At 34.9% G+C, this 72,089-nt stretch overlaps 1 protein-coding gene across 2 annotated transcripts; it reads left to right on the forward strand.

Moving 5' to 3' along the window:
* The first annotated feature begins 13,853 nt into the window (after nt 1-13,853).
* Nucleotides 13,854-50,020, forward strand: LOC129259164 (proton channel OTOP2-like). Of its 2 annotated transcripts, XM_054897473.2 has the most exons (10): nt 13,854-13,929; nt 23,677-23,927; nt 33,257-33,428; nt 34,348-34,610; nt 37,363-37,567; nt 39,175-39,599; nt 43,366-43,603; nt 46,120-46,321; nt 46,818-47,000; nt 47,582-50,020. In XM_054897473.2, the coding sequence occupies exons 3-10, from the start codon at nt 33,319-33,321 to the stop codon at nt 47,879-47,881; spliced, it is 1,926 nt and encodes a 641-aa protein (XP_054753448.2). In that variant the 5' UTR covers nt 13,854-13,929; nt 23,677-23,927; nt 33,257-33,318; the 3' UTR covers nt 47,882-50,020. The 2 variants fall into 2 exon arrangements, with proteins under 2 accessions (XP_054753448.2, XP_054753440.2); XM_054897465.2 differs by lacking the exons at nt 13,854-13,929; nt 23,677-23,927 and adding an exon at nt 30,790-31,081.
* Nucleotides 50,021-72,089: the final 22,069 nt, after the last annotated feature.

The raw sequence follows: 72,089 nt of genomic DNA on the forward strand, positions 1-72,089 counted from the left end.
GGGAGGGGGTATAATGGTAGAGTGTAGGGAGAGAAAGAAATGGGGTGTACAAGGGCACACAGAGAGACATATAAAGTAGGTCCTAAAGGGAAAGAAAACGGGGTGTAACGCCTGTCCGACACCGAATTGATACTGGCGTTAAAGGACCATGGGGTCTGCAGCCTTATCACCTCAAATATTCAAATCTGACGAGGTTCTTAACCCATAATTCAACATTCTGAGCAGTGTAGTCTTGTAATATAGGCTCACCTGAATATTTTGAACGATAACACACTCATTCACGACTCAATATATTCTTACGCAAAGATTGTGGTACCGAGAATCAAAACAAGTTTTTTTTCTATCATCACATTTTATTTTCTAGATGATCGAAATCATAGGCTAATTTATCCCCTGGGTTATTAATATCAGCCTCAAACGGGTATTTTTCAAGACTAGGTAATTACAACAGACAAGTCAATGAGAGACCATATAGGCTGTTCAGAGTTTGGTCAGTTCGCACCTCTACAAGAGCTACAAGATGCTTAAATACATTATCACATGGATCTTTGATACTTTTCCACAATTTCACGCCCGTCTTGTATTATAATTACCCCGGTTTACTCATCCTGGAATCGGTACATGTTCTGAAGATTACTATAGAAGGGAAACGCTTAACAGACGTTAAGAAGACTCAAGATTTGCGCTAGCTGGGGCTCGAAGGGTAATTGTCTCAGTCACATTGATCAAACCACCCCTGGTAAATGTTAAAATACCCCAAAACTGCCCTCATTCAGCAGAGTGGGATTGAATTTCATATTGATTTTATTGAAATTTGTACAATATATCCCCAACAAGAAATAATTCAGATCCTTGTTAACCCCCAAAAAAATATATTTTATAATCGTATTTCAATTTAGCTAATCGGAATCAAAATTATTGACTATCTTTATGTAGCACAAAAGAACGCGTCGTGCGCTACTTACGGAACATCAAATAAAATAGTTATACACTTTGTTCACAAAGATGACGCCTTTTGGAAAAGAGGTTGATTTTGTATCATATATTTCGTGAAAGAATTTAAACAACCAAAGGAAAGAAACGCAAACAGCATACCAAAGTTTGATATCGTTTAGTGCGTTCTCATGTAAGGGTTCTGGTCTCATATCAAATTCCATATCAACTAGTACTTGATATATTACCAGAAAATTGAAAGAAAAATTTGTTAAAAGGATACGATTCGAAAAAAGTAAAGTATGAAAAAATCAAAATATTATGATAAATTATGTTCAGGTCAATATTCCTGCTTCCTTGCTTCGCTCACTCGTAACTGATTTTTCCCTGCACGCAATGTTCTGCTTCCTCATGTTTTACTCATTACCAATTATGCTCTATAAAATTTTGCATGTTCTCGCCTTGACATAAAACAAAGCAATCTTTGTACGGGCTAGATGCTGCTGAAGATGAATGAAATTTGTAGCCTTTTCCACACAAAAAAAGAACCCAATGGAGTTCGTAAGCGTTTGTACGGAAGTCATACCGTTGTCGTAAAACATACGTACGTTATTTGTGGGGTTTATGATAAATTTCTTGTCATTTTGTGCAAAACTTTCCACAGAAACTCATGTGGTTTAAAAAAACGCTGCATTTGTTGGCTTTTAACGATACTTTCCCATAAAATTATCTTTAAGATCTTAAATGTAAATAACTGTGATTATTTTCAGGCCCCCGGGGTAGATAATAGTAATTACAACATTGATCGTTACATCTCTTGTGTACTGACATTAATCTATTTATAGTGATAGACACCTCATGAGAGTAGCAAGGAGTATAATACCTTTACTTACTTTCGAGTTAGGTCTATCTGATATAATCTGGATCAAACAACATGACAGCTCAGATGAATATACCACTTGACATATTTATCCATAGAACTGCTTTTTATAATAATAATGTCTTCATATGGAAGACCAGTGACTTTTTTAATGAACGTTTTCATTTTATATATTGTGTAATTTCACATATTTGTTTGTATAAAGCTGAACAGACTACTATGGATAAAGATTTGCAATAAATAAATACATAAATAAATATTATATATACAAAGCAGTGGAATCATGATTAGAAGAATGACGGGAGCGGGAGCTAGTTGCCATGGTTACTGTCAGAGAAGTTTAAAACCAACATCCATTGGACTCTCCTCTCGACGAATGTGAACGTCAAATCGCAGTTACATAATGTTCAAAATTATATGACAGATTAATTTGTTCTATTCATGTATTAGGTAATCAATTTCCGGCTGTAAGTCCCCATTTGACCCCTTTATTATGCCTGTCGCGCTATCATGATAATTTGTCGAAATTAATCTTCCAGGTGACACTGCCAGTTAATTTTCATTATTACTTCCCGCCTTTAAACTTATCTTGGACATTAACTCTTCACTTCCCAGCATCTAATCCTACTTGCGCATGATATAGAGCTCAACGTATTCCTTCTTCACGGGGAAAGTGATATAGATGGTACTCAAAACAAATTAACGAAAAGCGACAAAGTTGTTAATGACAGCATATTCCTCGCTAGACTAATTTTATCGACGAATTAGAGAAGCAATGGTAACCGAATATGCCGGACGTGAACCGATCCTGAACTTGGAAGAGCAACTTCAAAATTAGGACTATAATAAACTTTCCTGACTGCGGAGGGCTTTAAGAGGCATTAGTTAGTTTCACATATCTACTTCAGGAGCAAACGGCAAAGTTATCCCCGGTTTAAACGCATCAGAAACTTTATACCATTTAGGGTCTTAGCAGACGAGTTATCACCTATCTTAAGAACTTGGATTAGAGAAAGCATGTTTCTGTGAAGAAGATCCATGTGATAAGACCATCACATTCAAGAGGCTTCACGCATTTAACTTAATCTTCGTAAACGGTTGCGGAATCTTCCACCAAACTCACGTCAAGATGGATATGTGGGACAAGTATAAAGCGATGGGTAAGTTTTATTGATATCTTCAGTAAGGGTTGAAGCGCTATGGAACATGTCAACATGTATGAGGAAACGTTTAGTAGGAGGATATTCTAAACAAGGATTTGAGGTTCATGGAAAGTTTTTCCTCAGAGTACTGTCAAAAACATGTATACTCAGAATATCCCACTCTCTCTTGTCGACATCAATGTGGAAATTAAGGATTCTGTACAAACAATAAGTTACATTTATTTAATTGGCAACCGCTGGCAATCGAACAATTCAGAAATAAAAATCAATTAATGCATTGTGATAATAAATGCCCTTAGTTCATTAGCATGCGTTCTATTTTCTTCATTCAAAACATTCTCCTAAACATTGCCCATTCTTGTGACCAACATGACCAATTATGGGTTTTATTATCAGTGTTCTTCAATCAGTCAAATATTTTCCAAATTATTTTTATTTTTTAAAGTATGGATCATTATTCAGATGTATATTGCGACGTATGATTGCCTAAAGTAGTGTATTAACTTTTTGATAAGAACGTTAAGGAAAGACAGGAACGAAATAGCATCTATAAACCTCACATAATTATAATTGTAGCTCTTGTATTTTTATACCAAGCCTTGATCCTTCATCTATTCATACCCTAAGGTTAGCTCATTTTCATGCTATTATAATTTTCTAGAAGTCTCGATCAACCATGATTTAATCTTATTAATGCACTTCATATTAGGACCATAAAATTATAATTGGATTATGCATAAGCTATTCTAGTTGTCTTTTGAAATATAAGAAAATTTACGATCACTATGAACATGATGAGCATTCATTTTGATGAAGAGTCTTTTACACATAAAGGACCAAGCTACAACATTATTCACGGTTGCTATACAAATTGTCCATAGCAACCAATATTAACTCTTTTTTTTTATTCAATAACTTTTATTGCCCAGGTTTGGAATTTGTCTGTTTAAGAGACAATTTCTTACTCAACAAGCAAATTTTAAATACTTCTCAGGGATAAATAATGAAACTTAAACCCTAAGAAAATTTAGAGCTGGTATATCAACGAATTATGAATTTGAAGCATATTCCATTCATTCGTAAAAACCCATGCGTATTTGAATTTCAATTCAACCTGAAAATTTGTTGGATGAAACATGCAAATATATGAATTTGAAAGTACAAGAATGCAAATGAGTTGGGAACATAAAGTTTCAAATATGATATCAGAACCTTGTCAATATTTAAAAAAAAACATCTGCATTCCTCTATATTGCCACTTTTTCAACACAAATTCAACGAACATTATCTCGCGACACTATAACGATTCTCTTTCACAAATCATCAAGATCAAAACTTTCTTTGAGTATCCATGCTTTCTATCAATGTGTCATCAATTACTTTCACTTCCCCCTTCCAGTTTACCCAATAGTGAGTCGTATAGGCTTTACTTGAATTAGTACTGCAAATCAGAGAGTCGTTGGGCTTCTGATTTTCTATCCCGTCTCTATCACTTATTTTAGGTCACATCAACTCTTGATATTGAAATCTGATATTCCATTTTGATTGCTTTATTACATTTACAATGGCTGTAAAATGACTGCATTAATTTTTACATGTATATCTATACTATAATTGTAAAACAAAAATAATTATGTATCATATTAATGTATCACAAAATGATGACTCCAATCACTTGATTAAAAATAATTTTAAAATGCCAGATTATATTTAGTATTTTTTTGGTGTACATGTATCTTTGATAAGAAAATGAAGGATGTTACCCTCAGGGGGGTGTAGGATTGTGCACGATTATTGTTTTATAGTGACATACTTTCAAAAGAATGTAGAAGTGTATTTAAACTTTTAAGGAATATTTGATTTTCAGCTTATCTGCAAAAGATTGAAATTGATAACAGTATAGCTAGGAAGCGGCTTTATCTAGTTTCATGACTAAATTAGGCACACAAAATTGTGTTTGTGTTGGACTTTAAGAAGACAATCGTACAGGACAAAAAATCAAGAAATCGAAACGAGCTATATTTTGAGCTGTCTCCTTGTTAGAAAACATTTAATTTAGAATTAGAATTAGCCAATGAAACACGTTCTACTTTTAAACTTTTATCATGGTTCTTATCTGTCACATGACTTTCCGCCATTGCTTTTACAGTGTTTATTTTTAGTTACGAAATTAGTTTCTTTCTAAAAGCACACTAAGACATCCTTTAAATTTAAGAGCACTTCCAGTCTGTGAAGTTGTGGCTGTTTGGTTGTTTGTTTGGAGACGGCGAAAATCAGAAAAAATATAGGTCCATCATCTATTAAAAAAAATATACTTCTCGTCTTCCGCAAAATTATACCGTTAATTTATTATAACTATCTGTTCCATTGTTTGTAATTTATTCTTGCATTACTCCCGCCTCCTCTGTCTTCTTACGAATGTCATGATCGGCATCGTTAACGTTGCTTTCTTGATTACTTAGGGTAGGTTTGAAATAACGAATTAAAAATGATAAGGCTTGAAAGTTCAGTGATATTTTATCATAGTCCATAGTCTTCGATTACTTTTTTTCTATTTATAAGGAAAGCAACAATGCTGTTGACAAAAAAAACCTTGTTATTACTGACTTATATGGAGACTAGGAGTCAGGCATGGTTCTTGTAAACTGGCGCACAGGAAACGGATTTGACATTAGTCATCCATTGCACCCCCTGCATTTTGTCCCCCTCCATGATCTCATGTCACCCCTCCCATACCATGTGCTACAAATCGTTTCGAAGAGTCAATACATTCTTCACAGACTCGCTTAAATTATGTTACATAAGGATCCAACACGACATCCTTCTCATTTACGAAATGACCCACGTTACGCAATTTTTGTTGCTTAATAACAGGATTGTCCAATGCAGGACTTGAGTATTTTCCATTTATTTTTAAATATATCTATTTTCTGTCGTATGAGATTAAGAAAGTAAATACAACTGAATATTTTCTGAAATGATAATTAAATGACCTTTCAGGAAGATAAGCTTGAAGAATGATTTCTGCTCTCATGATAATGCAAGGTGCATCTACATGCATAGATCAGCAACCAAATTGTGATGATGTTAGTGAAGCTATCTATCTTATGATAATATTATCTTATCTATCTTATGATATGATGTGGAAGCGCCGTGGTGTAGCGGTTCTGACTCTCGCCTTGTAATCAGAGAGTCGTGTGTTCGAACCCCACCATGGCCTAGTGTCGTTTGGCAAGCCGTCAATCCACAATTTGCTACTCTCCACCCAGGTGTTTAATGGGTACCTGGTAGGATGTGGAAGCCTATGTAGTATGCCTAGCAATTGAGTCTTGGATCTCTTGTTGGAATGCTCCCAAGGGAGTGGAGAAGGTGCATACATTGTATGCGGGCATGCAAGGATCCGATGACCGGGGTAATAATATATCTGTAAGGCGCTTAGAGACGTCGTTCCGATGTGTTAAGCGCTACACAAATGCGGAATATCATTATTATCACCTTTGGGTATGGGCACTTTGATGTAATATAAAAGTCATTGTTTTTAAATATCAGTAGTTTTATTTCATCCTAGTCTTCTGGTTTCATTATAAAATTATGAATTAAATTATATCATTATTATGTTTTACACAAAATCACTGAACAGATTTTTATATATATATATATATATATATATATATATATATATATATATATATATATGAATATAAAAAACAATAACTTTTATACAACATTGACGTGCCCATATCCAAACTTGATATCATAAGAAGAGTCGTGATGTAGTGGTTCTGACTCTCGCCTTGTAAACAGATGGTCGTGTGTTCGAATCCCGCCGCGGTCTAGCGTCCTTTGGCAAGGCGTTAATCAACACTTTGCCACTCTCGACCAGGTGCTAAATGGGTAACCGGTAGGATGCGAAAGTTATGATATATTTGAATTTGCCAGCGCCATGATGAGGCTGTGATGAATGCAAGGAATGCTCCCCAGAGAGTGGACTTTTCGTGCGGGATTGACATGAATGATGAATCCAATAATAATGTGCTGTAAAGCGCTTTGAGCCTTTATTGGAAAGGCGCCATATAAAAACTAGCTATTATTATCATTATTATTATTATTATTATATATAAATAAATATATATATATATATATGGGTGTGTGTGTGTCCACTCTCAAACTTCTTTTAACAAATTGATGAAAGATTAATATTTTAACAGACCAATTGGTTAAGAATAATGCCGGTAAGTATGAAGCTGTACTTTCGTTTTGACCTCAAATCGTACCCGATTAGTCTAAATATTGAAACAACAATGACTAATGGATAAATACTGTGATAATATCAATGAATAGATATTGATGATATTGCCAAAATCGATGGCTTCTGCATTAAAGCAGCTGTTAAGGTATGGGTTATGTCCAAATACGTTTATTCAACAAGGGTCATTTCCGACCCAGACTAATGTTGGGCTGATAAATTTACAGACTGGGGCCAGGGCTTTCAGTCTCTAAAGCTAAAGCCAATACTAACTATCATAATAAACTTGTTATAATGAATATATATATATATATATATATTATAACAAGTTTATTATGATAGTATAATAATACTCATGTAACCTTCTTACAAATCGATTACAATGCGGCGGACTAAACATGACCGAGAGTGCAATTTATTTTTGCTCGACGAACCGGTTAATAGGTTTGAACACATATAACTTTGACTTCCTATGTTCATGACTGTTATTTTCAACACAAAATCATATTTTGTCATTAAAGCACAGTTCATGAACGCTCTCACTGCGGAAAATCACTGGTAATTATTGACCAAAAGGACGTGAATTCACCGTCATATTTTTTTTGGGGGGTATAACCATTTCAGGTATTCTTTATTTCTTAATCACAAAGCAATAACAGTTTCAACATAAGCCTCCATTTTCTGGGGAGGGGAAATAAAGGATTTTTTTTTATTCAACATTTTCTTCTATCTGATAACGATATTTCAAGAGGTGAACAAAATATGAGCAGATCTTAGGATAATTCTTTTATTTATTTTTTTAAAGAATATATGATATGTGTGTCTTTTGTGTCGCGTGCCTTTGTTCTCGTAGAATTTCGGTCAGCTATGCATTACATTCTCTCCACATCCTTCCCAAGAAGATGACGACATTGTTACGAATGAAATGATAACCTAGATCATGTGTTTATACATCCATGCAGAGATTAATCATTTTTAAGCTTAAAGGCTTAAATCACTACACACAAAAATTGAATCAATGAGCTTTGAATAAGTTTTTTTTTATGATTGAATCATCTTGACATTGATTTCGTGACTATTGCATGCATGTTCCAATTGGGAATATATTCTTTCTTAATGGATGAAATCGAAGTTCATGATTGTATTTCATAACTCACATCTATCAATTTAATATGCATTCACTTCCTGGCGTCACCAATCTATCTGTCCATCTATTTGCCAGTGACTTTTGTCTCTCATGTATGTGTCTACATGAGAAGCCCAGACTTTCCCCATCTCAAAATTTCTCTTTAATGTAAATTATTTTCATTTCGATAAACTTTCCCTTATTCTGTATATCTAATGAACGCTTGTTATCTAATTTGGACCTCAAGGTTGTGAATAGAGTGATCCGTTCGTTTCTATTGTATTCAGATTATGCTTTTACTTCCGTCTGTGGTTCTCATGCTTATAAATATTGTTTTTATGAGATATATTGAACCAAACCATACCAAATTCAAACTATTAAGCACGAGGAGAGGAAAAGCAGGAGCCGGGAGAATACAACGATGACGATGATTAAGAGAATGATGAGAAGAGGAAGCATGGGGAAAAGAAGAAAGAAGAAAAGGAAAAGAAAGACTGCATATGATGAGAGAGAGAAAACAAAAAAAATGGACAGGAGAAGGAAGGAGAAGAAACGAAAAGAAACGAAAAGATGAAGAAGAAGGATAGTGAGACAGAGAAGGGAAAATATGATCTGTCCAGATTGACCTCCAACCTAAAAAGTGGGGCATCGAGTTTACTTATCATATCCTGCACAACGATAGTAAAGTATCGAATATTTTATGGCGGGAAACGGCATGAGGAAGTGAAGTTGCCTGTCGACTGGGAGTGGAAAATGCAAGGTTATTCGATAGGTAATGCAAGATAGTCTCAAGTTTGGTCGGTCTCTATTCAAGGTGTTCTTCCCCCGCATTAATTAAGAGTGTATGTGATGTATAAAGTGGAGTCTTCTAATATACAATATTATTTAAAATTTCTTGAAATTAAGCTCATAAAACATATTTTAAAGGGTAATTGTAAATCTATAAACATGAAGATCTAAAATTAAAAATCTTGAAAATGAGATTGAAATGATATAAAAACTAAATTTGTCCATTAAAATAAGATTGCAACGTTTGAATTTGTTTGGTTTTTATTTTATCTGTAATTATATATCAATCGAAAAATACAAGTACATAATAATCGAAAAATACAAGTCCATAATAATATCAACAATGATCTTACACGTGATTAACGAAATGCGTTTCTTTTAATCTGAACAACATAGAGGCTCTAAATGCACAACGTAATAGAATGTAACGGTAATAAGATTGAAAATTGACAATGTAATCAAAATCAAATGTGAAATGAAAAGGTAAAGTTAAATCTTAAATTGATGTAAACAAGAAGTCAGTAAAGTAAAGATTGCAAGTTCAGGCGTTCACTATTGGGAAAAACGAGTCAACAAATATTCTGAGCAGCTGTCATATTATACATTATTGCTTATTCAAAACACGTGTAAAAAGAGAAATGCCATTATATTATTATCCATATTCAATCTTGTATTGATCTTCACAGCGCGTTGGTTGTTTGATCAATCAATATTTATTGAAACTTCGATGATAGGTGACGTAATTTATTTCTTTTTTTTTAATGGATACTTGGGGTGTTAGAATTTCATAAACCAAGGCATTATTCTCAGTAGACCACCTTGTATTATCATTTTTCTCTCTCTTAATTGTCTTTCTGATTTGTTATAACTTAGGAATCAACGGGGTCAGCCACCCTTTTCACCTGTGGTAGTTTTACAACTTCGTACTGTTGCCTTTTAGAAGCTCGCCCCTAAATGACTAACAATGACTGTTATTCTTGGCTAAATTTGAGAGGGTCCTACGTACAATAAATTCAAGAAAATATGATATATCTCATTGGTACACAACTGGAAATGGTTATAAAATTAATGACATCTATCTGAATACAATGCATTGCTGGTTTTCCCTCCAGTGTATTGAGGGATATGCGAAGATGGTATACGCTTTTAACATTCAATGGACATTTCCATTTTGATTTCATTGATGTAGAGTTTAAGAATGTCACTATATGGGAATATTCGTATTTTCCCCCAAATCTGAGACATCCAGACTTTTCTCATTTACTACGGGGAAACTCACTACAACGCACCAATTCCTTTGAAAATGCAAGTCAAAATCAATGGAGAGCTGGGAGGCTTTTATCAAAAATTGATAGACCGGGACAGCATCGGAATCTCTTGACTCTGGACAACGACATATTTACAATTGTTCGCCCGGTGCACATCTTCGGATGATCTGCTGTCCCAGTCCACCATCTTTCGACAAAAGCCTCTCAGCTCTCCATTGTGATTTTAATCGCATGCATTTTCAAAGGAATCGATGCGTTGTAGAGTGTTCCCCCGTAGTAAACGTGAAAACTACTTTTATACATAACATATGCAATCTTTGTTTCTCTGAACATGTGTGTTACACATTGAAACAATGAAACCATACACCAGTATTTTACTGGTGCTTCCAGTGTAAGGCAATCATTTGAGACGCATATGGGATAGTCGCCGAGAAATTGATAAATCTACACGCATGACCTCAGTATAATATGGCCCATTCCTTTGAAATTGTATTATTCCTATATATTCCGAAGATAATATTCAAGCACCATCTAAAGGAAATGAATGTGCGTTCTCTAGATTCTACAGAATTATATGGGTGGTCCAAATCTGACCCAGTGACTGTTTCAAGAAAAAGGGCGGAGAAGGAAATTTCATTCAGTGGCTACGGCAGTGATGATGAGCAGTTTTGTGGCTCAGAAGTAAGATCTCATTCATTAAGCTCTCATTTATTGGCTTGAGGGTTCAAATTACACTACCACGACTACGGTGTAGCTACTTTCTTTATCCCATCTCCCATTTTCCACCCTTATAGCTGAAAGTACTAACTAGGAAATGATCATTGGACAGAACGGCGCTGAAAATTGAAAGGTGTTCCTTTCGTAAAACAAAAGATCAATGCCAATGATTGAGGTGTTGGATGTTTCAACGTTCTAAATTGAGGTTTAACTTCGGCGATCACTATCTACCGTTAGAATATGATGTTTGAAGGATCGGGGACGTCTTGTCAGTAGTAACATGCTTTGGGTGATTGGCTTTCTAAACTTTAATAAATCTGGCTTGGTGGCTCAATGGAAGAACACTCACCAAATGAACAGCAAGTCATGGTTGTTCGTAGTTTATCTCCTACTTTTTATCTGTCTCTCATTTGGATGATTTCCCCCACATCTCATCACGTATTGATATCAAAAGATGCACATATTACACTTATAACCCCGCCCCCAGCTCAAATGAAAGCGTTTACGATTCACATAGAACAAGACAATGATTTATTTATGCAGCCTGTTAGAATAATGCAATATTTTCTTTTGATTTAAACCAGTCCCACAAAACAAACATCAACCAACAACTTGGTAAAAAAATTACACCAACTATGATGCTACAAAGCAATCATTTTATTTGTCAGAGCAGTTGTGTCATGTAGTGCTTGTTTATAAAAGGTTCATAGGGTAGAATTTTCGAATCTAAATAATGAATATCTCTCGAATGTCAACATTTAAGTATGAATGCCTTATATTCCTTAAGTATTTGAGAAACATTTGCTATAACGTTACCCTTCCATGCTTGTATGTCCTCTGCTCAGGAAGGAAATGGTTCCCCTCATTTTTTCAATCTCACCCAACTGACCAACTGTTAGCCTCATTACTACTAGGAAATGAATCATAATCTGGAAGGGTTATCGTTACTTCGATGTATCTCATTTCATTATCTTGAAAATTTCAAAAGTTTATCGAGCTAATCAAGCTATCACATTACTATCATAAATCGTTGCTTATTATACAGTTATAGTGCAAAACAATGCAAAATAAAGTAAAAGTGTAAATACTCATTGTTATTACAATTTTGTTTAATGTGGCTCAGAAAATATAGGTTTAAAACTCATTAATTTTTTAATGTGCACCTGATTAACACTTACACATAAAGTGCCTACTTGATAAACATTTAAATAGGGATATAGTAATATATATATATATATATATATATATATATATATATATATATATATATATATATGGCTGTAATAACAATATGTATCATGCACAAGAATGAATAGCCTTTACGCATATCAATATATCGAACCAATCGCCTCCAGCAAATACAGTTTATATGAGAGTAATTTCGGTGGTCTAATGATATCAAAACTGCCTGGTGATGTAACTGTTTGACCTTGGCCATTTTGTAAGTGACTCATTGATATTCATTGTTTCAGAAAAGGTGAAAAATTGGCAAAGGAGACCATCTAAAGCTTTTATGTCACTTCTTTGAGATAGACATTGGGGCCACATAGGTCTGTTCTGTATTGCTACTTGGCCAATTAGATAATTTCCCTTTCTGTGCAATGCTACGAAAAAAAAGACCTGCCATAATTGTATGTAAACACTCTGTCCTTCTACTCAAAATTGTGAACGTGTTGGAGCACATAAATCCAAATAAACTGGCTTGAAATGGGGACTTGTGTGGGCTCAAAAGATTAAACGAGTTGGCAAAAACTTGCGATATCCCCTCACCCGTCTATGTAGCTCTTCATTTAAATAAGCGTTGCCATACAAGCTGCTATCTGGTGAATGGATACAGGAATTTTATCTCATATAATTTCAATTCCTGTGTAGGAATGAGAAATTATTCATGTCAGCGAGGAACAAATCGGACCTTGACTTGTTGAATATAACTAGGTCATAGTAACCGTAAATAATCGAAGTCAATTCGTAAGAGGTTTGCAAACAGGGAATGCTTTCTTCCCAAGCAAGTATGATATATTGAAGTATAAAAAATATTCAAGTGTTGGACTATCAAGGGTCTTAATTTTTATCTGTCATTGTATTTCCTGCCTACGTGCTCACGATTGGAGGTACCGTGAATCAACTGATGAACCTTGGGGAGATGGTTTCGGCTTGAGGAAGGTTTTGAATTCATGTTGTCATCCCAGTTTCCCTTGTCCTGAAATCAAGGGACAGTGACAACAGATCCGAAGTGCAGGGACCAGGCACTGTGAAACAGAACATAGACACCCGTACTCCGTGGGTCTATTACCATGGGATTACACTTTTCTTCATCAGCATCCTATGTAACATTGATTGATGCGTCTATTTCGCGAGTCTTCTCTTCTTAAAACCAAATTTGTTCTTGGATTTTTGTCGTATTCATGTTTGACCGAGTTCTGACAGAAATTTTCACCGGAAGTAAAGCCTTTTTATTCAAGAGACAGGTTTGTTTTAGAAAAACAGATAGCCAGGAGCAGGAAGCTACAGAACAGTTATTCCTCCGTCATTAACTCTCCATTACGACAGGGGTAAAGTGTGATAGCAAGAGAAGTTTCATTTGTCATATTCCTGTGCCTCTTCTTCTCTCGTTTTCTAAACTGAGACCTGGGCATTTGCCGATGCATTGTCTCGGGCACTTCTTCTTATCAAACATATCATGGCAGAACGGTATGTCTATAATAAAAAGGCTAGAGAAGAACTAAAAGCCGCCAAAGACATTGCAGATCGCTTGGCCACCAGAGGATGGTGTAACAGTATATGTCAGGGAAGAGAATGCAGTGCATGTGAGTATACAAACCAGTTCCTTTCGAACGAGCTCCTCCCAAATTGATATATCATAATTATTCTATAAAGCTCGTTTATTGGAAGTAGAATCATGCCCATTCTAAATTATCAGTTATTAGCAATGTATAGTCTATTAAAATCACACAAGATCCCCACTAAAACTTGGTCCGTTATAGGTTTTATCTACATGCTTGTTTGACCTTCGCACATATCGTAAAATAAATACAGTTTATTTCCGGTCAATACTTGGTTGTCAACAAGAACATGTTAAGTATGACCATCCGGGTCCCTGTTTCATACTGATGACAGGATGGTCCTTGTGATACAAGGTCATGTGTTTTATTATAGTTGAGAAGTTGGACGTTCATCAGTAGTCGGAGGTTATGTGCATTCATGTTTACCTTGTGGTCTCGTCACGCTCATCAATTAATCGTTTACTTCTGAATTGATTGATTGATTCTGGCTTTGTTAACTGTACAACCACTTCCTTTAGACAACGGGTTAAGTGTCCTTTTGGTACTAGGGGTGTATTCTGAATTTAGTAGTTAGGCCTATTTTCAAATCATATTCCTGAATTCTAAGTTAATGGAATCAATTCTTTTGAAAATCTTTGAGATGGGAAAGATTTTTCATTAACAAGTTCCCATCCCATTTGATTTGCCTTTAGGGTTTTGCTCTTTGTAATTGTGGTTACCAATAGTTCATACACGCCATGCTCGGAAATTGGAGTCAATCGTCGTCTTCATGAGATAATAATGTAGAACATGGCCCAAGTTTTCCATTTTCATGAATCCCTATTCGGTCTCTATGTGATCTGGAATCTTGAATGATAATTCAATAATGTCAATGGTGTATGTCGATAAGTTACCTACTTATGAATATATTGTTTGTTTTAACGGGTTCTCTTTTTATCTTGAAACACAAATAAGTCACTGAAGTCATAAGGCCCGATGATCTTTTCATGCTACAAATGATGTGATGTATTCATGTTTTTTGGTCTCAAACACATTGCATATTTACGCGTTTTTTATGTTAGTCATATTCATTCACACAGAAAAATTGTTTTTTTTTGTAATCCAAGTCCTTGACCAATATCTTTAGAGGAATCTAAGCGCTTAAAATATGAATTTTTGGAACTAATGCTTTTCAACATATTTTTTTACGTTCCCCATCTTAGGTCCATGAATATGTGCTTTATTATGTTCCAATGAAACGACATCACAGTCGGCTTTAAAAATACTACTGTCGTGTGAAATGTCATACCGCTAATTCCTTTATTCTCCGTATTTTTTGCCAGAAGAGATGACTGGGTGATCATGAATTCGCAATTATTGTAATCGATGGCAGATCTTCGGACTGGTTATCCTATTTCCCATGCTGTTGCCATGGTTACTTTGCTAGATGTCTCTGATAAAATTAAGGATTTTTAGGAGATACTTCCGTTTGCATGCGATATATATTTCATATTCTCGTCTGGAATATTTTGGAATCGATATTTCCCCACTTTTGGTATGAATACGAATGTGTATTAAACTATTTGAGCCATATTGGATATTTTTTTTGGAATATTTGAGGAAGTAAGAGGGGATTTTAATTAAGAACTTAGAAAAGCGACTCAAACATTTGAGGAAGTTTATTTGATTGGAATAACATGAATAATACGCGGATTTGTTTTATACCACGAAGTGGAATTTTTCCTGCCTTGTTCATCTTGTTTAATATTATATTGTGAAAATGGAAATGGGGGGTCGTCGATCTGATTGGTAGAACATTAAATGAATGACGCTTAATTGAAAACATGAATATTTTCACGTACGAAAGTTGTTTCAGTCTTAATGGTTTACAGCTTTGCTTTCTTTTGTAAGTTAAGTGGCTATGCAAATGGTTTCCTAAATGAAGGCGTGGTGGGGCAAAGTACGCAAAATATATTTGATTCCCTAGTACCTGCCTCCAGAAATAAATTCAAATACATCGATGAAACTTTGCCCGACAAGTGTCATAATCCATCACAGAATGCGTGCACAGACACACTTACACACCCACTAGACGATGTTAAAAATAGATATACGGACCTAATAGAGACATTTTATAAGGACAATGCCATTAAACGAATATGTATGCCACTGATCAAATAATTCAAGCACGAAGCGCGAGCTGAAATTTTTTTTTTTTCAGACCTAAAAAGGGACATAAGCAAATTTTTGTAATCATAATACGTACCTGTCTTGCTAAACAAACAATACCAGCGCGAAGTGCGAGCTGAAATTTTCGTATATATTGACCCCAAACAGGGACATTTCAAGGACTATATTTTAGGAATCCATTAAGAGTATACATATCTCACCATAATCATCTAATGCCAGTGCCAAGCGCTTGCTGATTTTGTTAGAATTACATCTAAACACATGAAGCACTTGTAGTCATTGTAATCATGATTAAAATATGCATCTCAATAATCAAATATTGCGAGCGCGAAGCGCGAGCTGAAAATTTAGGAAATTTAGACCTGAAGACTGGCATTTTAAGGCTTATTTGTTTGAATTCACGAAGACCATACTTATTTCACTAACCAAATGATACTAGCGCGAAGCACTAGCTGAAAATTTTGTATATATTTGACCCCAAACAGGGATATATTAAAGACCTTTTTTTTAAAGAATCCAGTAAGAGTATACAAATCTCATCGTTGTCATCTAATGCGAGTGCCAAGCGCTTGCTGATTTTGTTCGAATTACATCTTAACACTTTAAGTAGTCCTGAAGAAGAAGCATATGTCGCTAGTTAAAAGCAATAATAACTCGAAGTGCGAGGAAATATATTTGGTGTATATTGACTTGAAAATGGGAGGTTTTAGTACAACATGATTATATATCTCATTAAACAGACAATGCGAGCACCAAGAACAATGAAGACATAGGCCCTAAGCAAATTATGTTTCATGAAGTTATGAAAAAAACGTTTCTAATGTAATATAACAATTATAATTATGATAATGAACAATAATTTCTTCTTTCCCGCTACGTTTCTCTTCCTTTTTTCCTTTTTTTTTTGGCCAGCCGATTGGGGGCACGTGCCCCCCCCATGCCCCCTGTAGTTACGCCACTGTCCTGGACTCTGGACAAATTATATATTTGCAATTGTTTTCGTCGGCTCCGAAACTTAGGACGAAATTGTTGTTCAGATTCACCAATTTTCGACAAACACCTCCCAGCTGTACTTTGTCATTTGACAGCCATTTTCAATACAAATACTGTGTTCTCGAATCTTTCGTGCGTCGCGCGGCGAAAACTCCCTATTTATGGACATGTAAATAATTCGTCTTTAATGATTAAAAAACATAAATGAAGATAAAGAACTAAGACCAAACTTATCAGGAAATCGAAAAAATATAAAGAATTCTTCCTATTTTTCGCATTACCCGCTAAATATTTTCGCGTTACTTATTCCTCCCTTCACCAAGGGAAGGATTAAACTCCTACCTCACTGGTTCACCTATGCAAGTTGTAGCGTTTCATTAACTATGTTTGCACATGCGCAGTAGATCTACGAACTGTCTGAAAAAAAAATTATGTGGAAGAAAACTCATGAGACTTAAGTGACCTACTTTTTATTTTATGTGAAATTAATTCATTGAAATGAATTAATCTATGAAATGCGTAATTTGTACTTTAACGTGATGGCAAACTAATTGTGTAGCAATAATTACAGCTTAAAATAGCTTGAAATAAGATAACTTCTAAATTGGGGACGTTTGATTTCATTGAAAGTATCAGGTGTTCGCTATTGATACCAGTACACAATTCGATAGGAATCCATAATACAACCTCTGCTGTAGAAATGCAGGATGCACAAGGCAATGGGAATGCCACATTCGAAGTTTAAAAATAGAATGAGACACAGAAGGAACTTTCCTAGAGGTCGGATGACACACTTTCTTCTAGAAGTCACTTAGTTTCGAAAATCAAAGCGCATGAGTCAGAAACACATCTGAAAACAAGTTAACTTTAATTAAATCCAGAATTTAATGAGCAAAAGTTTATGATTCCACGGACACTATGTGTATAATGAATATTGGATAATGATATGTAAAAGGATCTTAAAGTTGTTAAATATCTTACAATTATGATATCAAATTGAGCAAAGTAAAAAGAAATAATCATTCTTCAAATATATTACTCAGAGGTAAGGTTTGAATTATTCTGATGGAAGCTGAACGTGTTTGATGCAGTTATAATAAGTAGCAGTTTACAAATAGCATAATACACAATGAATTTGACTAAATGTTTTTAATTTGTTTAATCATCTGTATCGCTGTACTTTTCCCCTTTCTCTCTCTTAAATCACATAGTTGGATTAAACTCCATGAACAGTCCGAAGCAATTGATATCAATTCTAGCTAACAAAGTAAGAAAACCACAAAGAAGCAAATTATTGAATATGTCGTTTTCGTAGTAAGCCAATTTATGTGGTGAGTGACGTCATATGTGGTATTGACCTACCAAACGACCATCGTTAAACGGTGTGCAAAATCCCGAAAATGCGCTTAACATTTTGCAAACAACTGATATTCGCTTAAGGGAGATTTATTTTGTAATTATTGTATAAATTTGCCAATACATAAAAATTGACATTGCGACAGTGGATGATTGAATAGAAGTGCCTAATCCTATCCGTGTAAGTTTTATGCCGTTTATTTCACGGTTTTCTGTAGACTTTATTACAAAACTCCTAAATTGGAGGAACAGTTGATAAATAGAATTAATTGGAAAAAGTGTTCAGTGCAATCTCTATTCTATGGGAACAATCAAAGATGCGAACGATCATTTAACATGTTGAAACTGCGTGTTTCATTTCGGGGTCCTGGTGTTCGATTGAAGTGCTTGAGACCTGCTGTAAATTGTTTCTTATTTGTACATTGTTTATACTGATCACGAGCATTTCTTATTTGTTTTACTGAAGAATGTAAGATACAGTACTTTGTTGTCTAAAAGGTAAGTGTATTTGAGACTTTATTTCATTATAGAACTTCTTCAGTGGATGTGAATGCATTATTTGTGAAATACATAATCTACTTATTTCTTTTTATAATATCGAATAATGAACATGACTACCATGAAGCGCATTCTTCTGAACGAATTGAATATTAATTCAAGTTTTGTAAAGGTGCAACTTTTTTAGTGTTTGCGGTCCGTTTGGGGTTTTTTTTTTTTTTGAGGGGGGGGGCAATAATAGGAGAGTGTCTATCATTATTTGATGTACATGATATCAATTTTTTGTCATTTTGTTTAAAAAAATCAATATCGAATAATGAACATGGTTACCATGAAGCGCATTCTTCTGAACGAATTGAATATTAATTCAAGTTTTGTAAAGGTGCAACTTTTTGAGTGTTGGCGGTCCGTTTGGGTTTTTTTTTTTTGGGGGGGCAATAATATGAGAGTGTCTATCATTATTTGATGTACATGATATCAATTTTTTGTCATTTTGTTTCAAAAAATTAATGAGTAAAGGAGGAGTAGCGTATGGATGTGCAAGAGCGCCATCATTCATCAAATATACACTAGTTTATGATTTTCTACCATCTGAAATTCGTTTGACAGAATAAGCAGTTGAGTTCTTACTTATGAAAATTATGGAAATTACAGTATTTTCCCGCTGTATTCAAGCACTTTGAAATCTGTAGTTTTGGTGAAGTTAAGTTTGTTTATTAATTATTGGTCTCCCTTTTCGCACTTTCCTCATAATTATTGATTTCCTTCTGTTTTCAATCCGCTGATAAAGCCTGTACTGTTTACACCATTTCTTCAATGTGTGTAAAATACAATTAACTTTTAAACTCACATTTGGAAGGGGAACGAAATGTATGAGAGCGTACGATATATTTATGCTAAATGTATCATGTGATTGATCTCAAACCCGTTTACCTGAAAGAAAAGGGAGAAACTTCTTGTTTTGTGAAACCATTCTTTTTTAAAATCATGCTACTATTACAATATCTTCTTTCCAGATCTGAAACAATTGGAATAAAAGTAATAGAACTGATAAAGTAATGTTATATGCGTCCTTCTTTTGATTTGAACACTTATATTAATGCAGATCTACATTCTTACAAATGAACTCACTGAGTTAGGAGCGGTCTAGCGGAACAATAGACAGAACGATTGTGCCAAAATCCAGATTTAAGTCTTAACATAACTATAAAAAAAACCTCTAACCAGATATTTGCATATTTTTATTCATCGAGGTCAAACAATTGGGGCTCCTGTATCATCACTCTGTTTGTGTATGCTCTAAGATTTATTGAGAATCTTTTCGCCTTTCGTTAGAGCTTGCCAGTCCATTATGTTTAGCTTGTGAAAGAAACGGTGGTATGCATGAAATACGCGTGTTTCCATGCAAGGGTTTTGCCTGTTACGGTACCCCTTTCAATGAGTCAGGGTTTATTTAAATACTCTCTATATACAGGGGGCCCCTGGAAATATGATTCAGTTCAAGAATGGGTGCCTGCTGTCTGGTATATCACAAAGAAAATATTATTTTTATTCAGGCTTGCTTGCTTTATAGAATAGGAGCGACGGTAAAGCTACAGTAAAGAAAACCACAAGACATCCTGATGCAAATGACAAGCCAGGATTAAGCCTTTCTTGATTCCCCTCTGTGCAAGTTATCGAAGGGGGGCTTCGGGGCAGGGGGTTACCGCCCCATGATCTAATTATTTACATTTTCATTCAATCATTCCTTGATCCCCATCCATTATCCTAAGGATGATATAATAATAATGATAATAATAATATTCCGCATTTATATAGCGCTTAACACATCGGAACGACGTCTCTAAGCGCTTTACAGATATATTATTACCCCGGTCATCGGATCCTTGCATGCCCGCATACAATGTATGCACCTATGCAAGTTATCGCTATGAAGGGAGAGGGGGCATGATTTAAATCAAGAAAAAAGAGGAGAGGGAAAAAAAATTTAAGAAGAAAAAAGGGGGAAAAATTAGGTGTATTCAAATAAGGTGTATTCTCTTCCTGATATAATACGATACAGATCAGCATGCGAACCCATCGGGGAAAACCGTTGCCGAGAGATACAGTCTATGAATTGCAGTTTTCTCACTCTACTTCTCAAATATTGTCAAACTATGGTTTTCTTTGCCCATTCCCGATGAGAGGAAATCATAATTGCTGGGATGTCGCTATAAATACCCAAATTAAACGCACCGCCCCACCTGATCAGATGCCAATTCTGCATGCATTTCCCACCAAGTTAGTGTTCTACTTATAGCATCGTGCGGATTTTGTAACACTCCATGATGGATCGAACGAGTGTTCATAATATAGCAACAGAGTTGTCCTAGAAGTTATTTCAAGTGAGTAGGCACGAAGAAAAAAAGATCGGCCGACGAAACCCTGTCATCTTGACCTTGTGCGTCCTTTCTGCCATTGTACCGCTTTGCAAATAATGTTGCTATTGCTTCCATTTATCTTATTTAATTAGGAATACATTCCGTAACAAACAAGAAATATCAGATTATGCACTGATTTTAAATGACTAGTGGCTTAGTGGTAAGACAAGCGACCTCACGATTAGGAGACCCGGGTTTCGTTGAAATCAAACTTGTTACAATTGAAAGTATAGAATCATCAACCTCAATACCAAGTATTTTATATAATTATGAACTATATATAACACGACATCTGTACTCAAGCATTAAAACAAATCAAATTTTAAATTGGGCAACTAGCAAAGAGCACATATTTCTCTCGTATAGCATCTGAATTCACTTTTCTTCTTACAACATTTTCAAGAGCAGACAACAATTATTAGGGACATAAGTCTATCTTTTCTTGCAATTATTTGATATGTTCATGTCAGCGACTGTGTGTTTTAAGACTATTTGGCCGATATTTGCCGAGAGAGACCCGATCTTGTCTCCGGAAATAAAGGAAACTCGTGGTCTGAGGACAGCAAGTATGTTGCCAAGTCACACTTCAAGTTATAAAATACCATTCAATACGCTTTGGACCCCATGTGAAGACTTGTTAGAACTTTTTTTATTGGCAATCATGATTTCAGTAACTGGAGATTTTCTGTTTGCTAAAATCTTGCCATCTTAGCTTTATAAGTATTATTTCATTGACATTAATTTGATGCAGTTCTGTAATCCTGTACTTTGTAAAATGTTTTAATACACTCCCAATCCAGAGGTCTTTTTTCAGGAACTCATTTTCTTCATTGATTTATTCAATACGTCATATTAAAAAAATAGTTTCGTCAGGTCTAGTACAAAATTCGGTATTTCTATTTGGTATACTGCCAAAATTAAAGATTTTGGTGAAGAAGAATTCTGTTAAGATATTAAAAAAAAGTAGTAACGAATATATTTTTCTTCAAATAGAATAATCATCTGTCGATGTCACTTGTGTTGCTTGACTTGCAAATAAATAATTTGACCCATGGAAACCTTAGCCATATTCTAAGAACATTCGTCGGCGTCCTCTACCGTATCAAAAAGAAGTGTTGCGTAGTTATCACTTCATAACCTTGCCCTTTTTGGAATATTTCCTAGCTCACTTTACCCTAATCAACGAATCAAGAAAGTTTGTTCCTCCGCAAAGACCCATTTTCACTAACTTAAATTATATTATCTATGGTAAAAAATTTAGTTATCAGTTATAGTTAAATTAGTTAAAAGAAAATGCTGCTTTTAAGTACTATGGGGAAGGCCTAACATTTGAAAGTGGATGCAAGACAGTTCTAGGGGATGTAAATAAAGTGAATGTAGCGAAATGCAACAAGGTTTAAAATTTTATTAGAATATTCACACATCGCAGCACATTGTGACTTGTACACAATGTAGAAATCCCTGTAGCAATGAAGTGACTTTTACAGACAGGTCGGCGGGGAAAAAAAGGATTACAGGATCCAAGGTGTTTTTTTTTGTCAGACTCACACAATCACTGTGAACTCTTCTAGGCCTTCTAAAGGTGAACCAATTAAACAAGCTTCAAAAACATTTCTTAGAGATATAAAATCGATTTAACGAAATTTGATGGTTTACAATAGGGGGTGCTGGTTTGGAAGAAAAAAATTGACAAGCCAAAACGAATGTGATTTTGGTCAGGAAATATTTGACAAGTAAAAAAATAAAAAAGGGAATTTTCACTAAAAAATTAAAGAGAATTTGGTAATTTTTTTATTTTTTAGCATAGCAAACGGAGATTCCCAGGGGGTACTGTCTATTGTGTATAACACACGCAGCACCCCCCTGACAAAACTTGAGAGGTGCTAAAGCTCCCCCAGCACCCTTGGGAAGCGGGACATGTTGTGAATGCGTCTAAGGTTTATTGGGGGCCTCTAAATATTTGTACATGGTATCATGCATATGTACGTTGATCATCCGGGAGAGGGGTCTGAAAAAAGGGGGAGGGATACATTGTGATCGGTCTATGAATGGCAATTACAGTTGATCCATTGGACGTGATCAAAGTCAGTCTGATAAACGAGACTAACATTGTGGCGGAAGCCCGAGTCACTAAGGTCAGAAACTACCCCTTCCCGTCTTTTTTCCCCGTGGGGTGAAGGGGGAAAAGACAGATGTCGGGACATAAGGGTGTGTAGGGTGCGATTGACACGGATGTAAGCTCAACCTAATTCACTTCTCATTTGCCCTAACGGCAGGGGATGGTTTATCATAGAACCGTGGAAGGCTGAATTATTCCCCCTTCTCTATCTCCTAGACGAATGGCTGCAAGAGGCCCATCTAATACCTCACCGTGCCCCCTTCCTTTGTAAGGCACAAAGTAAAGGGATCACTGTACGTCTGCGAGCTAGTCGGCTGGTAAAGCATAAGGATCATTGCAGCAGACATTTTAGTAGATTCCCTGTCGATACCTCCTCGGGATTGTGACAGTGAGGACAGTTCATTTGGGAGCACGACTATATCCTTTTTTTATGTTGTGTTGCCACGGAGATCTTTAACGCCCTTGAGGTAAACCTGCATTTTGAATTATATTGTGATTGTCATGTTTTTAGAAATGTTTTATTATTGTTGGCATTACATTCAAACTTTCTACAAGGTAAGGTTTTGTATTACATTTCCTGGTGTGAGAATATGAAAGACTTATTGTTTCCTCCCCTTCAGAAAAATCATCAAGTCTCTAGATTATTAGAAATAAGTCGAATTCTGCACAAAAAGGTTTTGTAGATTGAACTTTAAAGTTACGTGAAAATGAGGTACAAATTTCGTAACCACATTAATTTCCAAACAAAATTAATGTTGGTGGTTTGCAAACGAAATAAAACTTATTCAGTTTTCATTCTAGTGTAAGCATGCAAGAGTAAGACGATTGGATTGATGGTAAAAGTAAAATGGCTTCCTGTTGGGTGTCTTTTATTCTTCAGCATGCTAGGGGGTAATTGTGTGTTTTAGATGTAACTGATTTTGAGTCACAATAGTGTATCATCTTAATGTTACTTCCGCAATAGTCGTAAATTATGCAAATCGTATCTTAATAGAATCAGATATCGCATTTACAAACAAAGTCTATTCATAAATGTCTCATTGAATGATCATTGTGGACAATGATCTCAATATACATTGATTTATACGATAGACAAACCGATGTTTTATCTTCTGAAATAATGCACGACGTATACATTGTTTATAATTAATTACAAAGGGTTTAAAGATGATTTTTGTCATTGAAATCGTTGTTTATCATTCAATGAAGAAATGGATTAAATTGGAATTGTGATCAATTTGTATCAATATAGTAATAATTTATTATAATTTTAACTAATATAAATGTGTAAATGACTGTGACAGTACTTCTTCAAAAATAGTATTTTGTTCTTCATTTTCTAAAACATTAAGGCAGGAATTTCTGTGTTTCTATAAACAGTTAAAATGACTAAAGTTATTGTCATTAAAGTATTCTTAGGGATTATTATGAATCGGTTAATAACAGGACATGAAACATTCAAGGGTGCTCAGATTAAGTATTTTACGAGAAAAAATAGATCACCTTTTGTAAAGGTCACCTCATCATGGTTATATGAATCATGTACAAAGAGGTGACAAAAATACAAAATCTATAAAGAAACCTGATTCGATGACATTGAAATAAAATGGTTAAAGATATTATTTGTTAGATAAAATGTGTCGTATGACATGTGTGATTAGTAACTGTTCTATGTCAGCACAACTATTAAAGTTATATTTTTTACGATTTGCAACATAAAAAATCATTTTTTGCACATTGTATATAATTGCATAATGTTATACTGATTGAATTATTATAGGGCTGTGAATATTTCTACTGATATTTTACTATTGCCTTGAAAATGTAAATAAAAATGATAACAATCAATGAATTTATACTAGTATGAACCCTTTTAAAAGATAATGTCTTTTTTGCGGTAGATATCTTACGATATCATTTTCTATCAATATTGGTTTGAAATGGACATTATCAGCTTTGATTAGGTGAAAGGCTTTTTATAGCGTATATCGAGAGGAATTACCATTATTTAACCTTGCATCCCAACTAGTAGGTCACCATCTAATTAATTTTTGTCGGTCGCTTTCAATCATTCCCTCGTTTTAGAAAACGTGACCATAAATCACCGTTCAAACAATTAAAGGAAGCGAAACTCCCGGTAAATAGACAAATGATTAATTTTACACATTCTGAAAGCAATTTACTGTACATGAAAATATGTATTCTAACCACTTAACTTTCTCGAAAGCCAATTTTAAACTTGGGTCTATATTATTATGTTCTACTATGGTAATCAAAATGGATGGCAGCTCTTTTCACGACCGGGGTGACGAGACTAGCAACATGGAGGGGTCGGTTCCGACGTACCCCAAATAAACTTTTAGAGGGAATGTAGCGACCGAGCGAGAAAATTCATGTCATGTAAGCCAGAAATGATGTAGGCCCTTGTTGATTATTTATTCATCTCAGAGACATTGTAATTACATGTGTGTATACAAGATTTAAAGTAAATCTATTGTACTGAGTACAATTGCATTAAAGAGCAATTTCTGATTAGTCTGAAAATAGATAATTCCTTTTGTCATGCAAATGCTGTATGGTCTAAACATGGAAGGTGAGAACTTATAGGATTAGTTTACTCTAAAGCTGTTTATATGGGATATTTCCGTCAGAGCACAGAACTTAGTGACAATGAAAACTTCAGGGGTGAAACAGGGGTTAATTTATCAAACTTTATTTCATCATCCGTTGCTATGGTAACATTAGAATAGAGACAGTCCACATTTTTAACCATTGATAGTTTTTTTTTTACTTTCTTTCTCTGCACTGTCATTCAGTGATTTGAATATGACATTGGATTTTGTAAAAATGAATTTTAATTCGAATGTTATTCGTATTAAGCATGTTATTGAGCATGATTTTTTTTTCCCAATTTCAAACATGACAACAGTTTTCTTTCAATTTGTACTTATACATCCTAAACGTTGGCAGTTTGCCATTACTTGAGTTCTTCTTGTCCCTTTTCTTTCTTTATTTCTTTCTTTTTGGCATTTTGTTTATCAAAGTCAATCAACAAAATCACATTTCTAACAATTTAAAAGGATATGCAGCAAGATTTTGAAAAATCGATACTAAATGTATCTGAATAATATATATATATATGTATTATATATATATATATATATATATATATATATATATATATATTATATTATATATATATATATATATATAGTTCTAATTCCTTTAGAAATATACAATTCATACCAGTCAATTTAGCCACAAAGAGAAGTATTATTAGCAAATGTGTTATGTGTTCCCATTGTACTATTTGATACACTGAAATGAGTTTATGGAATATCGTTCAACAAGCTGAACGTATTTTTATAAAGCAAAACGCAAACATAAACAGGAGGCAAAATCAATTAAATGAAAAGGAAGCTGCAAGTGAAATTGGTTAGCTCTAGGAATATACTCCCAATTACTCCCGAGGCTCTCCTAGTCTTGCAAAATGATGTTGGCCCTTGATGATAATGGCGGTGATTTTAAAATAATGATGTTGATGAAGGTAATAAAATTAACAATAATGTGAATAACAATAATAATAATATTGATAATAATTAAAATAATAGTAATAATGATAATAATAAAAATACTATTATGAATAACAATAATGGTGATAGTAATAATAAAACTTTTACTACTAATAAAATAAAGATAGTCATAGTGATGATGATGATGATCATAATCATAACAGTCATCATCATCTTTACCATCTTCATTACCAGTCTTCATATCTTCATAATCATCAGGTTTTAAATGCATTGAACTAGCCCAGTTTTTAAGGAAAGTATTGAAGGAGAGAAGCAAAATGAGATTGAAAAAACATACTATCATAGACACAGGATTCATGTTAACTGGTAAAGATTCTGACAAATATAACACCTTGTTTTGCTCTTCTGATAGGGCTGGTATTGGTATGCCCTCATAATAATAAAACAACATTTTCTTCCTGTTGTAACGTTTTACAATGATGAAAATTCATACGGTCTAGTAGTATTTTTATTCATAAAATGATATTTTTTATGAAATTCATCGTTGAATTTCATAAAAAAGAGTCAAACATGATCACCTCATTGATCCCTAATTCAATTGCCAAAAAAGCACGTTGATGAGCACAATAATTCATTGTCTGACATCTGTTTCCGGGTAAAGCAAAATGTCTTGTGAGTGAAATGGGATAGTAGTAGCAATTTGTTAATGAGTTGATCCGGATGCACATGGGAGGAATATAATCCCTCAAATTATTATCGGAAATGTCAGATTTGGGAGAACCCAGTCGAAAAATCGATTATATTACGTGTTGCTAGGCAGTCAATGTTGTATTATCTATAGCGCGTAGAACATATAAGCTTTGTGCAACATTGTTCATTGGAAACTCATAAAAAGCAGATTCACAGAAATTATACATTGATCATAGATAACATGTCACTTTTTATCGAAGAAGCGTTGCTTTATGGAGTGTTTTCTATTCATACTATCGAAATGTTTTCGACGCATCATAAGAACAAATGTTCAACTGTAATCTCAAATATAAAATGACAAGCTATGGGACCATGTTAGCATGGTTAGATCAACCTGCAATAGAAAAATAAATATTTTATTTGAAAGACCCGTTAACCTCTCAAAATTTACAATATCTGGCATTTTAGGACCAAAATTACTCATCTCATTTCACATTTTTCAATATCAAGCCCTCGTATCATTATTATTGGTATTCACTAGGCATTGTTTTAACAAGCAATCAGTTATTGAAATGCAGTCGTTTATTTAAAAAAAAAACCCTGAAAAACCCTAAAGCTACAGATTTAATTTTGGGGCACTGTTAAATAAAAATGGGGTGCCAATTCTGTCAAAAAATGTCATCTCCGAATTAAGTGTTTTTACACATAGTTGAGCATTACTGTATCAATGTTTTTGTCAATAAGTACACTTATGTATATTCAATAAACCAAGAATATTCACTTCACCAAAATCCACTTATTTTTCAGACAGTTCACGTTCCAATGTTGTCAAATCTATTTCTGTCCAAATATGTCTTCTCCAAAAATTGAACAATTGACAGAACATGTAATCAAAAGCTTGTATGTAGTACAAAACAACGCCAAATATCGGGGGGGGGGGGTGGGTAGTGAAACATAAATAGAGAGCATTATGTTGTAATATACATGAGGTAAGGGTTGGGTATGGAGACAGGTGTTGAGACTGACAAATACAGGACTCATTATTACACATGAACGTCACTTCATGATAGGTCTATAAATGCAACCCAATAAAAAGTTAAACATTTATCATCCTCGGTAAACGAATGTCTAAAGTCTTTGATTTTGCATAATGTTGTACAGAATGCACAATTATTGTTTGTTAGTCTTATTACAAATGATAAAGTCATGTTCATTAATTTCCCTTTAGCTTAAGATGCCAGTCTTCTCTTAGCTCATTCAAAGTGCCTTTCCGTAAATGGCAATGGATTCTGATTAGTTAACCGATGCTAATTGTAATTAATAATCACTTATTTTCAGGTATTATTTATTGCAAATCATAAAGCGCTTAGAGAAACTTTAATCGACGCAATGTAAACATTAAATCATTTGTATTATTTGACAAAAAGGCATCTCAAACCTAGCTACCAAAATCAGTTTATAATAATGATAAATAATATAAGATTTGTATAGCACACGTATCCACCTTGCTCCACTGTAATAAAATGTGTAAAATTTTAACCAGCACGAGGGTAATTATGTGTCCAACCAATTTAGGGCAGTATTTTACCCAATGCGGGAAGCATATTGTCCAGTAAGGTTAACAAATAAGCAATTGCTTTAGAAGGGGCAAAATTTTCATCACACTGGATAAATAAAAATGCCCCAAAGAAATGCCCAATGTTGATTGGATACATAATAACCCTCATGGGGGAGTTTTACCCAATATTTTTTTAGAGTGTAGGTGCTCAAAGCGCTCCTATATTACCCCGGCTAAGCTAGTCTACCGATTCCGATGCACAACTTTTTGAGAAATTACTTCCTGCCGGTACCCATTTACCTCACCTGGGTTGAATGCAGCACAATGTGGGTAAATTTCGTGTTGAAGGAAAACACGCCATGGCTTGGAATCGAACCCACGTCCTTCAGATTGAAAGACGAGAGTCTTAACCACAAGACCAAGACCCCCCCCCCCCACATGTTTATGAAGTTTAGACGTCAATCTCAGATACATTCTCATATCAGTTTGTTCGACGGTTTTCTCCTTCCTAGTAACAATAGATGTCGTGCTATCATTACTTTATTACGACTGTGACTAACTGGGAGATGAAACATATTTTCTTTATGGACTCATGGAACTTTTTTATTCAACTTTATTCTAAAATGTAAAAAATGTTCCCTCACCACCAGCGAAATTACGGCGTGAATGGTATCATTATAATCGATATTTTACTTAATCAGTTTTACAAATATAGGTTGAATTTCTCATTCTTGTATGACAGGGTATAAAATAAGGAACTATTAAACAGAGAACTACATGCAGAGGAGCTATTTGATTGTTATTTCTACGACTTGTTGTAGAATTTGGCAACAGGTGATTGTGAGCGTTGGATTTTTATTATTATTTTGGAGTAAAATCGTAAAAAAGGGATTCTATAGTAATGGCATCATGAGTTTATGACCTAAAAGATTATTTAAATAAGAATGTCAGCTACTAATTGATGTTTATCATGTTTATGGAATGTATTATTATCACAAAGTTATGAATTCAAAAAATTGAGGTATTGTTTAAGGACATAATGAAATATACCGGTACAAGGTTTAAGAATATCCTTTTCCATGTCCCATCTCTATTTTCCCCATTTCTAATATTTATGAAAAGGAAAAAAACGACGCACAATTGGCAAGATTATTTATGTTTAATACGACGTTACCATTTAGTTGTGTCTTCAGATAGTTGCTAGTATTGTAATCACCATTATCTTTCATCGTCATGGATATAGGGCAAGAGTTTAATGAAGCCCACCTCTCGGGGTTCTATTTAGAGGAGGTTTCGCTCGGGTGTACGCAGCTCTGACGTATGCATCTCCCTGTTTGGCCCGCTCGTCGCCGGGAAACTGCACCAGGCATTTCCCTTGGCAATTCGAGCTTGTCACGACTGGATCATGAGAACCATCCCGAAGACAACTGTCGCATAAAGGACCTCGTGACGTCACCAGGAAATTAGTGACGTCAACAATGTATATATATTCTGGTCATTATTTATCTCATATTCTTTTGCCAGAAAATCTGTAGGTTACATACGGGCAGTGATGAAGAATGAGAAACCTGAGTCACTATCCGGCTGGCCTACAACATGAATTATCCTCAATGAGAATACAGACCTAGAGAAACGCTTGCGTGTCCTCACATTCAATGTAGCACAGTTTCTATTATGACTCTAATCTGGTGAGGTAGTTGTGCTATGGGTGGTTGGGTCCCGGTCCTGTAGGGTACTTCTTCGTCTGCATATAGCAATAGAACTGGAATTGTAGGTGACTGCCGTTACAGTAACGAAGGAAGGATGGACAGCTTAGTCTTGGCTTATCCTCCAAGGAAAGGTGATCCTTTGGATTTATATTTATGAAGTTCTTTTAGGATCTACTGGACAATCATTCTAGATATTCTTGCGGATCAATAATTCACTCGCTTTCTTTACAATAATCGTCAACGAATCTTGGCCTCGTAGATTTTATTCATCGAGTGTTGCAGTAACATGGAGATTTGATTGCCATGGGCGTGGGTTTCACCTCTCGCGCTCGTATATAGAGAATGACAGCAAATGTGGTGAAGGAAGAACACAGAATGTCACTTGTCGTTTTAAATCTTCGCCTCTGCTGTTACAATTTCTTTACCAAGATGAAGGAAAATATGCCAACATGCACGGTTCTGCTTTCTGGAAAATAGCTCACATTTCCCTTCATCCTTTGAAGGCTATATAGTAGAGTCCGCCTGCTTTATGGACTAATTTTCTCTCAGGCGTTCGTGGTCTCGGTTTTTTCCCCTTTTAATTTATATATATATATATATATATATATATATGCGTGTTTGAGTTTGTGTGTGTGTGTGTGTGTGTGAGGGAGAGAGAGAGGGGGACGTTTACCATAAGGAGGGCTTTGCTTTGACATTTATCCCGTGATTTCCAATGAGCATTCAACTTCAAGAAATTTCCTGTAGCCATGATCACCTGTCATCTTGTGTCGATGAGACAATTTTCCTGTACTGCCCTCTATAATTATATATCCCTCTCTTACCTACCTCCTCCCCTTCCACCCCCCTCTCATTCTCTCTCTCTCTCTGTCCCTCTCTCCAAAACGCACTTCCACAAGAAAGAATAATGTCATGTCCAGCCTCTCTTACCTAACTTAACCTAGCCATTTATAGCTTTTCTCCTGCTTCTTTTCTTCATGTACCACTGGCTATCTTTTCCTTCGGTTATATCGGTCTTGAAAACAAGTTGAAATTGTATATGGGAATAGAATTATTTTCTTTTAATGACTTCCCTTCCCTACAGACTATCCATACTTCTTAGTTTTGGTACACATTCGGAAGAAACTTTGATATAATAGTGTATCAACTGGAACCCTTTCTAAATATAATTTGATGATACATTGTACTAATAACAAATATTGTGGGGCCCGACTTTGTTAGTTTGTCAGAGGAAGGGGCTCGCGGGGGTATATAAATCATGTGGATTGCTTCTACTCTGCTACTAATAATATACCCTTTTATTCAACTCTCAAACATGCGAGGAAAATTATGACTCTTGGATTTATGTCTCTAATGTGGCGCCGATTTCAATTAGCAGCCGTGTAAAGAGCTGTATATGCCTGTAGAATGCATATCAGAATGATATACAGTCTCATTTATATTATTCGCGTTCGGTACAAATTTACCCCTCTCCAGCATTAAACGGGTTGTATGTACTACACAGCTCTTTGAAGGTGACTGAATTAGAAGAGAAAAATGAATATATTATTATTTTATGATAAAACTATCATTATGATACTTTTCCCATGCAATGGTAAATTCCAATGATCCTTGATTTTGATTGGTTGTCGAGCATTGTTACCACAATGGCTAACATTGGATGACACAATTATCATAATGATAACATCCATGTTATGGGGTCCAGAGCAAAAATCGAATTTTCTAGATTTTATAAATATTATTTCACCCTTTTTTCCACAGTGAACACCCCTCCAAAACATATACGTGGTTGTTGTCTATTCAGATCTACATTATGGTAGGTCTGCCTCATATAGGGATGATAGGACTATACTGCGTGGAGCCTCTGCAGTTCCATCGTGCGTCTTATACTTCCAAGGTTGTTCACAGGAAGCTCTGAACAGTTGCGACAAACTAGTCAAGGTTGTCTCTAGCTTCCGCCAGCATTTGCTTCGAGCATGAATTTGCCATAGCGGGAGTTTTGTCCTACATAAAACTGATCATGTTTATTTGAGCTTCATAACATTGTGAAGGTTGGGTAAGATGATGATACTGCTTTTCATGGCATTATCAAAAGCTGTCTGTCGCCGTATTTCCTTGGCTTCACTACTGACTATCGGTGTTCTTATTCACAGTTCTTGCGCACTAGGATAATATTGGGGTTAATACAAGAATACGGTAAACACTACTTTATTATATATACATAAAATGATGTCATTGTACTTTTGTTATTGATATCATTAAAGTTGATTGTAACGTGTATTCTTTAATTTCTCTCTACCTTACAGCGTATAATTTCGTGAATACCCAAAACAACCGTCCGCACTCGTCGCTGTCCGACCAACAAAACATGGGTACCTTGGAACTAAGTCTTCGCTACCCGACGGGGGTTCACGTCGGAATGGAACCCGAATGCAATGGCTTCCATGGCCTTGATGATCACGATGAACATGAACCAGAGTAAGTCTAAGCCTGAGTCTCTAAGACCAATCATGCGTCATTTGAGAATCGATCAAATCGCTCGATTACGAGATGTATTGGTAGTAGAAAGTACTAGTAAACATTTAGTAGTAGTAGCCGCACCAACAGTAGCGGCAGAAATGAATTGTCATTAATAGTAATGATGGTGCTAGTAGCAGCAGCATAAGAATTAGCAGTGGTAATAAAGCATTATTAGTATTAACAGCATTAACAGAAAAAGCAATAGAAGTAGCGTAGTAGTAGTGGTAGTATTAGTTGTAGTAGCAGCAGTAGAGGTTAGTTCACATCTTGAGTAGATAGCACAATCACCACCCTTTCGCCACAATAAGCCGGTTCGTAGTTCCACTCTGCGCATGATCAGAAGATTCTGCGCATGATCAGAGGAAGGTCATTTGTACTTAAGTGACATGGTGGTTTAAAATTTAATGAGATAAGCACCAAATTCGATGTCTTGATTATTCATATATTCTTTTGAATTGTGTTTTTCATTCACATCCACAAAAAAATGCGTCCACGAATGACTGGTATATTTCACAGTTTGCCAAGTACATTGTACAACATCCTCTAGTATGCATTCAAAGTAGAAATGCAACAAATAACTTCATAGAGTGTTCATTGATGTGCTATTCTAGTCACCTGGTCTGTTCAATTTCTTCATACCGCTATGTAAGGCATGCATACGTAATATCATGCTTTGAAATCTACCTATCTTAATGAAAGAAATGAAAGGTCGTTTGACCAAAATTGTCCCAGAAGTAACTACGAACTGGTCTATAACAGGTAAACGACTTATGAAAATCAATCAAGTTATGGACAAAATAAACTAAAGCCTTTTTACTTGAACATTTGGTTACGATCGATTACTGAGTAACCGTGCTACTTCATTTTCCACCATCAGGGAAGACGTGTGGACTCTGATGAGCATGATGCACGCTATGATCGTGGTCACCATGGTGTTCGTCCTTGACACAGCTCAAGTCTTCCTGCGGGACTCAACAGAAGCTAGACCCGTCTTACTCAGCCACGTCGAAGGCTTCTTTATATTCCTTTACCTTGTCTCCATAGCGTGGATGATCGTCGTCATAGTACTAAAGAGACCGCTGCCCTCAAGCGACGACGAAGAGAGGCTCGATACCCAGGCGGGAAGTCGATATTTAAATGGTAATTGATTTTTAGCAAAATATACTTCGGATTCGCAGACAAATTGCTTTAAAAAAAACCCGAATATTTCGGAAATTCCAGTCATGACACCCGAAGTAATAATTCATACATGTTCTACCAAGGGTGTACTCCACTTTTGCCGATAAGAACTTTGTAAAACTATGCCTGGGCCTTAGTAAGATCTGTTGGCACGCATGTCTGGAGGGAAGCAACTCTGATAAGACTTCATTTCAGAGAGTATTCATATAATCATGAACATGATGATAACAAAGCAACCCTTTACGGGGGACAAGGGGGATTCAAATACCTTCAAAACCGTATTGGGAAGAGCTATATGAAAGATAAAAAGAACTTTCCAAACCATGAATCTGAGAAAAATAAATGGAGCAAGGTATAATATGAAAATGTTCACTGAACGCATAATACGTCTTCGGCAGCATTCACAAAATCGATGCTTTGAATTATTATTCTGCTTAACAACAATCAAATGAAAACTAGTAACATGGAGTGCGGAAGAATTCCTGCGAATCTTATTGAGCTACGATAATGAGGGTTGATATCTTAATGCATAACGTTATAAATCATTAAAAAAAGCCTTTATTAGGATCACCTTTTCATCATGCCGACTCCTGGTGGGTTCTGTTTTAATCATGGTTGTTTCCCTCGTATTTCTTCAATGACACCATATTTACTGATAATAATGTCATGTTACCTTCAATGTCGATTAGAAATTACTGAGATATTTTATGGTCAGATCAATCTGGAAAAGAAAATTGAAATTTGTTCATGTCTCTCGAGAAGGTGAACAGGGGAAATTTTAAAGAGTTACCCCAAATAAAACCACCGTTTTGAGACCATGGATTAACGAAGATAAGTCGTTTGATAACATACCAATTTAAAAGAAAATCAGCCATGTACAGGATAGTGAAGGATAAGTTGCTTCACATCGAGAAGAAGGAATGGATGGGATATAAACTCAAGTTTGCCGGAGAATGTTCACTGTTGGGTGGGGCCGAATTTGGGTGATGAGTTCTGGGTTAGACGCACGACAATCATAAATGTCAAACGGTAGTAGGTTTGTCTTGATGACAAATTTTCCGGCAATTAGGCAGCAGAGGTTGACATGGATAACATCTATTTGCGATTGCAAGATGCTTATTAAAGGAGGATGGTTGACTGTCCACTTGTCGACCCAAGTTCATGGGGTACTTTGTTATTTTTTTCACTCGACCAGATGATTGAAATCAACAAGTAACGTAAAAGGAAAAATCCATCAACATTTCCAAAATATAAAGAAACATTTTCCTTTTAACTTACCCTCTTCATGGTTTATTTTCCATTCTTTTATTCAGTATCATTTTATTTTGTGAATATTTCAAAACAATGAAAAGCAACTTAAAACTACAAAAGAAGGATTTGTCGGCAATTATGAAGAAAGGCTAATTAATTGAATAATCCGGTTAGAGTTTGGCGTCACAAAAGAAAAAAACATGCACATTCAGTAATGAAATGACGAAGAGAGAAAAAATAGAGTTTCATCTGAACTATTCAGTAATCCAATTTGCTTGCAATTATTAATATGTCGCGTTATGAAGTATTATTGCAACTAATTCTCCGTATCTAAACATCAATCGGTAATAATGGCTGCGGTTGTAAAAATCACGTGCCTGCCTTTAAATATAGGTCCCTGTGACCTTATCAACGCACCTCGGCTTTGAGAAGAAGTTCTTGTGTGGGGGATCAGGAACTCGAAGTTGCTAATTTTAGACATGGTACAGTGCATGTGGGATTAAAGGAAACACATGACGGAGTTGCATTATCTCGCGGGTTACAAGGGACGCGCACGGTTGCTCCTAGTATTCGAGGAACCTATAGGGGAAGCTATAGCGCACGGATGCTCCCTGGAAGACTTTACATTCCCGTTCGCTATGACCGTCTGTGAGTCAGCGACGGAATCAAATTGATTGTTCCGGTGCAACAGTTATAAATGCCATTTTCCCTGTCACTGTTCGGTGTGTAGAATACAATGGATATTTAAAGCAAGTATGCCAGATTTGTCTTAAAGTGCAAATATCTTGACAGCCCCCCTTCTCAAGTCCCCCAACAACATATAACCTTACGGTGACTCTAGCAGTATTAATGTCAAATCGTCTATTTATGAAATTCCGCACAAAAAGAGTGTTTAAAGGCGTTTAAAGTGGGGATTTTTTTGTACAGTTTTAAGTTAGAAAGTGATGAATTACCATAATTAAAAAAAAAATTTAATAAAGATAAATTTACATTAATTTTATCATTGAAATTCAATTTTCAGGAATTTTTAAATAACTTAGGATTGAATTTATGGAATTGGTCAACTATACTTATACAATGATATCCCATTAGATAATATCAATAATTACATTTAATATTACCATTAATTGTGCGGTATTGATTTGGATTACTACAATTACATATACCTTTTCATACACCATTGCTTACAAATAATATGGAAGCCTCAAGACTTTACCTTAAATTTACTTTTTTTCGCCAGACATTTGAATATTATCATTTTTTTAGTCACGTCACCTTTGAACGGCTTTAAACAGAGACACATTCTCTATAAGTCTATCGGACTATCTCTTATTTTCTGGTAAGATTGCGTTTTTTAGTACCGGTCTGTTGGTGTATTTAGATCAAGTATATTACCAAGTTTGTCGTCATTTGGATACAGTAACGAATCTAATTTACATTTATTTTCTCCTTTTTTATCCAGTCGGATTGCTGTTTTTCGGTACAGGCAGTTGCCTGTGGGCCATTATGCGAACAGCATCACATATCGAGAAGAATGGTGGGCCATGTGGCGCCCGAGGCATCTTTGCCTTCGGATCTATTCTCAGTGTTGCCTTCACTATGTTGCAGATCTACTATTTCTGGCGGTTCTCCCGTTATTGTATAGTCAGGTGGCAGCCTTTGGCAAAGTAAGTGACATATGGAGGGGAAAATATTTTAGTTTTTAACTGTATTATTTGTGTAAACGAGCCTTCGGTGACACAGGTTCCTGTTACAGATATATTGAGTTGATAAGTAGCCTGTGCCTTAATTTATCTGATTTTGTACATTGGTTTCGTTTAGAGATATGAACATTGTATTTCAGAATCATGAGAGTGAAGACCTAAAGGAAAGTTCTAAATCGAAACAAAATTCAATAAAACATTTGACAGAGGAACGACAACCAATGTGAAAAAGACAACTTAACTGCATATGTGCATATCATTTGTGAATAAATAATAAGTCAGGATTCAGTGGCGTACCGTGGGTCACGGCATTGGGGGGGCACCAGCAAAAATTTTGAGTCATTTAGTGAGCGCGCGAAGCGCGCTCAGTTGCCAGGTATACTGTCCTAGCTAATATAGATATTTTAAGGACAATGCCATTGAACGGATATATGTATCTCACTGGTCAAATAATGCGAGCGCGAAGCGCGAGCTGAAAATTTTTTATATTCAGACCTAAAATTTGATATCATAATCAAATTTTTGTAATCATGATACGTATATCTGTCTCGCTATACAATGCGAGCGCGAAGCGCGAGCTGAAATTTTTGGGTATATTGACCCCAAACAGGGAGATTTTAAGGACTATATTTTAAAAATCCATTAAGAGTATACATGTTTCACCATAATCATCTAAAGCGATTGCCAAGCACTTGCTGATTTTGTTAGAATTACGTCTAAATACATGAAGCACTTTCTGTAGTCATTTTAACGATGATTATCATACGCATCACACTAATCAAATATTGCAAGCGCGAAGCGCGAGCCTAAAATTTAGATAATTCAAACCTGAAGTGGGGATTTCTAAGGCTTGCCTGTAGGAATTTGCTAAGACCATACGTATTTCACTAACCAAATGATGCGAGCGCGAAGCGCGAGCCGAAAATTTTTGGTATTCAGATCAGAAAAAGGGACATTTTAAGGACTGATTCTAGGAATTCATGCAGAGCAGACATATCTCACCAATCCACAAATGCGAACGTTATCACGGACATGAAATGTTTTATATTAAGACCTTAACATGGGGCAATCACTTTAAGTAGTCATGAAAAAGAAGCACATGTCACTACATAAAACAATAACTCGAAGTGCAAGGATATATATTTGGTGTATATTGACTTGAAAACGGGAGGTTTTAGTACAACAGGATTATATATCTCGTTAAGCAGACAATGCGAGCATTAGAAACAATGAAGACATAGGCCCTGAGCAAAGTATGTTTCATAAAGTTATGATGAAAATGTTCCTTATGTAATGTAACATAACACAATTATAATATAATATAATATTATATAATATAATATAACATTCAAATGAATAATAATTTCATCTTTCCTACTACGTTTTTCTTCCTTTCTCCCTCTTTTTCTCCTTTTCCCCGTTTTTTTTTTTTTTTTTTGGTCAGCCGATTGGGGGGGGGGGGCACGTGCCCCCCATGCCCCCCCCCCCCCGTAGTTACGCCACTGTCAGGATTAGAAAGATGACTCCGAACAAAACCGTTGATATAACCATTTATTTCCCTATTCTTTCAGAATGGCCCTCATGCACCTGTGCGCGAACAACGTGGCAGTATGGGCACGAACAATGATAGAAGAGACCTGGGAGGACTTCTTGCTCAAGTACATGAAAGGATCGGCCTACGGTGGCAAGGGCGGGAAGGGAGGGTACGACAAGGGATCTTCGGGAAAGGGCTACGACACGGGTGGAGCTGCCTACGACCCAACGGGAACCGGTGCGGCGTATGATGCTGGCACGGGTTACGGCCCAAGTGGTGGACCAAGTTATGGTGGAGCCGGCACGACAGGGTACAGTACTGGGGCAAGGTTGCTGCAGGAACTGGTAGGGAACTACGCGGCTCAAGATTCTGTGCCGGTGTTTGGAGCGTATGCCGACCCCGTGTATGGCTACGGTTATGGAGGTGCAGAGAATACCTACGTGAACCCGCATGGCGTCATATGTGCGTAACCTTCTCCCTACTTACAATATTAACATTTATTCATATTCACCAATGCACCCAAACAACCATGGCCTGTATATCTATGTATTTACTTATTAACCAATGTATATCATGAAAGCCTACAAGTGCATGTGCAATGATATTCAAGAGCAGCTTCAAACTGCATCGTACTAGTAGGTCATCCAAAATGAGTCGGGATTATCATGATTATGTCGGGTTTTTCGCAAAAAATAGAATCACATTCGGTTTACAAAAATGGCTTATTACAGTTAGCCATTCAAATCTTGATATTAGGGTATTGTGAGATATCCAAACTCCCCTGATTCACTGGAGTAATGACAGGTGTGATATTTTATGAAAGGGTTGTCTTTGCTCTCCTTATCGCAATATCACGCCCCGTGCTGTTGAATTAATATTTGCCATAAAAGTAACAATTAATTACAAGGCCACCTTATAACCGATTTCCATTGTGCTTTAGCTACCTCAACTACTCAAATGCTTTCACATTACCCCCAAGCTTTCGCTTTATCATGTTTATACTGACATTATGGACCATGCATATAAAAAACAAAGCATTTCATAACGAATGCGCTCTAAACTTAGACCCTCAGTCATGACAACTGGACAGACACCAAACCGAAACCAGAGAAAACTGACCGATACCGAAAAGCCGACGACAAGGCTATCCCATCCTACAAAACATCGACATTACAGTAAACATCACACCGACATGCAATTTTTCAATAGACCGACAAGAGGGTGACATCCAGTGGCGTACCTAGGATTTACCACAGGGGGGGGCAAATTCGTCCGCCAAAAAATTTGACAAGCAAAAAAAAAAAAAAAAAATAGGTCTTCAAGACTCGTCAGGGGGGCAGGGAAATATCCCTTGCATTGGTTGTGACTCGTCAGGGGGGCAGTCTACCCCCTCTGCCCCCCCCCCGTAGGTACGCTAGTGGTGACATCCAAATAGTAGAGCGTTTTGCACCACGATACCGACGGATTCACGAAAACAGTAAATGTATCAGAAAATGCTCGTCAAATGTCAAAGAACATTTGGGAGGTCTTGGTCGAAAATTGGTACACCGACCAGTACTTTCGTCATAAGTTTCGGAGCTAACGAAAAAATGCGAATATGCCGTTTGTCCGGATACCGGGACGAAACTGTCCTTTCGATTTAACAATTTTCGACAAAGACTTTTTGGTTGTTCATTGTCATGAAGGGCATTCTATGTTTTTGAATCCGTGTGCACCAGAATGAGAAAACTCCCCAATAAATAAAGTTACACCAACGAAATCAACTCCAAACTGACCAATGGTATGACATTAGAAATCATGCATTCAGTAGTAGTTACGCTGTAGATATAACATTTGCATGTAAAGTTATAAAGAAATAAATTATGTAAGCCCATGCTGGTCAGCTAAAAAACAAACATGTAAATGAAGAAAATACGTCCCTAAAAATAATCCCTGATTTTATTTAAGTAACTAGAAATATAAAAACAGTCTTATATACACTGAGCCTGAAAAAAATGCAGGCAGGTAAAGCGCAGTTAAAATCACTTGTTCACTGCAACCACCCTGCCTGTGGGGAATCTACAGGTTTGACTATGGCATGCCAATGCTGTACAGAGCACACACTTTAAAAAATGATTAAAATATCACTTTTGTGACCAAAATTACTAATTTCCGTACAGTTGCAATTCATTTTTCATTCGTAACTTGGGATATTTTTTGTATTCACTAGAGCGCTCAAAAACTTGAATTTTTGGCATATTTTTGTATACGCCCTCTAAAGGTGGAAAATAATATGGCAAGAAAATTTTCATTTTTTTAATCTCTATTTTTAATTAAGAAAAAAATAATTTAAAGAATCAAATTTACTTAAGGGCCAAGTTGTATGACGAATAGGTGTAATGGAAACTGTCAGTGTAAAAAATCAAGCATTTGTCCCAAAGAAAAAGAGAAAATAAGCCAAACATTGCCATCCTTATTTTGCCACACATGGAGATATAACTGAGAACGAGGTTATATCATAACCTTGTTCATTGAATGAGTGGTTAAAATAAAAACTTTATGACCAGAGTAAGAAACGTAGGTTAGGATATTACAAAATGTGCATGCCAGGCGACTGATGAAATGTGCTAATGTGATAACAACTATTGAGATGCCGTATATCCAACCATTGTTGCGAGCACGGTTGAATGAAATGCCCTTCTATACAGCTCAATTAAGACATCAAATAGGAACCTTCAAAATAGCATGTCACACAACACAAATTCTATTTTCGTTGCCGCCAGGATATCGTCAAACAAATTCATGAAATTTCTAGATCGGTATAGTTCGTGTACAAAGGTTCGTGCCATTATTGCTGCCTTTTTTTTAAGGGGGAAGTATTCTTTTGAAATGATAATTGCTTACCATGCCAGTGTACAATGTTTTAATCATAACCATGAAGACCGTGGGGGATCACGAAGAAAATGCTCCAATATACTGTTCTTATGTATTTCTAGATATGAAGTGAAATTCCTTGACAGTCCATGTTTTTCTACTAATCTAGTGTACGCGAACATTTAATTGTATCGAGAGAAAAAAAAGTAATCCAAATCAGGGTTTATAATTAAAACTGATTAAATTTAGACCCCAATTAAAAATGATTTCCACTCACCTGTATACTCGGCTTTCCACTGGTAAATCACTGATGCACTGACGAATTCGTTGCAAAGGAGACCGATCCAAATTCCGTCTTTTTTTGCAAGTTTTGGGTAAAATAAGGTGAACCGGTAGTCAGTTCCTGAAAATCACATTTTGCATTAAATATGGAGGTTTCAAAAATTAAGATTACTTTATTTGAAGTTCGGCATAAAGTCAGGAATGATGGTATCACAATTTTGCTTCGCGGCAAGCCCTGTTGTCGGAGTACAGTCCAAATCGGCTTCAAGTCGCAGCCGATTACGATTTGGAATTGAATTTGCTTTTATTCCTACATTGAAGCCCGAACTACATTGAATTTTGATTGCAGTAGTCCTGCAACTGTTCTGACTACGGATCGCTAAGATTTTTTTGGTTGGAATGTTCATGTCAAATGTTGTTATGATTTCTTTGAAAATCGGATCGCAACGAATCGTATATAGTGAGCCGGGCTTCATGGAACACAAGTTTCAGTTCCGCTGACATTAGCATGGCCTACAAAAGGGTTATCCAAAGTGACCACGTGCAGAATGTTCACTGACAAAGAAACCACTCGACTGAGGCATCAGTGAAAAGTTTAATCTTGGCCTCAATACTTGCTAACCAATGCAATCCGTAAATACCTTTTACCTTTAACATCGATTTATTTATTCATGCGTGTCGTCAAAGTTACGGGTTAGGAAACGATGAGGTTAATTCACGTTAATATAGATTGTCAAAAATTATCATTCCGAAAATTTACGGTCTAAATTTCGAATTTTGTGCTATAAGCACTGTATAATTCGATTGTGAGGAATTTTTTTTTCATTAAATCGAAGGTTCTCGTCCTATTTCGTCAAGTCCTTGTCCGCCTAGACTTTTGGCATCCTCGGAATGTGATAGCTATATAGCTGCTTGAATCACATTTGATGATGCCAATAGGAGATCAATCTATTGAGACTCAGATGTAAAATCAATGAAATAATCATGTCTCAATTTGTATGCAGACCCTTTTCGTACGCGGTACGGAAATGATAAATACATTCGAGGTAATCACTAATGACTTGGTTATCATATAATTCTTTTCATCAACCAGATAACGGATCCACTTTCGGAGGCGGAAATGACACGATCCCAGGAATCGAAGAATGTCTGGACGGCAAGTACGACACGGGTCTTGGCCTGGCTACCTACAAAGCTTCTGTGTTCCTGTATTCCTTCACCGTCGAGTACAGTATCATCGGAGGTGCAATGGCGTACGTCATGTGGAGGAATATCGGCAGGAAAGTCCACACCAGCCACAAACCCACCAACAACACAGAAATGAGTTTTAGGTGCGTGTAAACTTTTAAATTGATTTTGAATTTCTGGGGTGGTAGATAGCTTGATTTGGAGATTCAGAGGCAACCGCTCATCTTCTGAGAGCTACAAATTTCTTGATTAAATGACGGTTTGGGGAATTACTGTGTTCCTCCAAAAACCGCGTTAACCCCGTCTTCAATCCCTGCTTATCTGTCATGAATGCATTCAATTTTCCGTTGAATTAAATATGTAAATTATGTAAACACATATTACAAAAAAATATATTCATAATTTATTAACATGATGAATATTGGAATACATAAATTTTTAGAAAACTAAAATGGTTCGGTGTGAATTAACAGTAATAAAGATTAATTGAACATGATATGGGAACATGTTATGGATGTATCTTATGCAGAGAGCCAGAGACAGAGTGGATGAAGAGAAAAGAGGGGCAAGCTGAGGCGAAATGATTTAAAGACATTCCAATTTCCAGCATTTATATCTTAAGCAGAATAGATTATGACATTTACATTTATAAAAAAAATAATAATAATACGGTTAAGGTTATGAACATGATCACTCGACGGAAGCTGTTGATACGAGGTCAACATGATCTCATCAAGGAACGAACAGGGCGGCAACGCGGGTAATGCGAAATGAAGGGTGGAAGAGGGCGGTATCCAACTTTGTAGGCATATAATGGCGCCATATGGGGTGATCCGAGATACCGCCCCAATCCGTGATGACGATGCGCGGTTCAAGAGAACAGCCATTGGAAGCCACAGTCGGATACATGTGATGGATCTTACGAGAGCGAGATGCCATTGGATAACATTCAGAACAACAACAACAAAATCTATACCCTCTTGCCTATCTTGAAGAGAAAGGGCTAATGAGATTAATTTTTCCAAATTATTTTCAAACAAATTTACAACAAAGTAACCAAGCAAATTGTATCTTTTTCACTCTCATCACTTAATATGTTTGCATGACTTGGCTTCGATAAATATAAATGAATCTATATATGATTTTAAAAGAAAAAGTAAGCTGTAACCACTCCTTCCACTTATTTGTATCACTTTTAATGAGCCCCTGGCAATAGTGTTATTTATTGCTATTTTTTTTATCCAGGGAATCGAATGAACCCATTAGGATTCAGTTATTCGATGCTTAATCGTTTTGGTATATAGGTGTATCTAGAAATTGATGATTGTAATAAAAGCAATGATAACTGACAGAAACAAGGTATTTATTAATTACTACAAGAAAACATCAAGTAAAATGCACTGGCTCGATAGATCCTGTTTATTCACATTTCTCTACATCACACACCCATTAATAGCAGTTCATTTTTGTCTAACGTCTGTTAGAAATCCCATCGGATATTTTCCAAAATGCTTTTAACCATTTTACTCGGTGCAAATAATAACAATCGCATCCATTTTCGTTTCCCTCTGGGTTTTAGCGCTATCACTAAGAGTCGGTTAATGCAATTCAAGTAGTTTAAACGAACAAATGGGTACAGCATAATACAGCTAAAATTGTTACAATGATTACACTACCCTTTGCTTCGTTTCCCATTGCGTATTTCTTTTAAAATTTGCAACGTAGATCCCAAGAAAAAGACATTAACAAGGAGAATGAACTAAAATTATAATGGGTGCAGAATTGCGATTAAAGAAAACGTTATCAACATTTATACAATAACGAATAATAGTAACATAGGATCATAAAACTTTTTATGACGAAATTTTACGAAATCATCCCATTCGATTAATGAGGTGTCCATTTGGTGGTAGGGAAGTAAGCCTTTCGGATTTTTTTATTCTATTGTCGTTTTAAAGATTAGAAAATATAAGTAAATTTTCTCCTACAATTTTTGTTATTAACTTCAAAAGAAGTCATTAACAAGATCAATTTGAAGATTAATTCCTTGGTAGATTAACCAGAATGATACACCATAATGAAGCTTCTCTGTGACTTTTGGTAACACCTCTTTTGAATCTCAGATTAGGCAGGAGAAAAATTAAACAATCAGCAATTAATCGGTAAATGGCGATAGCCAATCAAGATCAATGTTAATTCTTACTCTTGTTCAAATAATATACTGACCTGAAACCAATAAAATATATATTTTTTTTATTTGCTTTCATTGCCTACCCTTGAGTAACGGGGCCAGTGATGACTAGTCTATTAACTTTAAGTCGAGATAAATTATTGTTTACCAAGATGTAATCAACATGATAAATGAAATAACAAATGTTGTAGACTTTGATGCAATACGATGAAAACACTGAATTTTTTGGTCCTTTATCGAAAGACTGGAAATCAGAAAAGCTCACTATTTGGGTTCTTTGTATTATATTTCTAATTCAATTGAACACATCTCTTGGTGCAAAAGATCCCAGGCCTCGTAAAACCTAGTATAATCCAGATTATCAGCGTTTATTTTAATTATGATTATGGTCCCTGTTAGGGTATCCAATTTTTCATCGTGCAAAATTACAATTTTTCTCATTCGTTATCATTTTCTTGGTTATCACAGCTTTGAATGTGGTCTTTTGCTTGGAGTTCTGTGTACGATGTGTGGTGTTATCATTCTCATCCTTAACATCATTTACCTCGGTGACCCTGAGAAATCGGAAGAGAGTTTCGTCAGTATCCATGGTTACCGAATTTTCCTCAATTTTGTCTCGATACTTGGATGTGTACTCGCTTTTATCGGAATACACAAAGGCGGCTGGCAGGTATGACGATTTGCTTTAATCGTTGTTAATTTATTTCAAGTTCGAGGATATCTAAAAGGTATTTGATGCTAAAGGCTGCTAAAGGCTTTTGAAACTTGTCTTATTCATAAGCGCAAGTCTGTGTGTTTTATGTTTCATATAACCTTTCTTGGCGGATTTTCTTTTTTTCGTGTTTTTAGGGGCCACAAAGTGGTATTATTAAATAGCTTTTTTCATATGTTTTATCTTTTTGATAACATTTGATAACGGTAATGATAATATTAGTAATGATGAGGATAAAAATAATATTGATTATAACAGAAATAAAAATGATAAAGATAGATGGTAATGTTAATGACAAAGATAATACAAAAAATGATAATGATACAAATAATTTGAATAAAGATGATAGCATAATAATCATAGTCATAATTTATAATAATGATCATGGCAATAAGAGCAATAATAATCATTCTAATAATTGAATAACTATCCCAGTGATTTTGAATCTTTCCAGACGGATCACAGTGCTGGCCCTGCCCATCGTGTGGATGCCGCCCTTCTATGGATATGTGTAACCGGTGTGTTTCTTCAAGGTATCTATACCTTTGTAGCCTCTGCGGCTTCTATGGGGGTATCCAAACATGCAGGACTCATCTGGGTGGATGAAACAACTCATTTGATACAGACCGTCATGCAGGTGAGATATTTAAGTGGTTCTTATATCTTATTCTTATTATATTTTCTTTAAAGGCGAGTTGCGAGCTCAATAAGCTTGCGCACTTTCTCGCATTAGGTAAGTGTTTTACGCCGTTCTTGCTGTCGGTTTAAAGTGCGTTGTCAAGTTGTTCTCTCACTCGGTATTGGTAACATATACTACTTTTTAAAAGTGTATGTCCTTTATAAAGTTAACTCTGGAAAGACAGGATGAATTTTTTACTCTTGTTTAAAACCTTTCTCATTTTCTTGTTTTAAGAGAAGTGGAAGGGTTATTCACATTTCTTTGTCTTATCGTAATAAGGGACTTATCTATCACTGAAACAAGTTATTTCAATTTGAGTTTCACTTTGAACTAGAATGCATTTATCTCCATAGAATCTGTCACAATGAGGCATCATTCACACACGTCTTTATTATAAACAGAAACATTGTACTTATTTATACTATACAAGAGCTCGAAGGAAGTTACGCTCTTTGTGTAATGGATGATTCACTTGTCTCTTTCAGAAGGCAATGTAACTTTGGAGTAATCACTCACTCTCGCTTTCTCTTTATGTCCAGGTGATACTCATTCTGGACGCGATGCACCGCAAGCCACCCGAAGACTTCAAGCAGACTCGAACCAAGCAGATCATCATGTTCCTCTTGGTATGCAACATCACTTGGTGGCTAGTCAACACGTACGAGCTCAAAGGCGGCTACGACCTCTTCGCCCTCGAGAACAACTACTACGGCGCCACAGCCTGGTACGTCATCGTCCACATCGCCGCCCCTCTTAAGATCCTCTTCCGGTTTCACTCTACCGCCTGCTTCTTCGAGATCTGGAGCACCAAGGGAGTAGACCCGAATGCTGGACATTAGACCTGGAATAACGGATCGGTCAATCAGCCACCAATGGATCCCGTGAGTTTAGTCACCCACCTCGGTCGGAGGTGGTGACAATATTTGAAATACTGCAATGTGGTGGAAGCACAAAAATGAGCCATAACGTTGGCAAAATAGAGCCAAGTTGGCTAGACTCTGAGCAGAGAATGCTTTGGCTGCTGGTCTTCCATCGAGAGAAAAACCATCCACAAATGATGGCGAACAAAGAGATGCATTTGTGAATTTAACCATAAGGCCTCTCGCTTGACTGCTACTTTTAGTTTGTGGAACCCGATTCACGTACTGGTGTATATTTCTCTAAAGGAAAAAAAAAGACAATAATCCAGATTACGGATTCATGTAATTTGTGTATTATTTTTCATAATAAACCTCGACGTAAGAAGCTTCCCCGACATAGTAACAACATTTTACTAAAGGTTGAGACTGTGAACACAATCATGAGCACTTGTAAGACTAATTCATATAGTCCCATGATTATATGATCATGTTGTTGCTATTTAGTATTCACAGAAATATATCTCATAATATAAGAAGAAAATAGTCACGATGCGAAAGTGAACCTGTGTCTTATAATGCAAATGGTATTTTTCAAGGGAATTTAAATAAAAGCATTGATTTCTTTTTACTTGGTATTATCAAGTTTTGTGACCAGCACCATAGCTGTCTTGTGTATTGATACCCTTGATTTTCGTCAAAATTGTTCTATTTCTCATGTTTATTATTATTTTCTAATGTGAATTCTTATCTGTGCAATGAAATTTCGGTATGCAAACCACGTGCAATAATATGTATTCTTTTCAATGTTACTGTCGCAAACTTTTTTTTCTTCCTTGATATATTTTTTCTTGTTTACACCTTCGATTATGAAGCTATGATTGTCTATGATGAAGCATTGATCATAATATTAATCGGTGCTTGTTTATTTAAGTGTATGAACAAACTTTATTTTGTACAAGAGAAATATCCAGGTGATATTATTCCGTGAAGTTGTTTCAAACGATGTAGTCATAAAATCCTGCTCATGGGTGACTGATGACGGGATAGGCATTATTCAGGAACGTAACGAGTATTCGAAGGTGTCCAACTGAATTATATTCTGCTCATCTAGTTATGATCCTGCTCTTTTTAATTATATTATGCTTTCATGAAATATCATTTGAATATTTTGATACTTTGTCAATCTACTTGTGTATCGGAAATGTATTAAAAAAACTTTTTATGTTTCGATAATAAAAGCCATTTGAATTTGTTATTTTCAGCATTAATCATAACTATTATTGTATTGATTAATGTCATTTAATGACAAAAATGATAATAATAATGGTATTAGTAATATTATCGTAATCAATATAATGAAAATGATTTTTATTAGTATAATTATTATTCTATCATCATTTTTATCATTATTACTGAAGACATTTTGTTAATTCAAACGAGGACTTAAAAGATGCGTCAATTGAAAAGGTTATGTGATGTATATCATATCACTCGGACGCATTCTTTCAGTCTTAAAGATGTCGTTTTCATTCATGGCATGACGTCACTAATAATGTTTCCTGCCTGGAACACACAGGGTTGTAAGGGCACGTATTTCACTCTATTAATGCTGTAATATTCTGTTGACATAATAGTGTATGGTTAATTGATGTATTTTTTTAAAAATAATTTCTCCGTTCGGTCTTATCAATCAAGATTACAGTTGATGTGGTTTTTTATTTGGTTGATGATCATACGCTATATATTTGAAGTTTCAATGCGATTCTTGAATATAATTCATGCGAGTTTATACATAGATATGCAAATGTGGCTTTATAAGTATATAATATATGACACTTTTGTAACATGATGTAATGTAAATAATGATAGAATTTGCAGTGGCAGTGATGGACATATTGGACTTATAAATATTCTTTATTTAAAATTTAACTACACCAGTTTGTACAGAGTACGGCGAAATGTGCCATATAATTTCCAATAGCGAATCTGAATGTAAGATATGAGTTTACATGTTTATGTGCACAGATATGCAAAGATGATGAAGCCTGTTTATATATGCAATTTTGAATATTTCTCTTATTTTTATTATCTGCTGTCAAATACATTTTCAAGCTTGAATTGTTGTTGTTGTTTTTCTGTCATGTCTTTTGTATTTATTTATATTTTATCGGTAAACTGGCAAACGGCAATGCCTCTTATATTTCACCTCAACTCCGTGAAGGCGAAAAAAAACAAATAAAGATATAATATATATAATATAAATAACAAAATGAACATAACTGACTGACACAAATTCGAGGAAGAAGGAAACACACGCATTGGGTTAGTTTATTAAGTCTCTAACCAAGAGGTAAAGTCCACGCTATAAACGACAATTTTCTTAAATACCTGTTCCCCTAGGGCAGTTATATTTATTTAAAAAAACATAACCAAGGAAGCATATTTTTGTGTCCTCGTGAAAGAAAAATAACGAAATTGAAGTAAAACTCTTGAAAAAATGACTTGGCCTTTTATTATAGAAGTAAATTGAAGAGTTGTCCTTGTCTGACTTCACTATGATATTGCCAATCTGGCCAGCTTGAAGTCTCCATGGGTTTAGTGACTGACTTATCATTTCTTACAACTTTTTAAAATTCACAACTTTCTTATCGTTTTCCGATATTTCGTCCAAACTAGGGCAAACTTTCACCGATCTTCTTGTTCTATAGATTTTTTTTTTAATTTCGGTTGGATTCCTTTCTAAAATATCCAGGGTGAAGTCAAAGAAAGTAATGTCATGAGGTCCATCATGTCACTTGTGTCCACCATAAAGTTATTATAAAGGGGGAGTTTACCCTGACAAAAAGTTTATTGTAAAATCAGCAAAAAAAAACATTGGCGAAGGCTTGAGGAAAATCCATAAAATAATTATTAGAATTTTAAATATTTGATTTGTGACGTCACATGCGAGCAGCTTTTGTACATATCGTACACAGCAAAAACTGTGGCGTTAACCGGCGTACATAGAGGAACACACCAGTTATTTTACACCGGTGTTAAATTGACAATGTTAGTTTAACACCTATAAGTGTTATTACAACACCTTTGGTTGTTACATTTACACTCTTTGGTGTTTTGTTCAATCTCTAGGGTGTAATTTTAACACCTCGGGGTGTGGTCCTCTATCAACACCAACTGGTGTCAGTTTTAACACCACAGTCTTTACAGCGTATGGTAAAAAAAAACAATAAAATATAATTTTCTCAGAAAATCGAAACCTTTCATTGTATCAACAGAAACATCACTACACACCCGCTCCTAAAAAGAAAAAAAGGTCATCAAGAACCACTAAAAAAAATTATGCATTTCATATTACATAAGTATGGGGCAGCTGCTCATATATGACGTCACAAATCCAAAAATTAAATTTCTAATAACTTTTTTAATCTGATGGATTTTCCTCAAACCTTCACCAATATTTTTATTATTTTTCTGTTATTTTTACAACAAACTTTTCGTAAGGGTGAACTTCTCCTTTCAACTATCTTTCAACTTTCATTGTTTGTTTCGCTTGTATTAACAAAAATTAAAGCGGTACTCCAGAAAATAATGTGATTTGAAGTCTTGAACAGACGGAGAAAAAAATCAGGCAATTATCAGACTGCCTTTTTCACTTAGATTGGACAAGGTTATGACATTTCAAAGTATTGCAACTTTTTGGGTGAAACATTTCTATGGATGTCTTTCATGATGGATATCAATGTATTATATGTTTGTCTTTTAAACAACTAAAAATACAATTTGATTACTACTGTGTTGTGTAACATCATCATTGCTGAACCTTTATTTTGTTACAAGGGAGACATTATTACTTACATAATTATATACTTGCATATGTATTAATAAGTCAAAAGACATAGAAAAGTGAGGATCTCATCAGCCAATCTACTGCAAATTCAGGACGGTATACATAAAACAGTTTTCCTAAAATCAAGCATTTATTCATTTTATCACTTTTTTATCAGACTGAAATTTTCAGCATTAATCTTGTTAAATTTCCAAAGTTTATTCAAATCAAGTTGTTCTCGGAGTGAATAGGGCATTTATGAATGAATTATTGGGTAAGCTTGTATCACGTAACTCTTTTTTCCCATTGCTATACCACACATTACTCATACATCCATTAAGATAGACCGTATATAGTGAACAATAAAAAAAACGCAGGATGTGTTAACTATATGAAAAAAATATTTATTTACTCAACAACAATGAATCGATTACAAATTGATCTCAAATCGCTACTATATTATCAAAAGAAGAATGCCCCCCCCCCCGAAAAATGTTATTTTGGGTGTAAAGATATAAAAGTATAATGTTGAAAATTTCATCAAAATCTAAATTTTCAGCATTATGCCTGTTTGATATTTACACCGGTATTGCAAAGTCTATTATTGTGAATCTATATTTTGCTGTTAATATATATGTATCATATATATATTATAATTATAATATATATATATATATATATATATATATAAACCTTTTGTAAACACATACGTTTCAGCCAGTGGCTGCCGTATGTGTATTGTTGTTTGAGAAATAAATAAACCATGAATATATTTCTCTTTTTATTAAAATCAGCACTTTGGGAGAGAGAAATTTGCATTCTATATACATTGATAACCTCGTAGTTTTCACATATGCCCTGCAGGTGACAGGGGAAGGTGACGCATATCCCCGAAATGTTGATATTTTAACCACCACCATCACCATCTTTATTACCTACTACTACTCCTACCACCACCACATCATAGTACCATCATCATCAGATCCATCACCACACCCTTCACCACCACCACCACCACTACTACTACTACTACTACTACTACTACTACTACTACTACTACTACTACTACTACTACTGCTATTACTACTGCTATTACTATTTTAACTGCTACTACTACTAATGATAATAATATTAGTGATAATAATAATGGTAATAATAATAATAATAATAATAATAATAATAGTATTAATGATATTGATAATAACAATAATTCGGCACTAGGTACTAATATTACTACCTGATGTTGCTGTAGCTACCAGTATAACTGCATGAACGACGACAAATACTACTACCATTTTTACCCGATGGCAAGTACTTTTTCCACTACACACACTAATAAAAAGTATGGAATAATTTTTAATAGCATTAATGCTCATTCAACTATCTTGGATAATCTTTCCTTCATTATGCAAATTCAATTAAAAATGTATATAATCAGGAAATCACATAAGAGGATTAATCTTTTGTAGGGTTGTGTAGAGGTTCTAATCGAATCTATCGGCATTTTCTAGAAAACATTCATATGAGTCACAATAAAAATGAAAAAGCAACCCAACATTGATCTTACATTTCATATTTCTAGTCAACTGTAAAAGAAATAAACAGATATTTGTGAATAAACATGACTAATAGTACCACATATAATTTGAAGATTGAACAGGTAGAAATTATTATTTCCAGAGGTTTGGAAAGATTAGTTTTATTGATAGATTTCTCTCATTTTCTCATCATTAATGATTGGTACCCCATCAGAAAAATATCCAACTTTCTTGAAATCTCCCTTTTTCTATGACGATTGCTTCAATTGACTTAAATGTGAGTTTAAAGTTACAAAATGACCCAAGTCAATTGTAGAAAAGAGGCCCGTTTTATATAACTATTTGCAACTTTATCATCATGGCAAATGCCATGCATGGTAACATGGTTTAACAGCCAATCCGGGAGCCAATTACAATTAGTGTTACCATAATGGCAGAGTTACAATAGTTGCATTTTTAAACGAGCCCATTTAGATCATGGGTCCATGTTTAGATGAGGATCATATTATCTATCGACTCTTGTTTCCAATATGGTCTTTTCCCCCTATGGTATATTCATAACAAATAGGATTTCACGTTCTTGAAAATTTCATAATAACATGTTGGTCACATTACCAAGCTAGCATTTAACGTTAACTCCGATTAGCATCATTACAAGATATTTTTTATTTTTCATTGGAGGGGGTTCAAGGTAGAATGTATGGTACATAATTATGTCATTCCCAAAACTGAAATAAGCTTTCACGAAGGACTAACTTGATTGTTAACTCCAGGGATACACGGTATACGGGTGAAAATGAATGCATAGACTCTAAGAATCAGTTTACCATCAGGACAACAAAATAAATAACTTTCATATCTTTTGTCGGAATGTCCTGAAACTTGCTAGATGAATTATCTTCCCATTTTGATAACTGCCATTCATCAAACGAAATACTGAAGCTCTATCTGTCGACTTCATGAACGAACCAAGCAATTTCTGTTGGAGAAACACAGGCAGCGTAGCACGTAGGAGATAGAGCTCAGCGGCGTAACAGGGGTCGGTGGCCAGGGGGAGGGGGCAAGAGCCAAACATTTCCCGGTCATATCATGGTATGAACAGGCGTAATGGTGTAATGAAGCGACTATTTGAGATGGCCAGATATTGCGTATCGTGCAAAATTTATCTTTAAAAAAAGTTGCGAGCGAGCGAAGCGAGAGAGCAAAAATGTTGACCTTTTTAATACAAAATTCAAATTTTTTGATAGATTCTGACATGATATCCAGAAAAAAACATATTTCACTCTTCTCTCTTTAGATTCCCTTTTTTTTTCTTTGCAGCAGTAGCGTGAAGAGCAAAAAAAAAAAAGAGGGGCGCAGTATAGCACATGTGCTAAAAAGCTGCTTTATATAAGTCCCGAGCGAGCGAAGCGAGCGAGAAAAAAAAACCTTTTCATGAGAATCTAAATTTGAGCTATTATTGACATTATATTCATTCTGTAAATAAAATCATATCCTATACTTTTCCTTTGCTTTTCTTTCCTCCTTTTTTTTTTCTTGTTTGTAGAACTTTTTGGAGCCATTGCCCAACCATTCCATACGCAGTGCTGTGGCGGTTGGGGTCAGGGGCGGAGCCCCCGGAACTTTTTGATATCAAAGCAATTTAAACCTCGCAGATTGCCGCTATTTTAATCAAATCGCGGGCATATACAGAGTATAGCTTTTACACAACGCATTCATTTAACCCAGTTGCGTAATGAACCAAATATTTTGAGGGGGCAAAACATAGCAATGTGGGAAAAATTTGTAAAAAGTCGCCAGCGTGCAAAGCGAGCTGGAAAAAAAATTGCCTATTGAAATTAAATTCTAATTATGTGATAGATTTTTCCAATATATTCAGCAAATAACTCATACCATTATACGTTGTCTCCTATAATTTCTTTTATTTCCTCTTGGGTGTGGAACCAAGACATGATTGTCATGATCAATTCAGTATGACTAATGACTTTTTATATATATTGGTGCATTCTTGTTTAAAGGTCAAGTCCACCCCAGGAAAATGCTGACATGAATAAATAGAAAAAAATCAAACTAGCATAGTGCTGAAAATTTCATCAAAATCGAACGTAAAATAAGAAAGTTATGACATTTTAAAATTTCGCTTATATTTTTACAAAATAGTGATATGCACAACTAGGTGAGTCAGTCGATGATGTCCATCACTCACTATTTCTTTTGTTTTTTATTGTTTGAATTATACAATATTTCATTTTTTATAGATTTGACAATAAGGACCAACATGACTGAACCATATAGTATTAGACAATGCTAATTCCACATGTTCAGGGAGGAATTAATCGTTGTATCACTTGACAATGAGGAGAAAATTAGAATATTTCATATTTGATATATTAAAATACAAAAGAAATAGTGAGTGGATGACGTCATAGTCTCCTCATTTGCATACCAGCCAGGATGTGCATATAACTGTTCTGTGAAATTAAGCGAAATTTAAAATCCCATAACTTTCTTATTTTACATCCGAATTTGATGAAATTTTTAGTGTTATGCTTGTTGGATTTTTCTCTTTTTATTCAAATCAACTTTTTGTTGGGGTGGACTTGTCCTTTAATCGTATTAAATCCAATTATCCTTTAAGTTGTTGGTTTTTTTATTTTTATTTTTTATTTTTTAAGTTGCTTTGATATATATATATTTGTATTCTTTGTTTTTCGTGTGTAAGTTGCCTTAAAATTGTAAAGAATAACCATAGGGCATTACAGTGCACAAAGTGCAGAAAGTGGGTTCATATATGTTGCACTGATATAAGTATTAAAACGTACAATGATCCTTCTCATCATTTCTTTAATTGGGAATGTTCGAAATGTCTTTTTAATCATTTACCCTTCTTTAGTATTGATGACGACTTTTTGAATGATATTCAAAATGCTCATGATATATCTGATTGTGATTCCACCCATGTAATGAATGTACAAAATCCTTTGAATGTTGACTGTTTGAAAGGCAAAGGTCTTAAATTTGCTCATCTTAATGTCCGGAGCCTTCTCCGTAATATAGATGAAATCAAATTGTTTTTACATAGTAACGATGTTCATCTTCTTGCATTAAATGAAACATTCCTTGATGATTCTATTTATGACAGTGAACTAAATATTGATAATTTTAACCTTGTTCGAAAAGACAAAAATAGGGATGATGGCGGAGTGGCTGTGTATATACGTAATTCTTTGTCTTCTGAACTTATCAAATATGATGTTGTAAATTCCTTAGAAATCATTCCATTAATTATTCGACCAAAATTCTCTAATCCAATCATTTTTCTTACTTGGTATAGACCACCAAATAGCAATGTTCATTTATATCTTCAATATGAAAATTTGTTATCATTCTTGGATAGTTTTAATTATTCAATTATTGTCATGGGAGACACAAACTGTGATTTACTGAAAATATCTGGATCGTCCGATTTAAAACGTTTAAGTGATATACATAACTTATTTTCACTACAGCAAGTTAATACAACAGATTATACCAGGATTACAGCAAAAACAATGACACTCAATTGAGAAAATAAAATCACATGGTGTTTTGCATGTTGGAATGAGTGATCACTCTTTAAGTTATTTAATATGGAAGTCAAAAACTGAAAATTCTTCTCGAGTTATTAATTATAGAAATTTTTCTGGTTTTGATTTAGAATCTTATTTAGATTATTTAAGTAATCAACCTTGGCATGAAATTCTTGATTGTACGTGTATCAGTGAAGCAGTCAGTAAATGGGAGGGTTTACTTATGAATTTTGTTAACCAGCATATGCCTATCAAGAGCAAGAAAATTAGAAATAAGAAGTCTCCATGGATGAATTCATATATTTTTGAATTGATAAGAAAAAGAGATAAATTAAAGCGAAAAGCTTGGAGAAATAATGAAAGAATATAGAAAACTGAGAAATAATGTTACTTTTGAGATAAGGAAAAGAAAGAAAAAATATTATTCGGAAAAAATATTGAAAATAAAAGAAAACTCTGGTAACACCTGGAAAGTATTGACATCTTTATTACCACGTACTAATAGTAATAAAAATACATTTCAAACAGATAGTGAAAGTTTGTTCGAAAAAAGTGAAAAATTTAACGAGTATTTTGCAAACGTTGGTAATCATTTAGCATCCACAATTCCTATTACACATGAATCCATATCTGATCAAGAGTATCAAGCCGTATCTTCTTTCAATTTTAGAGTATTATCAGAGGCAGCTGTTTTTAAAGAAATTAACCTCTTGAAAAATAAACCTTCATATGGAATTGATGGAATCACTGCACAGTTTTTAAAGTTATCTTCTGCTGTTATAGTTCCTTCTTTAACTTATCTTTTTAATAAGTCACTGCTAGATTGTGTTTTTCCTAATCAGTTTAAAACTGCTAAAGTAATACCATTGTTTAAATCTGGTAACAAGGATGACCCTTCTAATTTTAGACCCATATCAATTTTACCAACTGTTTCGAAAATTCTTGAGAAACTTGTTAGTAATCAATTGAAATCTTACATGAAAGAAAACAATATACTTTGTACCGAACAGTCGGGCTTCAGAGAAAAGCATTCGACTGTAACATCTTTATTGAAAGTTACCGATGAATGGTTGAAAGCAATGGATAATGGTCTTTATACTGGTGCTGTGTTCATCGACCTGAAAAAAGCCTTTGACACCGTAGATACTACAATACTTATTAGAAAACTCTCAAGAATTGGTGTTTCGGCGGATGCCTTACACTGGTTCGAAAGTTACTTGTATAATAGGAAGATGTGTACTTTAATAGATTCTGTAATATCAAATATATCATATATAACCTATGGAATTCCTCAGGGCTCCATACTTGGACCAATTTTATTTACAATTTACATAAATGATCTCATAATACAAGTAAAAAACTGCAAATTGCATTTATATGCAGATGATACAGTGTTATATTATTCTCATAGAAATATTGATATTATTGAAAAAAATATAAATTTTGATCTCCGTAAAATTCATAACTGGTTATGTTGTAATAAACTAAGTCTTAATGTTAATAAAACCATTTGCATGTTATTTGGGACTGGGACAATGCTATCTAAATATGATACTTTAAATGTAACTATATCTGGTAAACGTATTGATCAACGAAATACTGTTAAATATCTGGGAATGTACCTTGATCCAAAGTTAAAATGGAATATACATATTGACGAAATGTGCACTAAAATTAGTAAGGTAGTCAGCTTTCTGGCCCGTCTTAGACATTTTATATCAGAATCCAATCTTAAGATAGTTTACAATTCTATTATCCTTCCACTTTTTGATTATGCAGATATTGTTTATGAATCGGCAAGCAAAAAATACACTGACCGTTTGCAAAAATTACAAAATAGGGCCGGACGTCTCATTTTAAAAATAAATCCGTTTAATCCCGTTTCAAACAATGATATTCATATCAAATTAGGATGGCAGTCTCTCAAATCAAGGCGTAAATCACATTTAAACATAATGGTATACAAATCCCTTCATAACTTAGCCCCACCTTATTTAGAAGAGTCTTTCCAATATTGTAATTATTCGTATTCTCTCCGATCGCAAGGAAATATTAAAATTCCCAAACCCAAGGGTGAATGCTGTCGAAGAACGTTCTTATATAGAGGATCACGAGGATATAATGATCTACCATCTACAATAAAATTATCAAATAGCCTATTTACTTTTTTATAAAATTTAAATCAGATAATTCAGCCTTGCCCTGACCTTTAAAAGAAATACTAGCGACAAGTGGGTGGGTGGGGGAGGGGAGTCGCGTTAGGGTATAGATGTATTCTCTTGCATTCTTTTTGTTGTTTTTCATTATTGTTTAGCTCAATTATTTCTAATGTATAATTCTATTTTATATCATGTACAGTAACTGTTGTTATGTCGTGTTATGTACAGTATATGTTGTTACGTATTCTCTGGACCCCAGGGAAGAACAGTTTTGTTATATTAACAAAGCTGAGTGGGTTTATCCAGCCATCTCACTATACTTTTGATTTTATTATGTACATACATTTACCTTGTATTGTTTTTAACATTGTGATATGGAAAATAAATACCAATACCAATACCACCCCCCCCCCCCGGGCGCCTGTATGCCAGTGATTGAACGTGATTGAACGGAGGGGCGTTATACAGCCATTTGAAGGTTATAAATGAAGAGCCCCTACTGCGTTGGGTCTGGGGCAAAGCCCCGGTAGCTTATTTGCATAAAATTTAGCAAGCTTATAGCACAATGTTGTATGCAGTCCATCTTTCTTCCCGCTCTTTAATTTCAATCATCGGCAGCCCGGTCGTGTTATTATTTTTTTTCTTGTCCCTTTTCTTTGTTTTCCAATTTAGCTTTTGATTAGTTACATTCTATCTTCGTTTCCCGCTATTGTTTGCCATTTTGATTTTATTATGTACATACATTTACCTTGTATTGTTTTTAACATTGTGATATGGAAAATAAATACCAATACCAATACCAATACCACCCCCTCCCCCCCCCCCCCCCGGGCGCCTGTATGCCAGTGATTGAACGTGATTGAACGGAGGGACGTTATACAGCCATTTGAAGGTTATAAATGAAGAGCCCCTACTGCGTTGGGTCTGGGGCAAAGCCCCGGTAGCTTATTTGCATAAAATTTAGCAAGCTTATAGCACAATATTGTATGCAGTCCATCTTTCTTCCCGCTCTTTAATTTCAATCATCGGCAGCCCGGTCGTGTTATTATTTTTTTTCTTGTCCCTTTTCTTTGTTTTCCAATTTAGCTTTTGATTAATTACATTCTATCTTCGTTTCCCGCTATTGTTTGCCATTTTGTCATCTTTTAATTTATTTCCCACCGTGCTATTCCATTAAAAAGGCCTATTTCGGAATGATTTGTTCTTTCTCAAATGTTCTTCTTTCGTACATTTTCCCACTTTCCTTCCTTTTCCATTAAAAAAAAGTTTTTTCTTCGTTTTCTTTTCACTTTTCCCTTTCCTTCCCCTTTCCCTTTCTTTCTCCCTCCTTATTTTCTTTTTCCCGTTTTTATTTTATTTTCCCGGTAAAAATCCGCCAGGGGGACAACTTGCCCCCCTGCCCCCCCCCCCCCCTGCCTGTTACGCCACTGATAGAGCTACTCCCCAGGGCTCAAACTCCGAAGTAGATGTTGCTGGATCCTTGGGTATGTAGCAATCTGCCCTCCGCAATCCATACTCGCCATACACCTCGAGGAAAGCCCTGTTGGAACCTTGGATATCCTGGTTAGCTATTATCCACAGCTAGCCTTCTTGGTCACAAGACCGTATAAAGTGAACAATAAAAAAAAACGCAGGATGTGTTAACTATATGAAAAAAAAAATTATTTACTCAACAGCAATGAATCGATTACAAATTGACCTCAAATCAAACGCAAATCGCTACTGTATTATCAAAAGAATGCCCCCGCCCCCCGAAAAAAGTTATTTTGGGTGTAAAGATTTAAAAGTATAATGTTGACAATTTCATCAAAATCTAAATTTTCAGCATTATACCTGTTTGATATTTACACCTGTATTGCAAATTCTATTTTTGTGAATCTATATTTTGCTGTTAATATATATGTATATATATATATTTATATACATATATACATAGTGTCCTGATGAGCCGCAAAGTCTATTATTGTAAATCTATATTTTGCTGTTAATATATATGTATATATATATATATATATATGTATACATATATATATATATATGTATATACATATATACATATATATATATATATATACATACATATGTATAAAATGACGTATATATATATATATCTATACACACATATATATATATATACATGTATATATATATTTAAAAAACCTTTTGTAAGCACATACTTTTCAGCCAGTGGCTGCCGTATGTGTATTGTTGTTTGAGAAATAAATAAACCATGAATATATTTCTCTTTTTATTAAAATCAGCACTTTGGGAGAGAGAAATTTGCATTCTATATACATTGATAACCTCGTAGTTTTCACATATGCCCTACAGGTGACAGGGGGAGGTGACGCCTATCCCCGAAATGTTGATATTTTAACCACCACCATCACCATCTTTATTACCTACTACTACTCCTACCACCACCACATCATAGTACCATCATCATCAGATCCACCACCACACCCTTCACCACCACCACCACCACTACTTCTACTACTACTACTACTACTACTACTGCTATTACTACTGCTATTACTATTTTAACTGCTACTACTACTAATGATAATAATATTAGTGATAATAATAATGGTAATAATAATAATAATAATAATAATAATAATAATAATAGTATTAATGATAATGATATTGATAATAACAATAATTCGGCACTAGGTACTAATATTACTACCTGATGTTGCTGTAGCTACCACTATAACTGCATGAACGACGACAAATACTACTACCATTTTTACCCGATGGCAAGTACTTTTTCCACTACACACACTAATAAAAAGTATGGAATAATTTTTAATAGCATTAATGCTCATTCAACTATCTTGGATAATCTTTCCTTCATTATGCAAATTCAATTAAAAATGTATATAATCAGAAAATCACATAAGAGGATTAATCTTTTGTAGGGTTGTGTAAAGGTTCTAATCGAATCTATCGGCATTTTCCAGAAAGCATTCATATGAGTCACAATAAAAATGAAAAAGCAACCCAACATTGATCTTACATTTCATATTTCTAGTCAACTGTAAAAGAAATAAACAGATATTTGTGAATAAACATGACTAATAGTACCACATATAATTTGAAGATTGAACAGGTAGAAATTATTATTTCCAGAGGTTTGGAAAGATTAGTTTTATTGATAGATTTCTCTCATTTTCTCATCATTAATGATTGGTACCCCATCAGAAAAATATCCAACTTTCTTGAAATCTCCCTTTTTCTATGACGATTGCTTCAATTGACTTAAATGTGAGTTTAAAGTTACAAAATGACCCAAGTCAATTGTAGAAAAGAGGCCCGTTTCATATAACTATTTGCAACTTTATCATCATGGCAAATGCCATGCATGGTAACATGGTTTAACAGCCAATCCGGGAGCCAATTACAATTAGTGTTACCATAATGGTAGAGTTACAATAGTTGCATTTTTAAACGAGCCCATTTAGATCATGGGTCCATGTTTAGATGAGGATCATATTATCTATCGACTCTTGTTTCCAATATGGTCTTTTCCCCTTATGGTATATTCATAACAAATAGGATTTCACGTTCTTGAAAATTTCATAATAATATGTTGGTCACATTACCAAGCTAGCATTTAATTAACTCAGATTAGCATCATTACAAGATCTTTTTTTATTTTTCATTGGAGGGGGTTCAAGGTAGAATGTATGGTACATAATTATGTCATTCCCAAAACTGAAATAAGCTTTCACGAAGGACTAACTTGATTGTTAACTCCAGGGATACACGGTATACGGGTGAAAATGAATGCATAGACTCTAAGAATCAGTTTACCATCAGGACAACAAAATGAATAACTTTCATATCTTTTGTCGGAATGTCCTGAAACTTGCTAGATGAATTATCTTCCCATTTTGATAACTGCCATTCATCAAACGAAATACTGAAGCTCTATCTGTCGACTTCATGAACGAACCAAGCTATTTCTGTTGGAGAAACACAGGCAGCGTAGCACGTAGGAGATAGAGCTCAGCGGCGTAACAGGGGTCGGTGGCCAGGGGGAGGGGGCAAGAGCCAAACATTTCCCGGTCATATCATGGTATGAACAGGCGTAATGGTGTAATGAAGCGACTATTTGAGATGGCCAGATATTGCGTATCGTGCAAAATTTATCTTTAAAAAAAGTTGCGAGCGAGCGAAGCGAGAGAGCAAAAATTTTGACCTTTTTAATACAAAATTCAAATTTTTTGATAGATTCTGACATGATATCCAGAAAAAAACATATTTCACTCTTCTCTCTTTAGATTCCCTTTTTTTTTCTTTGCGGCAGTAGCGTGAAGAGCAAAAAAAAAAAAGAGGGGCGCAGTATAGCACATGTGCTAAAGAGCTGCTTTATATAAGTCCCGAGCGAGCGAAGCGAGCGAGAAAAAAAAAACCTTTTCATGAGAATCTAAATTTGAGCTATTATTGACATTATATTCATTCAGTAAATAAAATCATATCCTATACTTTTCCTTTGCTTTTCTTTCCTCCTTTTTTTTTCTTGTTTGTAGAACTTTTTGGAGCCATTGCCCAACCATTCCATACGCAGTGCTGTGGCGGTTGGGGTCAGGGGCGGAGCCCCCGGAACTTTTTGATATCAAAGCAATTTAAACCTCGCAGATTGCCGCTATTTTAATCAAATCGCGGGCATATACAGAATATAGCTTTTACACAACGCATTCATTTAACCCAGTTGCGTAATGAACCAAATATTTTGAGGGGGCAAAACATAGCAATGTGGGAAAAATTTGTAAAAAGTCGCCAGCGTGCAAAGCGAGCTGGAAAAAAATTGCCTATTGAAATTAAATTCTAATTATGTGATAGATTTTTCCAATATATTCAGCAAATAACTCATACCATTATACGTTGTCTCCTATAATTTCTTTTATTTCCTCTTGGGTGTGGAACCAAGACATGATTGTCATGATAAATTCAGTATGACTAATGACTTTTTATATATATTGGTGCATTCTTGTTTAAAGGTCAAGTCCACCCCATGAAAATGCTGACATGAATAAATAGAAAAAAATCAAACTAGCATAGTGCTGAAAATTTCATCAAAATCGGACGTAAAATAAGAAAGTTATGACATTTTAAAATTTCGCTTATTTTTTTACAAAATAGTGATATGCACAACTAGGTGAGTCAGTCGATGATGTCCATCACTCACTATTTCTTTTGTTTTTTATTGTTTGAATTATACAATATTTCATTTTTTATAGATTTGACAATAAGGACCAACATGACTGAACCATATAGTATTAGACAATGCTAATTCCACATGTTCAGGGAGGAATTAATCGTTGTATCACTTGACAATGAGGAGAAAATTAGAATATTTCATATTTGATATATTAAAATACAAAAGAAATATTGAGTGGATGACGTCATAGTCTCCTCATTTGCATACCAGCCAGGATGTGCATATAACTGTTCTGTGAAATTAAGCGAAATTTAAAATCCCATAACTTTCTTATTTTACATCCGAATTTGATGAAATTTTTAGTGTTATGCTTGTTGGATTTTTCTCTTTTTATTCAAATCAACTTTTTGTTGGGGTGGACTTGTCCTTTAATCGTATTAAATCCAATAATCCTTTAAGTTGTTGGTTTTTTTATTTTTATTTTTTATTTGTTAAGTTGCTTTGATATATATATATTTGTATTCTTTGTTTTTCGTGTGTAAGTTGCCTTAAAATTGTAAAGAATAACCATAGGGCATTACAGTGCACAAAGTGCAGAAAGTGGGTTCATATATGTTGCACTGATATAAGTATTAAAACGTACAATGATCCTTCTCATCATTTCTTTAATTGGGAATGTTCGAAATGTCTTTTTAATCATTTACCCTTCTTTAGTATTGATGACGACTTTTTAAATGATATTCAAAATGCTCATGATATATCTGATTGTGATTCCACCCATGTAATGAATATACAAAATCCTTTGAATGTTGACTGTTTGAAAGGCAAAGGTCTTAAATTTGCTCATCTTAATGTCCGGAGCCTTCTCCGTAATATAGATGAAATCAAATTGTTTTTACATAGTAACGATGTTCTTCTTCTTGCATTAAAAATGAAACATTCCTTGGTGATTCTATTTATGACAGTGAACTAAATATTGATCATTTTAACCTTGTTCGAAAAGACAGAAATAGGGATGGTGGCGGAGTGGCTGTGTATATACGTAATTCTTTGTCTTCTGAACTTATCAAATATGATGTTGTATATTCCTTAGAAATCATTCCATTAATTATTCGACCCAAATTCTCTAATCCAATAATTTTTCTTACTTGGTATAGACCACCAAATAGCAATGTTCATTTATATCTTCAATATGAAAATTTGTTATCATTCTTGGATAGTTTTAATTATTCAATTATTGTCATGGGAGACACAAACTGTGATTTACTGAAAATATCTTGATCGTCCGATTTAAAACGTTTAAGTGATATACATAACTTATTTTCACTACAGCAAGTTAATACAACAGATTATACCAGGATTACAGCAAAAACAATGACACTCAATTGAGAAAATAAAATCACATGGTGTTTTGCATGTTGGAATGAGTGATCACTCTTTAAGTTATTTAATATGGAAGTCAAAAACTGAAAATTCTTCTCGAGTTATTAATTATAGAAATTTTTCTGGTTTTGATTTAGAATCTTATTTAGATTATTTAAGTAATCAACCTTGGCATGAAATTCTTGACTGTACGTGTATCAGTGAATCAGTCAGTAAATGGGAGGGTTTACTTATGAATGTTGTTAACCAGCATATGCCTATCAAGAGCAAGAAAATTAGAAATAAGAAGTCTCCATGGATGAATTCATATATTTTTGAATTGATAAGAAAAAGAGATAAATTAAAGCGAAAAGCTTGGAGAAATAATGAAAGAATATAGAAAACTGAGAAATAATTTTACTTTTGAGATAAGGAAAAGAAAGAAAAAATATTATTCGGAAAAAATATTGAAAATAAAAGAAAACTCTGGTAACACCTGGAAAGTATTGACATCTTTATTACCACGTACTAATAGTAATAAAAATACATTTCAAACAGATAGTGAAAGTTTGTTCGAAAAAAGTGAAAAATTTAACGAGTATTTTGCAAACGTTGGTAATCATTTAGCATCCACAATTCCTATTACACATGAATCCATATCTGATCAAGAGTATCAAGCCGTATCTTCTTTCAATTTTAGAGTATTATCAGAGGCAGCTGTTTTTAAAGAAATTAACCTCTTGAAAAATAAACCTTCATATGGAATTGATGGAATCACTGCACAGTTTTTAAAGTTATCTTCTGCTGTTATAGTTCCTTCTTTAACTTATCTTTTTAATAAGTCACTGCTAGATTGTGTTTTTCCTAATCAGTTTAAAACTGCTAAAGCAATGCCATTATTTAAATCTGGTAACAAGGATGACCCTTCTAATTTTAGACCCATATCAATTTGACCAACTGTTTCGAAAATTCTTGAGAAACTTGTTAGTAATCAATTGAAATCTTACATGAAAGAAAACAATATACTTTGTACCGAACAGTCGGGCTTCAGAGAAAAGCATTCGACTGTAACATCTTTATTGAAAGTTACCGATGAATGGTTGAAAGCAATGGATAATGGTCTTTATACTGGTGCTGTGTTCATCGACCTAAAAAAGCCTTTGACACCGTAGATACTACAATACTTATTAGAAAACTCTCAAGAATTGGTGTTTCGGCGGATGCCTTACACTGGTTCGAAAGTTACTTGTATAATAGGAAGATGTGTACTTTCATAGATTCTGTAATATCAAATATATCATATATAACCTATGGAATTCCTCAGGGCTCCAAACTTGGACCAATTTTATTTACAATTTACATAAATGATCTCATAATACAAGTAAAAAAACTGCAAATTGCATTTATATGCAGATGATACAGTGTTATATTATTCTCATAGAAATATTGATATTATTGAAAAAAATATAAATTTTGATCTCCGTAAAATCCATAACTGGTTATGTTGTAATAAACTAAGTCTTAATGTTAATAAAACCATTTGCATGTTATTTGGGACTGAGACAATGCTATCTAAATATGATACTTTAAATGTAACTATATCTGGTAAACGTATTGATCAACGAAATACTGTTAAATATCTGGGAATGTACCTTGATCCAAAGTTAAAATGGAATATACATATTGACGAAATGTGCACTAAAATTAGTAAGGTAGTCAGCTTTCTGGCCCGTCTTAGACATTTTATATCAGAATCCAATCTTAAGATAGTTTACAATTCTATTATCCTTCCACTTTTTGATTTTGCAGATATTGTTTATGAATCGGCAAGCAAAAAATACACTGACCGTTTGCAAAAATTACAAAATAGGGCCGGACGTCTCATTTTAAAAATAAATCCGTTTTAAAATCACGTTTCAAACAATGATATTCATATCAAATTAGGATGGCAGTCTCTCAAATCAAGGCGTAAATCACATTTGAACATAATGGTATACAAATCCCTTCATAACTTAGCCCCACCTTATTTAGAAGAGTCTTTCCAATATTGTAATTTATTCGTATTCTCTCCGATCGCAAGGAAATATTAAAATTCCCAAACCCAAGGGTGAATGCTGTCGAAGAACGTTCTTATATAGAGGATCACGAGGATATAATGATCTACCATCTACAATAAAATTATCAAATAGCCTATTTACTTTTTATAAAAATTTAAATCAGATAATTCAGCCTTGCCCTGACCTTTAAAAGAAATTCTAGCGACAAGTGGGTGGGTGGGGGAAGGGAGTCGCGTTAGGGTATAGATGTATTCTCTTGCATTCTTTTTGTTGTTTTTCATTATTGTTTAGCTCAATTATTTCTAATGTATAATTCTATTTTATATCATGTACAGTAACTGTTGTTATGTCGTGTTATGTACAGTATCTGTTGTTACGTATTCTCTGGACCCCAGGGAAGAACAGTTTTGTTATATTAACAAAGCTGAGTGGGTTTATCCAGCCATCTCACTATACTTTTGATTTTATTATGTACATACATTTACCTTGTATTGTTTTTAACATTGTGATATGGAAAATAAATACCAATACCAATACCAATACCAATACCACCCCCCCCCCCCGCGCGCCTGTATGCCAGTGATTGAACGTGATTGAACGGGGGGGGGGGGGCGTTATACAGCCATTTGAAGGTTATAAATGAAGAGCCCCTACTGCGTTAGGTCTGGGGCAAAGCCCCGGTAGCTTATTTGCATAAAATTTAGCAAGCTTATAGCACAATGTTGTATGCAGTCCATCTTTCTTCCCGCTCTTTAATTTCAATCATCGGCAGGCCGGTCGTGTTATTATTTTTTTTCTTGTCCCTTTTCTTTGTTTTCCAATTTAGCTTTTGATTAATTACATTATATCTTCGTTTCCCGCTATTGTTTGCCATTTTGTCATCTTTTGATTTATTTCCCACCGTGCTATTCCATTAAAAAGGCCTATTTCGGAATTATCTGTTCTTTCTTAAAGGAGAAATATATTGAAAATCGTAAAAATGGAGAATCATATATCAAATCAAAGGAGAAAATAAGGAGAACACGATGGTGTACATCATTTATCATGGAGACCGATGGAACTCAGTTAATTGATAGTTTAAAGTTCTCTCTCTGAATGCTTCAAACACGCAGAATTACGTCCGCGAAATTGGGGATTTTTTATGACGTCACTTTCTGTACGAGAGGCGTGATTGGCTCTCCCACGTGAAGCTCCACTTGCATGCAAAACCTGTTGCGAGGGTACGTTTTCTCCACATTGTCACTGAATACTTCGATCACGAAATGAAAGAAAACCCAGAATTTTATCTAGATTTGGATTTTCAAATTGATGATTTTGAAGATGAAGAGAATGATGATGAAGTGAACAACAAAGTGACGTAGTTGGGGGTAAATTGGGGGAATCGATGATGAGGAGTCGGACAATTCAACTTGCAACACGATCACATGCCGATTCGCTATACCAACTCATGCAGCTGCTAAGTGCTAGCTACACCGCGCGTGCCAAATTGAATTCACGAAAATGACTTACCACACTGTTCAGATAGAGTATCTTACTTCTGTGACTATGAAAAAGGAAAATAATGATAAAACTGTACTTACAAATAAGTGAATGTAATCCGAACCTGAAGGCAAATCAACTCAACGAATAGCAGCAGACGATATGCACCGATGATAAACTTCATGTGGCTGGGATAGATTGTCACTCGTTCTGTTAGATGTAAATTTATCTCATTAATTTGACAAAATTACGAAACTCGGGGAATTATTTATCTATATAAAAATATAGTAACATCTCGTATAATTTTTAAATTACGATAAAACGTTTTTGAAGGAAAACGTTGAGGTAAATTAAAATTAGATGTAAAAGATCCCCAACATGCGTAGCTTGATTGAGAGCTGTGCAACACGTGCATAGATCTAGTACCACACTTCCCTGGATCTACTCTCTCAAGCAATACGGCATGTTTGTGATTTTGATTACGATCACATATACGAGCTTTTAAAAGGTTTTATCGTAATTTAAAAAATAATACGAGATGTTACTATATTTTTATATAGATAAATAATTCCCCGAGTTTCGTAATTTTGTCAAATTAATGAGATAAAAATTACATCTAGTGCCCGGGGGGGCCACTTACATTGACGAGTGGATACCATGCGCGACCAAAAAAACACGTAACAAGGATGTCCTTTTCACGATAGGGCACGTTACGTACGTAACGTGATAAGGGTGTCAAAAACACAAAAATAATGAAAAAAGGGTGTCTATTTCGGTAGGAAAATTACGTGTTTAGGGTCGAATTTGCGGGAATGATGAAACAAAATTAAAATGTTTTATAAAGGATGTCCATTTTGCCCCAACACTTCGTGTTTAGAGTCCGATTTGCGCGAGGTGTAGAAGGTGGGGTCGTACTAAACCAAATAAGGTAAAGCCGACGACCGAAGGACCCGTAACAATAAAACATTCCTGTACTTGTTTAGGGGTTCATTTCAGGGAATATTTGCCAAGAGTATCGTTTTGTTTCCAATACTTGTTAAGGGTAGGGTTTCACACGCCAATACTTGTTAAGGGGTGCATTTTCAGAATATGGAAATTACGTGTTTAGGGTGCTTTTCGAGACCCCATGGTCGCGCATGGTATCCACTCGTCAATGGAAGTGGCCCCCCCGGGATCTAGTGACAATCTATCCCAGCCACATGAAGTTTATCGTCGGTGCATATCGTCTGCTGCTATTCGTTGAGTTGCCTTCAGGTTCGGATTACATTCACTTGTTTGTAAGTACAGTTTTATCATTATTTTCCTCCTTCATAGTCACAGAGGTAAGAGACTCTGTCTGGACAGTGTGGTAATTCATTTTCATGAATTCAATTTGGCCCGCGCGGTGTAGCTAGCACTTAGCAGCTGCATGGGTTAGGTAGCGAATCGGCATGTGATCATGTTGCAAGTTGAATTGTCCGACTCATCATCATCGGCGTAATTCCCCCAATTTACCTCCAACTACGTCACTTTGTTGTTCATTTCATCATCATTCTCTTCATCTTCAAAATCATCAATTTGAAAATCCAAATCTAGATAAAATTCTGGGTTTTCTTTCATTTCGTACGTGACCGAAGTATTCAGTGACAGTGTGGAGAAAACGTACCCTCGCAACAGGTTTTGCATGCAAGTGGAGCTTCACGTGGGAGAGCCAATCACGCCTCTCGTACAGAAAGTGACGTCATCAAATTCAAGTCAATTCAGAGACCGATGCGAGGCATATTTCGGAGAGGCATTTTGAGCGTTTTTTAATCGGCGATTTTCACCTTATGTATTATTTTCGTTATTTTTGAATGACCCACCGATAATGCCCAAATCATTACCTTTCCATTGACATATAATAAGACCACATTCATAATCAATATAGTTCTCCTTTAAATGTTCTTCTTTCGTACATTTTCCCGCTTTCCTTCCTTTTCCATTAAAAAAAGTTGTTTCTTCGTTTTCTTTTCACTTTTCCCTTTCCTTCCCCTTTCCCTTTCTTTCTCCCTCCTTTTTTTCTTTTTCCCGTTTTTATTTTATTTTCCCGGTGAAATCCGCCAGGGGGCAACTTGCCCCCCTGCCCCCCCCCCTGCCTGTTACGCCACTGATAGAGCTACTCCCCAGGGCTCAAACTCCGAAGTAGATGTTGCTGGATCCTTGAGTATGTAGCAATCTGCCCTTCGCAATCCATACTCGCCATACACCTCGAGGAAAGCCCTGTTGGAACCTTGGATATCATGGTTAGCTATTATCCACAGCTAGCCTTCTTGGTCACAAGACCGTATAAAGTGAACAATAAAAAAACGCAGGATGTGTTAACTATATGAAAAAAAAATCATTTACTCAACAGCAATGAATCGATTACAAATTGACCTCAAATCAAACGCAAATCGCTACTGTATTATCAAAAGAATGCCCCCGCCCCCCCCCCCGAAAAATGTTATTTTGGGTGTAAAGATTTAAAAGTATAATGTTGAAAATTTCATCAAAATCTAAATTTTCAGCATTATACCTGTTTGATATTTACACCGGTATTGCAAAGTCTATTATTGTGAATCTATATTTTGCTGTTAATATATATGTATATATATATATGTATATATATATATATATGTATATATATATATACATATATATATATATATATATGTATATACATATATACATATATATATATATATATACATACATATGTATAAAATGACGTATATATATATATATATATACACACACATATATATATATATATATATATATATACATGTATATATATATTTAAAAAAACCTTTTGTAAGCACATACGTTTCAGCCAGTGGCTGCCGTATGTGTATTGTTGTTTGAGAAATAAATAAACCATGAATATATTTCTCTTTTTATTAAAATCAGCACTTTGGGAGAGAGAAATTTGCATTCTATATACATTGATATCCTCGTAGTTTTCACATATGCCCTGCAGGTGACAGGTGGAGGTGACGCCTATCCCCGAAATGTTGATATTTTAACCACCAC

Source organism: Lytechinus pictus, chromosome 1 (genome assembly GCF_037042905.1).
Source record: "Lytechinus pictus isolate F3 Inbred chromosome 1, Lp3.0, whole genome shotgun sequence".
Classification (NCBI taxonomy): Eukaryota; Metazoa; Echinodermata; class Echinoidea; order Temnopleuroida; family Toxopneustidae; genus Lytechinus; species Lytechinus pictus.

Bases quoted from the DNA above. Each gene is read 5' to 3' on its own strand.
- LOC129259164 (XM_054897465.2), top strand. From the start codon at position 31,045: ATGGACAGCTTAGTCTTGGCTTATCCTCCAAGGAAAG. The intron at 37,568-39,174 runs GTAAGTGACATA...CTATTCTTTCAG, and splicing joins AGGTGGCAGCCTTTGGCAAA to AATGGCCCTCATGCACCTGT. The intron at 43,604-46,119 runs GTGCGTGTAAAC...TGGTTATCACAG, and splicing joins AACACAGAAATGAGTTTTAG to CTTTGAATGTGGTCTTTTGC.